The sequence below is a fragment of the Lonchura striata genome, chromosome 17 (assembly GCF_046129695.1).
Source record: "Lonchura striata isolate bLonStr1 chromosome 17, bLonStr1.mat, whole genome shotgun sequence".
NCBI classification, from domain to species: Eukaryota; Metazoa; Chordata; class Aves; order Passeriformes; family Estrildidae; genus Lonchura; species Lonchura striata.
This window is the reverse complement of record NC_134619.1, coordinates 2,921,334-2,991,270: the sequence shown is the minus strand read 5'-3', so window position 1 is coordinate 2,991,270 and position 69,937 is coordinate 2,921,334. Positions and strand designations below refer to the sequence as shown.

General features: G+C 46.4%; 3 protein-coding genes and 2 long non-coding RNA genes across 8 annotated transcripts; 1 reads left to right on the top strand and 4 right to left on the bottom strand.

Moving 5' to 3' along the window:
* Positions 1–13,992: 13,992 nt before the first annotated feature.
* Positions 13,993–15,474, top strand: LOC116184369 (uncharacterized). Its single transcript, XR_004149140.1, has 3 exons — positions 13,993–14,057; positions 14,412–14,502; positions 15,324–15,474. It is a non-coding gene; the product is annotated as an uncharacterized LOC116184369 (long non-coding RNA).
* A 4,456-nt stretch (positions 15,475–19,930) lies between these two features.
* On the bottom strand, positions 19,931–34,876 carry RBM38 (RNA binding motif protein 38). The gene is made up of 4 exons (XM_021553553.3): positions 34,593–34,876; positions 33,757–33,880; positions 33,085–33,139; positions 19,931–21,985 (listed from the first exon to the last, which is right to left on the bottom strand). Exons 1-4 carry the CDS (start codon positions 34,758–34,760, stop codon positions 21,685–21,687), a joined length of 648 nt encoding a protein of 215 aa, XP_021409228.1. The 5' UTR covers positions 34,761–34,876; the 3' UTR covers positions 19,931–21,684.
* A 3,012-nt stretch (positions 34,877–37,888) lies between these two features.
* On the bottom strand, positions 37,889–38,565 carry LOC116184373 (uncharacterized). Its single transcript, XR_004149144.1, has 2 exons — positions 38,447–38,565; positions 37,889–38,066 (listed from the first exon to the last, which is right to left on the bottom strand). It is a non-coding gene; the product is annotated as an uncharacterized LOC116184373 (long non-coding RNA).
* Positions 38,566–48,469: 9,904 nt separating this feature from the next.
* Positions 48,470–56,079, bottom strand: RAE1 (ribonucleic acid export 1). 4 transcript variants are annotated; one of them, XM_021553563.1, is made up of 12 exons: positions 56,061–56,079; positions 55,379–55,475; positions 55,151–55,255; positions 54,508–54,600; positions 54,019–54,105; positions 53,495–53,581; positions 53,187–53,258; positions 52,577–52,684; positions 52,160–52,266; positions 51,982–52,057; positions 51,257–51,451; positions 48,470–49,790 (listed from the first exon to the last, which is right to left on the bottom strand). In XM_021553563.1, the coding sequence occupies exons 2-12, from the start codon at positions 55,466–55,468 to the stop codon at positions 49,704–49,706; spliced, it is 1,107 nt and encodes a 368-aa protein (XP_021409238.1). In that variant the 5' UTR covers positions 55,469–55,475; positions 56,061–56,079; the 3' UTR covers positions 48,470–49,703. The 4 variants fall into 4 exon arrangements, with proteins under 4 accessions (XP_021409238.1, XP_021409236.1, XP_021409237.1 ...); XM_021553561.2 differs by lacking the exon at positions 56,061–56,079 and adding an exon at positions 55,959–56,055; XM_021553562.1 differs by lacking the exon at positions 56,061–56,079 and adding an exon at positions 55,925–55,943.
* Positions 56,080–57,317: 1,238 nt separating this feature from the next.
* Positions 57,318–68,225, bottom strand: SPO11 (SPO11 initiator of meiotic double strand breaks). Its single transcript, XM_031506538.2, has 13 exons — positions 68,128–68,225; positions 65,983–66,096; positions 63,524–63,612; positions 62,869–62,935; positions 62,554–62,662; positions 61,880–61,966; positions 60,561–60,597; positions 60,228–60,337; positions 59,281–59,380; positions 58,740–58,777; positions 57,996–58,072; positions 57,688–57,799; positions 57,318–57,437 (listed from the first exon to the last, which is right to left on the bottom strand). The coding sequence occupies exons 1-13, from the start codon at positions 68,223–68,225 to the stop codon at positions 57,318–57,320; spliced, it is 1,158 nt and encodes a 385-aa protein (XP_031362398.1).
* Positions 68,226–69,937: the final 1,712 nt, after the last annotated feature.

The following is a 69,937-nucleotide window of genomic DNA, read 5'->3' as shown; positions in this document are numbered from 1 at the left end:
TACAGCTCTGTCCAGATAATTTCTTTCCTCTCTCCCTGTCCCCAGAATTCTCCTGGCAGCAGCAACAACACCAGGAGCACCAGGCTAGTCAAGGCTTGAGTGATGTCTCAGTTAAGATGTCAGCTCAAGCCACACTGAGCAGAATGAAGTGACAGCAGTTAAAAGGTGCCTGTCTGCATCCTGTGTGCAGTGAGGTCCCCATCACCACTACCAGCAGGACAGATATATTTGAGATAGCTGTAATGGATTTTATGTATGTACATGGAAACAATAATCTAGTGCAAATTCTGTCTTGTTTCTCTGAGTATTTCATTCCATGTTTCAGGCCACGTACACTGTACTTGACAATGCTCTGCCTCTCGATTTCAGGATTCAGATTTTCTCCTAAGGAGATTCTTGGGGCAGATGTAATGAATATTTTGCAGCGTTCGTGGGGCAGAGGAGGAGGGCAGACAGGCCTTTATCTGAAGCTTTTCCAGCAGAGTTAGTGCACGGACAGCATCTGTTTTGGCACTGCGAGGCTGTCATCCTCTCCAGCAGACTTGGCAGCGAGCGGAAGGACCGCAAGTCAAAAAAATCTGGGGGGGCCCGAGCGCTGTGGACAAAAGCATGGCAGAGAATTCAAACATGAGCAAGCAGAGCGATGCTGGAGGGCTGCCGGGGGGCGATCAGCGCTGCAGAAGGCTCAGCATCCCCACTGACCCTGCAGCATCAGGGGCAGCCCCGGCCGGGGCCGGGAACGCGCGGAGCTCCCGCGGAGATCCCGCAGAGATCCCGCACCGCCCCGCACCGCCCGGGACCTTCCTTGGCTCCGCAGGTGCCCGCAGCAGTCTCAGCCTTTTGTTCGCTCGCTTGTCCCGGCCAGATGTAACGTCAACAGGAGCGGAGCCAGAAAAAGTTCCTGCATTCATTCTGCTGAGGATTGAGGTCTCACTGAGAAAATGTGGACGCTGTACCTCAAAAGCAATGAGAGGGTCAAAGCGCTCCTGGGGACTGAGAAAATAAATGAGCACATCCTTCGTGGCAGGGAAGAATCATACATCTGCATTCACAGTCTGGATGACAGACAGTGATTTTGCTTATCTGCATCCTAAATTTATCAGGTCTGCTACTTTGAATTCCAGTTATTTCCGAAGTGGGGCGGTGGGCATGAGCCCTCTTGAGGCTGCACGGGCCGCCTGCCAGCGCTGCTGAGCCACCGGGGGCAGCGGGAGGGACACTGACCAAAACACATCCAGGCAAGCTTCATCGCCACTGGCTTATGCTCCTCAGTATCGGCTAAAGAAGAAAATGTACTAATGTACTAAAAGCCAGCTGTGGCCGTGATCCAGCTGTTGCCAGCTGTGCGCTGGGGTGGGGTTTGTGTGTTTTTCTCACGTTTGTCGTTGTGGGGTTTGGGTGGTTTTATTCCGCTGGTTTTGGTTTCTTTGGGAATGGACCCAGTGGGACTAAGCATGTGTCTGTGGTCGCATTCACTTGTTTTGTTTTGTTTTCTTTAAAGTTTCCTTCCCCCGCCGCTTCAGATTTCTAGGTAAATAAATCCAAGTGCGGAATGAATTAAAAATAAAGCTGGATGGAAGGCCTGGCTGATGGGAACACATGCTTTTTTAGTTGAGGTGGGAGAAGAGCACACTCATTCAAGCCCTCATCCTAGGGCAGGGAATTCCCTGGCTTTTGTCTAAATATGGCATGCGAGAGCAGAGCACAGGCAGTGCAATGCTTCACTGAGTATTGTTTAAAAGGGAGCTTGGCACCGGCCAGCAAGTAGGATTCTTGTGAAAACATGGCACAAGGAGTTGTTTGACAGATTCTGACATAGCAAAGTCTTTACAAGAGGCAAAAAAAAAAAAAAAAAAAAAAAAAAAAAAAAAAAGAAAAGAAAAAGAAGAACGAAAAGGAAAAGAGAGAAACTGCAGAATGCATGAAGCCAAAAGCATATTGTCTGCCTAGGAAGATTGCAGAATAAAAGGTGCTTAGCACTAAGTCATACCCTGCATGCTCTGTGGGCCTGATCCTATCAGTGATCCACAGCACTGAGTAAAAAATCCACTCCCAAATGATTGCCTCTCTCATCCAGGACAGGATATGAAGGACAGTGAGAGCTGGGGAAGAGGCTGCCATGGCTTGAACCCACTGGCCAGAGTCTCTATCCAGACTTGCCAGGCTGGATGGATCCACCCGGTGTTCCACCCTGCAGGCAGTGGCCTTTCACCAGCAGATCTTTGGATGCAGCACTCAGGCCCAAGCAATCCTGTGGCCTGTGTAGGTGTCTGTCTCCTTTTTGCAAAGCTTATGCTGACTTGTGGCTTTGAATCCCTGTTGCAGCTGTGGTCCCTGCCTGGAGGAAATCCTTCTCCCCCTGCCTCTGCTGCATCTGGAGACATTGTGAGGAGCACAAAGGTCTTTGGACATCTCAGCAATGGAGAATTTTGTCTCCAAAATTCCTGATCTATTTTTGAAATATGGCCATGATGTGAGTGTGATTTGAGGGAGGGAGAACTTATCCAGAACTCAGCACTTCTGGAGGTCTCAGATGAGGACATGTCCTCGATGATTTTACTACAGACAACAGCTCTGGATGGTCTGTGCAGCTCATACAGAGGAGGACTTGGCTCAGCCTTCCCTAAATTTGCCTTGAATGCAACATCCATGCTTGATCATAGCTGGAGCTTCCTCTCATCAAAGGTAAGTCGCTCTGGCTGGTTGTTTGGATGGTGTCTTGCAATGTAAACTGGAATGATAGGAGTAGTCTGTAATTAGCACATACCCTCAGGCAGCTTTGTTGTTCCTGAAATGCAAGGCCTAAATTGTTCTGCTGCCATGGGATTGGTTTGGTGTGTGCTTCAACTGCTCTGCATTTGTACTTGTGTTAGTGAAAGCTGTTCCCTAAGAGTGGTCTGGTGTGGATCAGAAACCAGGAGTCCAGATCCACTCCTGTGGGCACCTTCCTGTGAAACCAAAGGTTAATCCATCACATGTGTTGCCTGTGGGATGCACTCCACAGCAGAGCAACAAAGCCCAGGAGTTTCTGTGTCATCTTAGCAAAGCTCAGGGCAAAGCAAAAGCATGGGAGCACTCCCCCACCCCTTTTTGAGCATTTCAGCTGATGTTATTAATTGTAGTGGAGCTGCTGCAAAATATTTCAGAAAGCAAATATTTGGTGTCCCCATCCAGCAGAAAATAAGCAGAAGAACCAACCTCCTGCCACTCACTTGGTCACCTCAACAAAGCCAGGCTGGGGCTGAGAATCAATAGCAACAACCCCGAGCCTTTGTGGTGCTCTCTCTCTGAACAAGAGCTGTGCTGGGAGAGCAAACAGCACCTGGAGGAGCTGGGCATGGGCTGCAAGGGGGCAGGGGTGGTGGCAGAGGCTGTTGGTGCTCTGGGTGGGGCTCTGGCACGGGCAGGACGGGGAAGATGCCCCTGGTGAGTGGGTGCCCAGGATGGGCAGCAGCTCCTCTGTGCCTGCCAGGAGCAAAGCCCTGGAGTGGAACTGCCCCAGCCCCTCCTGCTCTGGGCTGGGGTCACACCACAGCACAAATGGCACTGGGAAATTCTGTCTGGCAGAGGCAGCACATCCACCACCACTCACACCTCTGCCCAAGCTGGATTCCCAAAGGAAACCAGGGAATTCCTTAAGGAAACCAGGGAATTTTGCCCTCACTGGGAAGCAGGATGATGACACGTTAACCACTCTGGCTGGGTCCAAATACCCAGTGCCCAAGTGATCTGTCTTTGGGCCCTGTTTTTTTTTTTTTCTTTAACTTATTTTTTGTTGTTGTTTTTTTTAGCCTTCTAAAAACAAACTTCAGATTTGTCAGCTGGAAGTGATCTCATCGCATTGCAGATTTGCTTTCCTGGGAAACTAAACTCTTCTGTTGTAATGATGGGAAAGTCGCACCTTCCCTTCCTTAATATTCCTTTAACCAAGGTTCTATTGAAATTAGCTTGGCAGGGCAACAGCTCAGAAACACAGACACAAAAGAAAACCCTTTGTTACTATTAGGTTTCTTATTCTATTTATTTTCTTACCCATCTCATGATTTTGGGGAGATGGGAAGTGATTTTTGAATCTGCATTGGCACATACCCAAATCTATAGAGAAGGATACATTTTACTAATACAGGAGTCTGTTTGTCCCACTGCCAGCAAAAAAAATAGAGGCAAACCCCAATAATTAATCATTGTCTTTAGTAGCTTTCTTTGAGCTGCAACACTGTCTGCTCACTTCTACTCTTTTTTCTGCCTCTTACAAATTCTTTGCACAAGTGGAAGCCCAGCTCAGCAAACCCAGTGCAGTATCACTGTACTCAAGAGAGGATGGGCTTGGCTCCTCTTCAAAGGGATCTTTTATCGAGTGCTCAGTGTGATGTGACAAAGCAGGGAAGTGTGCCATGGATGTGGTGCTTCCAAATCCCCTCCTTCTACCTTGATTAAACTCGAGGGCAATTACCCTTGCCAGGGTTATGAGGGCTGCCAATGTGCATCTTGTTTACAGCTGTGCTCATTTTTTTACCTTGTTTTCCCATTTTCCACTAGGACAAAACTCTTCTGCTTTATGCTTTGGATAAAATCCATTTTAAATAACAAGTTTCTCATGTTTTGCCACAGGAGCTGTGGGATTCAGAACTTTGTGTTTCAGGCTGGCACAGTTGCTGTCACGTGCAAAGTGATGCCCAAGCCCCTGAAGACCTGCAAGGTCTCACTGTCAGTGCAGGGAAGCTTTGGATGGGGCCAGTAGAAAATAAAAAGATTTATTATGGGACTATTTTATTGTTCTAGGAACAAGAATTTACTGTCTGGTGTGAGTGGGCTTTAGACTCTGCTGTAAATTCCAGATGAAAATTTCACAGCATTTGCCATTCCATTTTGCCCTGTTTTATTTTTTTGTGTTTTGTTTTCATTTCTAGATTCTGCTTCATTCTGAATTCTGAGAAATTTAGAGAGTCTTATTTTCAAAAACAAACAACCACACCTCATTTTGGCAAAAAAATACTTGGGTAAACATTTTTATTTTACCAATTTCCCAATTACCTATAGCAGTCACTTTAAAAAAATGTCTGCAGCTAACTAATTTTACTTGAAAATACTCTGTTTCTTTTTTTTCTCTCTGTTTTTTTTTTTTTTTTCTTCACAAGAAGCAGACCAGATTTCAGAGCAACTTTAACAGGAAAAATGCACATCAGCACCCTGAGATATTTCCATGTTTGGCTTTGAATCTGTCAGTTTTACATGGAGAAAAAAAAAATATATTGTGAATTTTCTAGTTCAGAGACTTCGTAGCTTGGTGGTTTGGGCGGAATGCACTGAGGACAGGAGCTTTTCTCCCTGGTCATTCCTGCCTCCACCCTGTTTCACCCCTCACTCTGTGCCCTGGCAGCCTGCTGGCTTCCTCCTCCTCTCTCTGAATAATCTTCTTCCCTCTTTTTTTGTGACTGAAATGACATTAAAGCCTGGTTCAGCTGGTTGTGAAGTTCTGGACTTCCTTTGCCAGGACTCCCTGGCTGCCTCTGAAGCCATCAGGCAGTGGTGGGACAGCAGACCCAGCTCTGCTGCACTTGGCTGTTCTTCCTCCTTCTTCTTCCTCGCCTCCATGTTCTTGGTGATGTTGGCACTCACAGATTGGTTTAGAGTAGAAAAGCACTTTGTAACATAGGTAGTAGGTATTGGGGGAAACTATAAACATGTAATACGTAATATATCATATAAAAGATAGCAGCAGCAGACAGAGAGGATGTCAGGGTGTGTGTGTGCCTCTGCCCAGGCCGCTGACCAAGCAGCCACAGCCCAAGAAGACAATCTTTTAGATAACTCACAATAAACTGCCTTGAGGCTGAACAGCAAGAGCTTGCACAGTTTTTCTTTGGAATCACGGGTTGGAAGAAAAATTTCACCACCACATGGGACCCCAGAGCAAGGCTGGGGTTCCCACAAATGGCGTCCCTGGGTGGGCATCAACAAAAAGAACAAAAAAGAAACATCAAACAACCTCCGACCTCTGTGCTGCGACCCCGGGAGCAGCGTGGGATCCCCCTTGGCACCTTCCTGGCAGGGCTGGCCCTGCAGGCAGAGCCAGGCCGAGGTCCCACAGGCTGCTCCCATTCCTGCAGCAGCCCACTGCTCTCTGCTGTGCTGGAATATCAACCGGAGCCTTGGCTCACTCGGCTCAGGCTGTGAGGGGTGGCTGGTAATCCCTCTATTCAGAGTGTTTCCAGGAGCAGGAGGAGAAGCACACGGCATCTGCTCACCTCGGCTCCCAGGAGGGGTGGGGGAGTGTCCCAGCAGCTGCTGGGGTGATCCTTGTCCTTCTGTCCTTCCACAGCCACGTCCGAAGGTGTGCTCACCCCTGGGCATCACCCCACGAGCAGGTGGTGTCCCTTCCTCCTCTCTGCAGCCAACAGCATGGACAAGGGCAGGGCAGAGGGATGGGAGGAGGGACTGCATCCTCTGCTGGTTCTCCTTCAACTGGATCAGCTCCACAGCAAGGCTGGGAGCACCTCAAAGGCTCAGTCTCTCCCTTCATGGTCACAGTGGGGCTTTTGGGGCCTTGGGTGTTTGGGAGTTTGTTGGATTAAGGACTCACGTTTGAGCAAAGCAGGTGAGATCTGGATGCAGCTTTGGGCTCAAAGCACACGGGATATCTGCAGCAGTAGAGCAGGGAGAGCAGGCTGAGCGCTGAGCTCCTGGATCCTGCACCTCCCCCTGTCTGCCCTTGTCACCAAATCTCCAGCACATCCATCCTCGATGTCCTGCCATCGCTCGTTGCCTGGCCCTCACGCTGACCCGGCTGCAGCCCACAGGAACCCTGGCATAACTGGCACCTCGTCTTCTCCCTTCCCCTGTTCCCTCCCGTGTCCCCTCCTGCCCACCCTGCTCTCGCTGCCTCGCCTGCTCTGGGCACCATCTGCTGAGTTTGGGGCTGTCTCGTCTCACCAACTGTCGCTTGTCCTGGCTCTGGGGGAAATGTGCTCACGGTTTGCATCAAAGGACCCCCCAACCCCTCTCTTTGTGGACCAGCCGGGCTGTCGGAGAGGAGCCAAGCAGTTGGCACTCAGTAAGCAGCGAGCATTAATAAAAGCATTACAGTGAGGTTAGAGCCTCATTAAAGTACTGCTAACGAACCGTCTGCCTTCCAGAAGTATGAAATTTTATCTAACACTTCCTCCTTCTAATTTTATGTATATTTAAATCTTTCTGGGCAGGCAATATTCATTTCTCCAGGCTCCTACAGCACAAACAAAGCCCATTTCAGAGGAGCTGCTCCGGAGGTGCCTTTGGGTGCTGTCTCCATCCCTGCAGCCTCGGCAGACACGGTGCAGAACCTCGGCGTGGGCGCAGCAGCATCCCGGAGCTCACAGGACATGAACCCCATCACCCCCGGGTGCCCAGCAGCACTGCGGGCTGTGGGATGAAGCTCCGGACACACTCCCAGCCCCGCCGCTGCTGCTGGCAGCCTTTGCCAGGTGTGTTTTTTGGGATGGAGATCCCACAGCCCCGAGGTGCCGGAGCAGCACCCGAGCTCTGCTGGGACCAGCAGGGTTTGTAGAGGTGGGGTTCGCTCTGGGCTCCCCAGCAGCCTCGGGGCTGGCTGCAGGTGGTGCGGCAGACAGCCGGCAGCCCATTGTAAAGCAAATGAATTCTCCCCGTGCTCTCGGGGAGGCTTGGCAGCGGCAGGGAGGGAAGCAGCTGCTCCGGGACTCACAACCCCTTTTGATTCCATTTGTCTGATTTTAGCAGCATGGCAGGGACGCTGAGGCTGCCGTGGCTGAGCTCACAGCTTCTCCTCCTGGACATCCTCCTCTCACCTCAGACGGGTTTTTATCCTCCTGCTCCCTTTGGAGCAAACCCAGTGGTTTCACTTCAAAGGACAGTGCTCGATGGGTGAATCCACCTTTTTTACCTAACAGGTTAAACACGGTGTTTTTGACAAGAAATTCCATTTTCTTGGATGGAAACAACCAGTCCAAATAGCTTCTGCTGGGTTTAGCAGCCTGTTTGGAGGGTCTGCCCTGGGGAGAGGGGTGTCGTGAGAGTAAACTCGGTGTTCAGCTGGTGGTTTGTGGTGCAGAGACTCAGAGCTCGATGCAGCTGCAGCTCTGTGCTGAGGATGCTCCCCCACTGCTTCCCGAATTTTGTGGGGCTGCACTGGCAGCCTGGGGTGTCCTGCCTGGGGCTGGCAGTGTCTCAGTGGGGACAGCACACTGGGGGAGTTCATGACTCACTGCAAAATCTCCTCTCTGTTTCGGGCACTACAACACTGATTTTCCTCTTGCAAAGGCCCCAGCTCTGCAGACAGGCACGACCCTCACTGCAGGGAAATCAGCAGGATGTCTTGGGGCAAAGGTAAAACTAAAGTACATCAGTAAATGTTAGCAGGATCAGGACCTTATTCAGGCATAAAGCAGGTAGCTCCAGCCAACAATAGAATTACCTAAGTATAAAATCCCATGTAAGCCAGTAAGATCAGCTCCAAACCTGCTATGAATTTGCTTTTTGTTTCCATGCCAAGAATATATCACTTCTAACTGCTGCAATCAGGGCTGGCCCTTTCAGGTTTTTTTAAGTGCTTCTGAGCACGTTTATTTCCCATCCCCAGCAGATCCACACGGAGCCTGGCCCTCCTTCCCTGGGGCATGTCCCAGCCTGCTTCACCCACAATAAATTCTCCCTATCAGGAAATATTTTTTTTATTTCCTGGCTGTTTTGTTACTGCATTCGGTAAACAAAGGGACAGCAGTGACGATCCAAACCCATTCTTTTTTATTTGCCTGGGAACAGAGTCAACTATTTGTTGGTGTTTTGTTGGTGGTTTTGCTCTCTTTTTAGCCAGTGGCTGTTGAAGCAGCCGCTGGTACCTGTGGGGAGCACGGGCTGGAGCTGCAGGAGTTGTCACCTGCTCGGGGAGGGGACAGTGAGGAGGACAAGGAGCTGCTGGGGGAAGGTCAAACCAAAGGTCCAGAGCACAGCAGTCCTTTCTGCCTCTCCCAAACCCTATGAGAACAGCCTGCAGCAGTTTCCTGGTGGCTGTACGTGCCTCGGTTTCCCCAGTTCTCAGTGCACTGTTCCAAGGTGGTGCCCCAAGATGAGAGGTCTGGTGGTGCCTACACCTGGATGAGAGCAGCTCTTGGGGATGATCTTCACAAAACACGTGGGAGAAGGAAGGCAGGGAGGGATGGGGGTGGGAGAAGGAAGCTGGAGGCTCTTTTAGCCTGAGGGCAAACTTCTCCTGGCCTCTCCATCTCTGGGGCCTGTGCAGCAGCTCAGGCAGCTCCAGGCTGATCTCTTCTTAGCAGACACCAAGAGAAGCATCCTGGCTCCCACTGCCACCCCACCTGTCCCTCCAGCCCACAACAAGGCTCTCCAAAAACCCATTCCACTGGGACACAGCAGCCCCTGGGACAGCACAGCCAGGACCAGGGATGTATTTTCCATGCTTTGGGCACTGGTGTGGGCTGGGGACACCCTGGTGCCACCAGAGCCGTTTGTCACCCCAGGCCACTCTGGAACAGGGTGCGGGGAGCTGCTCTGCTGCCTCTGCCAGGCATCACTCCTGTGCTGCACACCAAACCCTGCAGAGGAGCATCCCCGGGAGCCATATGGTGTCTCTGAGGCTTTGGTGGAGTGGAACAAAACCCAGAGCAGCCCAGCAGGTTGGCCTGTGAGCCATGGGGAGCCCAAGGGACCTGTCCTGCCCTGCTCGGGGCTGCCAGGAGTGTGCTGGTGTCTCCTGCCTGGTGGAGCTGCTGAGACTGGGGGGTTTGCAAGTAAAGGAGGATGGTTTTGTGGTCAAGTGATGCACGTGGAGGGAGCAGCATCCCAGAGCAGCATCCCAAACAGCAATCAGACAGCAGGCGGGCCCGGGGAGCTTGGGGACATGTGGTGGTTGAGCCTGTGCCAGGAAAGCCACAACTCAAACCTGTTCCCAGGGCTGAGGGCAGCACAGCCACACCACCATGGATTGCTGGAGATGCCTGCCCTGAGCTCTGCTCCTTCTGGGGGGATCAGCAGTGCTGCAGCACACAGGAGGAGGGCTACACGTGGCTCTAGCCTGATAGAGTCCACCCAAACAAGTCCCAAACCCACACAGGCCAGGAAAATTACTCAGGGGAATTTCTCTGGGATTTTACCATGCACTTCACTTTGTGATGCCCTGAGTTTGCTGTGGAAAGACACAGCCCAGGTTGGTTGAATCTCCAAACTTATATTAAGCATTTGCTGCCTGGTTTCCAGGAGCTGTGAGCAGCATTTCCCATGCTGGGAAACAGGCTGGAGAAGGGATGTGTGCCCTCCACCTGGAGCTGTGGGGGCTGCAGTGACTCACTGATATCAGGGGGATGCCCAGAAAGGACCTGTGGATGTTTATGTTGCAAAGGCTTCTGGAAGTTTGCTCTATAATTGCAGTTATGTAAAAAAAAAAAAAAAAAAAAGAAAAAATAAAAAAAAAGAGGCAGATTTCAGAGTTTACTCTAAATTAAAACAGGAGGAATGATTGTTTCTGACTGGTCATGGATTCATTTTTTAATTATGTACCCACAATGTGTTGTCATGCAAGAAAAATCTAACCCTTACAAAAACTCATTTCAAAATGAGTAAGTGCAACATTTTTTTAATCATTGTCTAAGAAGGCTGTTGCAGGACTGCTGGGACTTCCCTCTAACCCAGAATGATATTTTGGTATAATTAATGGGGCATTTGGACTCTGATAGCATTTTCTTCCATCCAGTTTCTCAGATCTCCATGAAGGTATGTAAGCTTTCCTCCCCCACTTTCTGCCTCCCAGAAGGAGAATGGGAACTGGAAAATTCACCCAGTTTCTTGGCAGAGAGGCTGAGGTGATGTGGCTCTGCACAAAGCAGGTCTGGCCGTGGACTCTGGCAGCAGTTTTATCTTCTTGCTGGGCTGGAAATCATGACCTCAGCCAATGCAGCAGGTGTTCTCTGGAACATTCTGCAGGGAAATTGGTTTAAATAGCAACAGCATAATTTATCCATCTGAACTAGCAAAGTGTTAATCTGTCTCAGGGGTGAAACAAAAATTCTGTGAAACTTTCAGGGCTTTGCTTGGTTTTTCTGCACCCAAACAAGCTCTCAGAGCTGTGCTTTGTGCTTGTCCATCACTGCCTGGAGAATGCCCAGCACAGAGAGGCCATTTCTGCTGATAACAGGAAAGTCAGAGTTTGGTCCTGCTATCAACAGGTTTTAGCTTGGAGAGAAACCTCCACTAACCAGCTGCTTTGTGGCATTTTTACAGCAAGATAAAAGACACCTGGAATTATTAGTCAGTCACCAAGCAAATGTTTTTATTGGTGAAATGTTCCAGAGGCTGTTTAGGGTCTGGATTGACAAAACTGCCAAAAAATTTACAGCCCTCCCCAGATTCAGGGCTGAGATGGGAGATGGAGATGATGGAGGTGATGGAGATGATGAAGCCACCTCATGCAAGAGCTGCAGGGGTAACCCAGGGCTGAAGTGTGGGGAGAAGCTCATTTGTAATGCAAATTCTGCTTGAGCCTGGCATAGACAGTGAAAAGCTCAAATTATTTTAAGCAGAGGACCAAAGTTCTCTCCATCCCTCTATCATCTTGGATCCTTGAAAAAACAAAACAAACCAGAAACCTCAGTGTGAACCATCTGACAATGATCAGCACTTGGCTTTTCTGGCAAGTGGTGCGCACAGGCGCCTGGAAATAGAACAATTAAGGGGAAAAAAGGGTATTGGAAGCAGCCAGGCTTTATGTTGTCTTGATGACAGCACGAAGTGATCATCCTCCAGCCTTATCTCTGTGAGCCTGCCAGGGAGAGCAGAGCTGCAGGGCTGGGGGGGCACACACAGGAGCTGCCTTGCTGCCTGCTTGCTGAGGGCTGCGGCTCAGCCTGGGCTCCCTGGGCAAGGAGAGCAGCAAGGGGGGCTGCTCTGGATGCAGGAAGCCCTTTCAGGCCCAAAGTTTGAGCTGGGAGGCTGGCCCATGCAGGCAGGCACTCGTGCATGGCAGCGACCTTCCTGCAGCTCCCCGGCCGCCCGCCCGCAGCTTTGCATGAGCAGATGTGCATTTCGTGCTGCTAAGAAAATCCTGTCAGTATTTGGGGCAACAAGGGGACAGAGCTCAGCCTTTCCCACGTGGGCAGTGATGCCATGCTGCCATTTCCATGGGGAGAGCCAAGGCTGTGCCATGTGCTGTGTCAGGCAGTGGTGCTGCCTGTACTCTGCCCACAGGCAGCTGTGGTAAAACCCTGTTTTCCAGACAGGCTGCATCTCTCCAGAGTGGTTTTCCCCTGAGCTGAGCTCTCCCCTGGCCTCAGCATCCTGATGCCTCTGAGAAGGCCCAGAGTTCTGCTGCACTCTGGTACAGAGGGCTGGTTAAAGCTTTTTAAAAGGGGCTTCAGGCAAGCTCTTGATCTGCACCAGAAAGATTCCCACTGGTTCTGCAGCCCTGTGGCAGACTTGGGGGGGGCAGCCTTTGTGCCTCACTGGTTGGGCTTTGCAGGGGGAACGTGTCACACAGGGTCACTTCCAATGATTCCTGCTGGATTCCTCACAGCCCTGTCCCAAACACGTCAGGCTATGAGCTGTGCTGCATCGCTGCTCCCCGAGGCACGTGGGTCCCTGGGGCTTTGCTGGCGTCTCTGAGGGAGGGCAGCGAGGCCGTGGAGGCTGGGGAAAACCCTTAACAAACCCAAACAAGCCCCCCAAAAGCCCATCCAGCCTGCAGAGTGGAGTTCAAGCCGTGGTGGGCTCTGTGGCTCCTCAGCATGCCAGGATCCTGTTGGCACAGGTGACATCCCTGTGAGCTCAGGATCACCTGGTGTGCCACAGCAGCCTGTGCTGTGCCTGGCTGGGACTGGGGGTGGCACTGAGCTGGGGAGCTTCGTGAGCCCCTCCCAGGCACAGGGCAGAGGAAATGGAATGATTTTCCTTGGCATGGGCAGGAGATGCTGGCATGGCTTTCCCAGTAACCCCAACATGTCTCTGCAGGGCCACCTGCCCCCAGCCAGGTGTGAGCCAGGTGCAGTGGAAGGAGCTGTGGCTTGTGGTGCAGTAACACCTGGGCTATGTTTTCCCCTCTGTATTAAATGCTTTGTTTCCTTAGAGCCATGTCTGCACTGAAGTCATTCTTCAACACTTAAAAGCAGTTGCTCTCATGGGCATTTTTGAAAGTGTTTGAAAAATCTGTGTGGGCATTACAGTGCTTGTTTTCTCTGATGACTATTTTTAATCTTGTTTTTCATTAAAAAAAAAAAGAATCAAGATAGATATGAATTGAAACTACGCCTTTAAATATGACGTGATATTGGCTGCTCAAAGCTAACACAAAATGAGGGAGAGCTGGAGCATGTGCCTAAAGGCTGAGAAAGGCTAAAGCTTTGAATGCCACTCTCTTGGCAGCACTGTGAGAGCAGAGCCCAGGAAGCATGGCCAGGGCACGGTGCTGGCCAGCTGGCACCTGAGGGGTTAAAGAAGTGGGTTCACCCTGCAAGGAAAGAGCTGGAAGTGGCCTTTCCAGGAGGAGATGCTGGCACCCCACTCTTCCCCTTGGCAGCCAGGCTTAGGAGCCAGCAGAGCACCCCTGAAGGACACAGGGCAGCACCAGGGGTGACGAAGGCAGCGAGGGGATGCTTCACTTCCATGCCCCGCTGGTTTCCAGTGCTGGAGAGGAGCTGTGCAGGGAGCTGCTCCCTCCCCCAGCTCCCTGGCCCCTCCTGGGGCTCTCTGCTTTTGTTCCCATGCTGGGGACTTGGCCAAGTGGTGTTTGGCCAGAGCCAAAGGCTGCGAGAGGCCAAGAGGGCGCGGCGCTCCCTGCAGCGAGCCAAGGATGGGATGGGGGCCCTGCAGCAGGGCACCCCAAAAAGGCAGAGCCTTGCCCCACAGTGCCACGTCACACTCAGTGCCATGCCATGCTCAGTGCCATGCTGCCTGGAGAGCAGCAGGAGCAGCTCTGCACGTCCTGCTTTGCATTTCAGGAACTCAGCCTTCCTGCAGGGATGGTCCCGGCTGAAGCCGGGCAGGGAGGACGGCAGCATGTGGGAAATGCAGTGGCACAGACCCTGATGGATGTCATGGTGAGCTATTTTAAGGCTTTATCTCACTAGCCTCTGACAAAAATGTGCTTTGGAGCAGAGCTTATCATGTGCAATTTGGCACATGGGGCCGGTGAGGGGACAGTGGAGCTGATCCCTGGAGCGGGGGCAGGTGACATGGAGCCAGCAGAGCAGCAGTGCTGTGTGCCACAGGCCATGGGCATGGACAGGGTCTGACCCAGCCAGCAGAAACCAGGGATCTGAGCCTAAATCCCAGCCCAGGTCTGAATCAGGGGAGTGCCAGCTTTGCTGCGCTCCTGGTTCCCAGGTGTCACCCAGAGCATGAGGATGGAGCATGAAGCTGGGTCCTTCCCAACTTTGGATCTTCCTAAACAGGTTTGATTGGTCAGGTGAATGATGCTGCCTCCTGTAGCCCCATTTCCCCACGGCTGTGCCCCAGGAGCTCAAGGCATGAAGAGCAGAGGAGGTGAGAGGTCCAGGCTGAGAGCCCTGGGGGCTGCCACCACCACCAGCTCCTGCTGCCTACCCTGAGGGGTGCTGGGCTGGGCTGGGCCACTGCAGACAAACCCTGCGAGGAGAGGAGGTGCAGCCCTGCAAACACCCAAACCCACAGCAGCACCCTGCACCGCTGGGACCCAGGGGCTCTGGGAGTTATCACCCTCAGCCTTTCGCTGCTGTGGCTGGAGATTAGGGAGCTGCTCCTTATCAGCCCCCGGTCCTGCCCCTGTGGAGCTCCCCTTTCAGTCTTACTCACTGGAGCAATGAGTAAGCCTGTTGTAAGCACCGTGCTGGGAGCTGTGGGGCAGCGGGCTGTGCTCGATGGGTTGGGGTGGGGGTTTTTAAAGCATCTCTGCAGTGACCTGCAGCCTGCAGGACATGCTGCAGACAGCCACCAGAGCTGGGGCTGTGCTGGAGCTCAGCTGCACATCCAGAGATCACTGTGTCTGATGAGGATGGGAAGAATTAATTCTGTGTGTGTGCAAAGGGGGGAGGGGAAATCCATGGTTCTCACATGCCCACAATCTCCAGTGTCTCACTTGCACCCAAAACCATTGCCTGTGCACAAAGCTCTTGGCCCAGCCTCTGAACTTGGGCCCAAATCTTGTGTTTGTCCATCCATCCATCCATCCATCATCCATCCATCATCCATCCATCCATCATCCATCCATCATCCATCCATCCATCCATCCATCCATCCATCCATCCATCCATCCATCCATCCATCCACCCATCCATCCATCCATCTATCCATCCATCCATCCATCCATCCATCATCCATCCAAGCAGGTCTCAGCCTCTTCCTCCTCCAGGATCCCTACACAGCGAGCATTTCCAGCAGTTTATTCAACAGCTACAAGAAAATATTCCTGCACTCTCCAGCTCCACGAGGCACATGACCCGGACAGTGCCAATGGAATAAACATTTGCATTTAATTTATGATCTTTCCTGCAGGCTCTGTCTTGGCTGGTGGCTGCAGAGGGGCTGGGGCTGCTCCCTGCCTGCAGGACAGGGCCCGGGGCAGTCTGGCAGCCTTTACCCAACTCCATGGGATATTTTTATTTTTTTTTCCATTCAAGCCTGTGCAGAATTCCTGGCAGGACTGGAGCTTCGTCCAGATTGCAGATGCCCAAAATATCTATCTTCTGGGCTGAGCAGACTGAGGCTGAAGTGCTCGTGGTTGGCTGATTGAGGAGGACATAGGGGAATGGAGAAAAACAGACAGAGTAAAACTGCCTGAACAGGTATGGCAGCAGTGGGCAAAAGGATGGGGATGCCCCTGGGGTCTGCCCCATCTCCAGGCATGGCTCTCACACCAACATGGGACATTTTTGCTGGTTTTCCCAGTCTGCTGAAGCCTGAGCTCAGTCCAGGACTGGGTTTTGCCCCAGATTAGCTTGTGCTACCAGCCATTAAATGTGCATTGCTGTTATGTTATGCTTCTCATTTTAAATTATCTTCTAAACTGCAGTTCACCTGGCATCTTCAGGAGCCAGGATTTGTGAAATAAAAGTTAAAATGACAGTTTAAATAAGGCATTTATGTGTATTCTTTGATATACACACACAAATGCACACAGCTACAGATAAAAACCACGTGTTTGTTCATACATACATGTTTCTAATCAGATTTATAATGTATGTAATAGAAATGTTTTTCTACATATAAAATTCATTGGAAACAGGAAACCAAATTAGTTTACCTTACTAAAGTGGCATGAAATAAAGAGCAGCGTGCACTGTTGAAAAGAAGGTAGGATGTGGTTTTTGGAGAACTTTTCTTCCCCTCAGGGCTCGTTCTACCATGTTTATGTCTAAAACCTGCTAATTTTAAAGCCAGCTCACAGGAGACTAATGGCATGACTCATTTATTTAATTTCACTTTCATTTTGCAGCGTTCAGGCTTGTTTAAGGTGCTCACATGTCAGCAGCTCATGCAAGCACACCAGTGGATGCTACAGGAGACCACAAATATCTGTGGGTGTCTGCACACACTGACCAGGACACAAACTGAACAGGAGCCACTTCAATGAGCTGATTTTAACAGATCTTTTGAGTGTTAAGCATGTAATAAGATGCTCAGTGCTATTTTCAAACCAAGGCATGTTCCTGGCTGATTTATAAAAGGCCACAGTCTCCACTTTTATTGGGCAAATGCTTTTAAAAATTGACTCCTGGGATTTTGGGTGCTCATTGATTCATTCTCTCAGAAGCCTCCATCTCTGACCTTTCCAGTACCAACTTTTCCATCTCCAACTGCTTCATCACCCTCCTGAGCATGGGCACACAGCTAATAAATCTGAGTCTTTAATTGCCCTCCCACATTGTGTGGCTTTATCTGAGCCATCATTCCTGGCGCTGTGCTTTGTTCCATCTCTCTGCTTTCAGGTTTGTGCTGCTGGAGTCAGCAAGAGGATAAAACTGTTATTTAGGTTTGGTTTTAGGTACAAATCCCCACAGTAACACACTCCATGGGTGTGGGGACACGATGTGTCTGACATGGCTGAGTTGGCTCTGCCTGGGGGAGGTACAAACCCTCTGCTTTTACTTCATGCAAGGTCCCATTTTTGGATTCTTTATACAGCTGAAACTATGTGAAAAAACTGTGTAGGGAAAAAAAAAAAAAAAAAAACAAACATAAAGCCACCAAAAAGTCCCTTGCTAAATACATCAGTAAGGGCAGAGGGTCCTTCTGGCCCAGTGCTGCCAGGACCATTAGGGTGGAAAAGCCTCAAGAACACCCAACACCTTTGGTACCCAAGGGAGATTTATTTATTGTCCCCCACAGTTTATCCCCGTGTCAGGAAGATTCCCACAGCCCTGCAGGAGTGGGGGCAGCAGTATCAGCAGGCACAGGTCTATCAGGCTGGGCAGAAGCTTTTCCAGGAACTATCTCGTGCCACACGTGACCGTGCCCTGCCAAGGGCGATACGTGACAGGCATTCACCGGCTCCCCGGCCAGTCAGTTGACTTTGTTATTCAGACTATTTTAGTGATGGTTTTTAATCCCAGGCTTAAGTTTTTCTTTTTCAATTATTTTTTTTTTTTTGCTCCCTCTTCTTTTTTTTTTACTCTCTGAACAAGGGAATCTCTATGCTGGCAGGATTCAGAGAGGCACAAAGGAGGGAAAAACAAGTTCCAGCCAGAAGAGAGGAAAAAAAAAAAAAAAGGATGCTGTTAGCATTCCCTGTATTTGAGGGGGTAAAACATTTTGCTGTCAGCTCTGTTTTAAAGGGTAAGTGCCAGCAGCAGCCCAGTTACTATGCAAATAAATAGTGTGCTCAGCCTTTCCCTCTCAGTGCAAAGTTTTGGGCTTGTCAGCCAGGGGAGCTGGGCTGTGGGGGCTGGCAGTGTCCCCATGTCCCCAGTGCTCCCATCTCATCCTGGGGATAGCCACTGAGACCTTGAGAGGAGCCCGTGGGGGTGTCCAGTGTCCCCCAGACAAGGTGGGACAGCGTGGGGAGCACTGCAGAGGTGTGGGCTGGGTACCCCCTGCTCCTTGTCAAAAGCAGATTCAGGCAGCAAAGCCCTTGGCTGTGCTTCTGTGCCAGGGGACACCCCAGCGAGAGGGAGTGCCTGGGAAGGGCAGAAATCTCACCCAAGGCATCCCTTTCATGGCAGGCAAGTGGGGAAGGTCTGGCAGCAGCCACACTGGGCTACAGGGCTGTCTCTCACTCACTGCTGCCAGGTAGAAAAGGAGGTGATGCCAGGACATGATGCCAGACTGTGGCTGGGTTCATCCCGATGATGACCAGCACCCCAGCACTGGTATTTATGGTGACACTTCCCCGTGACAGCAGAGGGGTTGCACACGCCCCAGCCCACACAAGCCAAACCTCCTCCTGACAGCCCCAGTGTGATGGTTTCCTATAAAAAAGATTTGAATTTGTCATGCAAATGACTGGGCATGTGGGCACAGCTGCTGAGAGGTGGCCTGGGCTGGGTCAGCTGCCAGCACGGCCACAGGGATGTGCCCAGGACAAGGTCTGGCCCCCAGAGCTGGTCCCACCCCTGGCACCTGCCAAGCAGATGGTGCTGCCAGGGCTGTGCTGCCAAAACCACCCAGCCCTTGCCACTCCTCCTGGTCCTCACCCCCTGCTCATCCCCTCCCTTGGCTTCTGTCTGGCTGCAGCAGAGCTGAGCTGCCCAGAATTAGCTTTTTTTTGTGCTGGGACAACATAAGGAGGTGGAAGAGGATGCTCCATCAAGCAATGCATTAAAGAAAAAAACAAAAAGGTACTTTTAAGCAATTTCAAAATCATTTAAGCCCTTGCCCTGTGCCACCCTGATCAGTCAGGAGCCAGGCAGCCTCTGCCTCTCACCCACAGCCCACTGCTCGTACTCTGCAGTTCTTGTCCTTCTACCACAGCAACCCTTTGAGCTCTTCCCACTTTCCCAGCACGGGACAGGGAAGTGCTCGGGCTCCTTTCCAGGGCAGCACCTGGCAGCACAGCCCTGCTCCCATTGCAAGGGCAATGGCAGAGCTCAGGATTCCGCAGTTTCACAAGGGGGTTTTTGCAAACAGGAAGGAGGCAGAGCCTGGGCTGCTGTTCTGATGTGGCTGCTTCTCGAAATGAGCCCGGAGCGAAGCCGAGCGGGATCCAGGAATGGCATGGGCAGCGCCGGGCCTGCGCCCTCGCTTCCTGGCAGGTCGGCCACCTTTCAGGAAATCAGACAGCTAGATGGAAAATCATCACTCTTTTCACTTCAGAGCACTCTGCACATGTGTTTTTCCAACAACAAACCCGTGTTCAGCAGCCTTGCTGTCCCCACTGCGCGGGGGAGATGCGTGTGCCTGGCTGAGGACAAGAGCCAGCTCAGCAGTGCCAGGCACCCCAGGGCTGCTGGGGCCAAGGGCTCCCCAGCCTCCCCCAGCACCCCCACCCAAAAATCCTCCCCTCCCTTCCCCTCCTGACAGGGAGAAAGAAGAATTGCTGAATAATCTCCAGCCCCGATAGCACTTCAAAGGCAGGGCCCGGGCCAGGCTGGATGCGGCGCTCGGCTCTCACTCCTCTGGCAGCCCCACAGCCTCTCCAGAAAGTAATGACTTAAAAAGGAAATAAATGTCACCCACAAGGCTGTAAGCAAAACCCCGGGCAGGATGAGCAGAGCCCCACCAGGATCTGCATTCTCACGCAGCACAAGCAAGGCAGGAGAGTTGTTTCCATTCATCAGGATGGGCTCTTCACTCCGAGGACTCCTGATGACATTAGACATGCCCACCGTGGGCATTTAAGGGCAGCCACAGTGCTGAACTGCCTCTGCTTTCATCCTCCTCCCCCAGGATGGCTTCAGGCATCACCACCTGAACCAGCAGCAGATGCTGGTGCCAAAAACACGGCCCTTCCTGGCACCCGGCCTGCTGTGGCCTTCACGGAGATGAACCAGATAACTGGCATGATCAAACAGAGTAATTTTATTTACTTGTACAGATTAATTCTTGAAGGTTGTAATTGTCAAAATCTGAACACCAAACTTCTAAAGCAAGTGGGTTGGGGGAAGTCAAATGCAGCACCGGAGCAGCGAATGAGGCTCAGGGGTGGAAGTCTGCTGCTGGCACCTGCCTGGTACCACCAAATCCCCTTAACCAGGACAGACCACTGGCAGACCACTCACTTTCAGAAAAATTCTATTTCAGAAAAATAACCCCCAACGTATTTTAAGCAAACAACAGAAGTGATGGCCCGAAAACTCTGGGATGAGATCCCATCTGCCCCTACTGCCTCTGGAGCTGCACCAGCATGGCAGCACCTCCCACCCTCTGCTCCAAGCAGTGTGAGGAAGCACTTGGCACCAGCCCACGAGGTTCTGTGAGCTCAGAAACCCTGAGGTAACCCTGAGGTGCCCCTGAGGACAGGGTGGGACACGCTGCAGGATGGCAGGAGGGGCTCCTGCCACAGGACATCCCCCAGCCCACGCTGGCACACTCGAGGGTGAAACCCAGCATGGCCAGACCAGGTGGGCTCGGAAATACTCCCTAAGGCACTGCAGCCGAGCAAACATGGTACCAATACAGCACTGAATAATCTTAAAAGTTAAAATAGTTTATTGCTGTCTTTGTAGAAATGCACTTACATCGCCTGTTCTCTTCCTTTATTTGGCTGTTGGATTACAGGCATAAAAAGGTTACATTTACCCATTTGTTCAGTGACATAACTCCTTTTTCTCTATTGCTCCACTCGTGATATTCTCCTAAACCTTGCTGGCCAACAGCCCCAAATCTCTTTTACATAAATACTGTAAATGTCTCCATAGGTTGCAGCATTATAACAAAAGATCTACCAAAGTAGACAAAATGTTCAGTATCCTTGGTTGTTTTTTTGCATTTAAAAATATACCTAAATTTGAGATAATCTTAACAGAGTAACAATTACAATAAGAAAATAGTACAGTGCGTTGACTAAAGGAATATTCTGCTCTCCTTCAAGCCAATATTCCCTTTTGCATGTTGAAGTGATTCAGCAATTACTTAAGAACTTTTACCTACATACAATAATTTAGTAAAATGAGAATTAAACAAGGCAGATACTTACTACTATTCTTCTGTCTGCAATTCACAGCTCATGCGAATAAAATCGCAATAAATATTAAAAAATAGTTTTTCTTTTGCTTTTTTTTTTTTTTTTTTTTTCTGTAAGGCATCTCTGAGTATTACAAAGTTTTTGTACAACCAAAAAATAAGATTGCTTTTTTTCCGTGTTCTCCGAGTACCTCTGTACCTCACCAGTAAATAAGAGGATTGTAGGCTGGATGAGGAAGGAAGGGGGCAGAAAAACCACAGGTGATGGAAGCAGACCGCGATATGTGCAAGAACCTGTCGCTTTCCTGTGAAACATTTCAGCCGCTTTTAGAACATCTTCAAGACAGTATCTGTCCAGATTGAAAAAACAAAAACAAAAACAAAAAAAAGGGATAAAAAACTTACCAGAAGTCCACTTTCATAAGCACAATCAGCCCTCAACACTATAAACAGCTTAGGCATCGATATGCACCTACATACGGGAGACAAAGGCATGGAGGCGGGTAGAGGAGGGGGGGACGATGATTTTTTTTTTTTGGTTGGTTTTCTTTTATTTTAATTTTTTTTCTTTTTTTTTGCCGTTTCGCTGTCCCAGTCGCATCCCTGCAGGGTGAGAGATTGTCCGGGCCCTCACTGCATGCGGTCGGGCTGCAGCTGCTGGGGCTGGTACTGCACGAAGGCGGCGGCGGGCGCCGCGGGCGTGCCGGCGGCCAGCGGCGGCTGCACCGCGCCCGTGTAGCCGTAGCCCACGAAGCCGGCGGCGGGCGAGGCGGCGTAGGGGTACTGGTCGTAGGCAGCTGTGGTGTACTGGGAATAGGCTTGGCTGGCGGCCGTGTAGTCGATGTAGGGAGACGTGATGGACTGCACCGGGGTGGGGATCACCACGCTGGGCTGGATGATGGCTTGGGGGTAAACGTAGTGAGGCGTGAGTCTGCCGAGGGAAAGGGAGAGGGTTAGTGAGGGGATGGGAGCCTCCCTGGCTTGCACAGCCCCATCTTCACTCCCAAATTCGTGCGCGTCAGCCACGGAAACGGTGCTGCCCCCGAGCTGGGGGATGAAAAGCAAACGCTCCTAGACCTCAGTCTAGCAGCAGTCCATGCAAGGTGAAGCATGGGCTGCTAACAAATACACATCCCCTGGTCCCCATGGCTTCTATCTCCAACTATCCAGGCTGCTGAAATCCAAAATAAGCTCCCTGGAAGGCCGTGACACAGCCTCTGGCTCACCTCATTTCCTCACACCCTGCCAGCCTTTCTGCCTCCTGTATTCTCCATCCAAACTTGCATGGAGGAGGGTCCTGAGGACCCACAGCCCCTGTGGGACATCCCCTGGCAGCAGGGACAACGTGCCACCCTCCACGTGTCCCACCAGGAATGACCACTGACCCCGGGTGCAGCCCCACACCCTCCATCCTGCCAGGTGTTATCAGTTACTACACACTTACACCATGTTTCCACAACACTGCATGTTTAGGGAATGCTACAGGGTGCTTGTTGTAAAACATGAGATATTCATGCTGCTTTCTTCCCCTAGTAGCACTCCCCAGTAGCTGGCAGGGCAGTGACACTCCTGTCACATCTGCCCCTGGCACCTCCGCTGCCCTTTCCACGAGGACCCAAAAGTGCAGCTTCTCCCAGGCTTGTCCCTGCCCTGAGGAGCTGTGCTGCTGAGAGGAACTTAACAATGTCACACCCAATTAAAGTCCACAGATGGAAAGATCCTGGAGGTGATTAATGCAGGAGTGCCTACTAATTTGTTAGAAACTGCTAATGAGGAGGAAAGGGGAGGGGGGAAAAAAGCATCAAAATGAAAGGGCTGTATTTTCCAAAGTGCCCACATCAAGGTCTCAAGAAGTTGGGCAAAAACTGTGCAAACCTGAAGGTTTAAGTACATCCACACAAACTGCCAAGGCCCAGGCTAAAATGGGGAATTTATGTGGCCTGAAGAGTGCTGCAGGGTGACACATCTGGGGTTTGTTTAAGGAATAGGGGGTGCAGGCTATCACCAGCAAATGGCACAGTACCAGTGGAACATCAGAGCCACATGCACCCTGGGGAGAAGAAGGTCCCTTTGGCCACTGCTTGCTGAACCACATAAGGCCACAGAATGAAGCAAAGCCATCCCCTAAAAGATTGTGCCAGCCACCCTGTCTCCAAACCCAACTCATTTTGGCCAATAAAAATTTCCCAAGGTAAAATTCTGCAGAGAGATTATGCAGATTCAAATATTTTGGGGATTTTTGTGTGGATGTGTGTGACAGCACATTTTCAAACACAACCACTTTTAAAAGCCTCCCACAGGCTCTTCACAAGGCACAGGGCTGTACGTGGTTACCCTCATTCTACCTGAGCATCCTAAATCTCAGCCACCACCTGCAGCATGCTGGGGTCCACCTGGGGCTGGTCCCTCCTACCCAGGGCTTCTCCCACTGGCTTTCCAACCAGCACTGGATGGTTCAGGCTGCTCTTCAGACAGGAGAAAGGCTTCTCACAAACCAGGGCTCATCTGAACTGAGTTTCCTCTCCTTTTCCCACTCCCATATGCAGTTTGTTTTTGCTTGAGACAACTGGCATGACAAGAGGATGACTGTTCTCTCCCCACACAGCAACACTGCCTCTGAGATCAGGGTCCTTCCATATGGCCAGGGAGGAGGGGTGGTGGTGAGCAGCACCTCCACCTTTAATTCAGGGTAAGACCTTCTTCTGAGGCCACCAGACACCCCTGGACAGCAAGGGGGACCTCACAGTCCTCCAGCCCATAAGCACACCATACCCAGCATCACCCTGTGGGTAACAGGAATGAGATGAGGCAGCAGAAATGCACAGAATCCCTTTTTGTTCAGCTCTGCTCTAAACTGAGGCCAGCACAGCTGAATCAGAGCTGGAGCTCAGGCACCAGCTCAGCCCAAGGGCACTTCATGTCACACACTCACACAGTGGCAGCCCCCTCTTGGAGGAGCAGGGCTGAGTCCCACCCAGGGTTCCTCATGCCTCTCACGGTGGGATTTTCTCTTTATTTTGTTTTAAATAACTCAGAGGTGCAATGCCAGGGCAGGCTTTGCCCATGTTTACTGCTTTACCCTGGGTAGATCAGCCAACAGCCTGCATCCCAGACTGGGGATGGATGCTCTGGCTGCTCCTCATTTCTCCCTGCCTGTCACCAGGTTTCCTGGTACTCCAGGGCCCAACAAAGTTAAAATCACTCCACAAATGCAACAAAAAATGTACAATCCACTAAAAACCACCCAGTGGCAGGAGGGGCCTGTACTTTTCCTGCCCACAGGAATTCCACTTGTGCTCACCAAATGCCCAGGACAGCCTGAGCATCACCCTGCATGAGCAGGTCCTCCATGTCCCTTGCTGCCACCCAGCTTCTCTCCTGAGCTGGCACAGCCCATCTGGGGGACGTGGTGCCATCAGGGTGAGTGGATATTCCCAGCTCATCCCAAGAAACTCTGCATTACTGGCTTTGCTTTCACATACAGAGTTCCTCAGTGGGCTTGGAGACAGCAAATCTGCAACATCCTGCACTACCCTTTTCCTTCAGCGAGGAAAAACTCCAGCTTTTCAGTGCTACTTGGAATGAAAAGCACCATTAGCTTGGAAGGCAGAATGTACTCCTGGGCCCTGCTCTCAGAAATCCACCCCACCAGCCCAGTACATACATACACAAGCACACATCACTCACAACAGCTGGTACTGCACTAAAAAATCACACTCAGCAACTCCAAGATCTGCTTCTAAAGGGAATGCCAATGTAAAAGGGAAGGTTCTTTTGGTCTGTAGGATTTCAATAATTCAGTTAGACATTTCAATCAAGATATTATGCAGTTTGGTCTTCTGAATTAGGTGGACAGATGGCAATTCATCAATCAAACCAAACACACAACCCAAAGTAAGGTCACTTTGATGACTTGCAGCTACAAACAAAACAAACCAGTGCAGTAGGATGAAGTTCTCTGCTGGCTACATTTAGCATCCACAGAAAATCTCGAAATATTTCCCCTTCTTCCATTACTCCTGAACATGATCTTTCAGGAGATAACAAAAAGCAAGCTGTTCTGGAGTTCTCTTTCTAGAAAACAGCAAACTCTAATCTGAATTTCTACAGGATGAGTCACAGCTGTGTTTTAAGATGCCTTTCCTTTCCTCCTTCCCTGCAGTTCTCCTCCATCCCCCACGATGGGCCCTGCCAGCCAGAGGAGAACTTCACCAGAAACACACACGGTGTGATTATAAAACACCAACCAAGTGATCAGCCGTGGCCACCACACACCAAAGTCACCCCGTGAGCAGCAGAGGGATGAGATGCTGCTGGCACAACAAGGAGCCACGGGCAAAGCCACCCAGCACAAGGAGCATGGTCAAAGCTAAGCCCAGAGTCACAGGAGGGACAGCAGGAGGGACAGCAGGGACCTGGCAGGGCCCTGGTGGTGCCAGCCCACGCTCCTGACCACACTGCCCTGGCAGACAGAACTGAACCAGAACAGAGATGGTGACAGCCACTGGCAGAGGGACACGGGCTCTGTCCTGCTTTGGTGGGGGACAGAACAAAAGGGGCCCCGTTTTGGTGCAGGTCTGGGTGGAGATGTTCAAACACGTCAGGGGAGGCACCCGTGGCTCCAGGAAGATGAAAAAGTCCCTTTCAAAACCTGCAACCAACCAGGTCCCCCCACCACAGCAGCAGGGCAGGGCTGGATGGAGGACAGCAAGAAAAAAAGGGACAAGTCAGAAGGAAATGTGTCCCACTTCTCTCCCCAAACACTGGGAAGAGGAACGAGCTCTCATCAGCAGAGCTCATCTCAGAGACACTTGATGTATTTGACTATTTTGTATCAGATTTACACCTAAAATGTGCTTTAGCTGCACCTTCTCAGCTCCCTGCCATCCTGCAGGACTTCCTACACATGAGCCATGAGCTGTTCCTGCAAGCTGCTCCTGCATGCTGCACGAGTTTGGGACAGCAACAAGGTGGGAGTTCCTGACCCCCTCGGTCTCTGCCAGCCCTGCTGGGAGCTGGTTTTGTCAGTTCTGAAGAGGTGGAGACAGCTGCAGCCCTCTGTCAGGAGGGACACGGCATCACACAAACATTTGGGAAACAAGGAGAGGCACAGGGCTCTTGGCAGCCTCACAGAGATCAGCACACAAATGCCACCACCACGACCAGCCTTTTATTCCTTGAAGAATAAAAGAAACAGAGCCCTTTGTGTCTGCCAGTGAAGGCACAAATTCTGGCATTTGACCCCAGGAATTTGGCCTCCATTTCCACTAGAGCTGACCCACTGGCTGCCACAGGGACGCCCACGCTGCCACAGCACGTGGTGGCAGGGGGTGCTGGGTGCTGCAGGACCAGCTGAGCACAGCCCCTGGGGATGTGACACCTCTGCACGGCAGAGCCAAAGGTGTATTTTGAAGTGGGCTCCTGAGTTGCAAGCTGCTCTGGGAAGCACACCCCACACTTGCACTGGCAGTGCCACGGCACCACGGCAGAGCTGGAGATGCAGGCACTCATCCTGGCGTCATTCCCACTCCCAGGAATCGTTCCTGAGGGACACTCCCAAGCCAGCAAGCACTCACCTCGAGGAGACCCCCAGGGCACGTGTGTGGGGTGCAGGCAGGGCTGGCCGCCGGTGTCATACGGGCCCCAGCCACGATGACAGGCTGTGGAAATGTGAGAAATTCAGGTGCTGTTCTCAGCCCACACACGAGGAGGAGGCTGCAGGATGTCCCTGCCTGCCCAGCAGCACTCTCACTCCAGGAGGGCATCACAGTTTATCCACTAACACTTGGGAGCAGATCGGGACATGGGTTGTGCCCTGATCACTCCACCATCCCTCACCATTCCCTGACAGGGCTGGGTTCGAACCACAACACGACAAACCTCCAACTCCTGAAGTGTCCCTACTAAAGCTGATTTAAAAATGCACTGAAATGTCAACAGCTCATCAGCCAGCTATCCCAGCCAGCTCAAAGTCACACAAGGATGAACTCTGCAGCTCCATGGGACTTATCATCACCTGCTGCAACACGACACAAACACAAAATAGCAAAGCAGTTGAGACAATTTCTGCTCCTCTTGTAACTGATTTGCTTGTCTGCCTTCTCCTCATCCCTCTCTGTCCCTCTGAGAAGATTTACACAGCACCCTGTGCAAACAGGTGCAGGACTGAGTTTCCTGCTTCCCTGCTGGGAGCAGATGTCACCACACCAGTGGCAATCACCAAGGCATGATGTGCCACAACACTGTCCCAGACTGCAGCCAGTGGGAAAAAAAAAAAAAAAAAAAAACCCAAAACAGAAAGAAGTAAAAAACATGCTGCAGACCAAAGATGGGAGTACATCTCACAGAGATCTAATACTTTTTCTCAGCTCAACCAAGAGTCTGAGATCAACATGCTGAACTCCACCATGAGTTTTAGCCAGGCTCAATGACTTTATCCTCTGCATCTTGTTTCCCCCACACCCAAAGGAAGAAGGAAAAAAAACCCAAAAAAACATGATCCCAAACAAAGGCATGCTGGGCCAGACCAAAAATAGTTTTGGAGAGAAGCAGGCTGAAAAACACTCAGGTAGCAGGAGATAACATCTGCCTGAAACAAGAGCCATCTGGCACCAAGGAAAAAGCCACATGGAAGTTTATCCACAACTAGTCAGCTCTCCAGAGAAGGAAAAACCCCTCCCCTTTCCAGTTATCAGCACAGCCAAACCAGAAATTAACTGACAGAAGAAACAGGGACTGTTTCACACAAGTGCACAACAGGAACCTGAGTCCTTCACCATCCTTGTGAGGAACCTGGTAGGATGGTTGGGAAAACCAGGGTCTCCAACAGATTAACCCAGGAAGCCCCAGAATTCTCCCTTTGACTGAACTCTCCAATTTTCTTCTGCAATTTAGAGAAATCAATGGCAGAAACATCTCTAGTCTTCTGAAGTACCTGACAAGTTCTGGAATAATACACATCAGTAACTACTTTCAACTGGTTCCATTTTTAACGAATTTCTTTCTTTACACATGATCCCTTCCACTGACCTTTCATTAAAACCATCCACTCATTTGATTTACCTAAACCCCTTTCTTGGAGAGATGAGGTGTTTTGAAGCAGAATGCTTCAGCTATGGAAAAAGCAATGAAATACCTCTTTTTGATAAAAGAAGGCCTACACTTGATAAAACAAGTAATTAAGTAATTTCTCAGTCAAAAAAGAAATTCCATTTTAAGAGTTTGTGATCTCTGCTGCCAGTTGTGCCTCTGTGGTAGTAGAATGTTTAAGACATCTCAATGTAATCCCTCCACAGCTTCCTGCAAGCTGGAATCATGGGGGATGCCTGGATCCAGCGTGGTTTTTCCAGCCTCTGCTGCTTTGGCCAGGGCAGCTCAGGTCTGACAGAGGAGAGGTAAAATGCTCAAAGCTGGTGACAGGGAAATTGCAGGGGACAGCACAACCCTGTTTACAGCACTTGGAGACTGAGAAACAGGAGACTGAGTTTTAACTCCGAGGTCCAGGACTTTTCATCTTTTGTGATCATGGAGTATATTTAGCTCTGGTATGTAGCTTGCCCCCATCCGTGGGGAACAAGTTCTTCATAAAAGTTGTATTTAGAAGTGACCCGGTGTCCTTGCTACCAAATTATCAGCACAACAACTGTCTGGTTCCCTGGCTGGTGCCCTCAGCGCCAGGGCAGGATGCCCAGGGCTGCATTCATCATCCGAATTACTGGGCATGTGCTTAATACTATGAGTTGGGGCCCATATGCCAGCAGCTGCTCAAAGGAAACATGAGATCAAGCACAAGCTGAGCTGCTCTAGAAATTCAGATGTGTGCATCAATCTGCCACTTTGGGCCTCTGTGGCACCAGCCAGAGCAACACAGGTGAATTTTGGATGTGCCACTGCCCAGCTCCAGCACCAACAAGAGAGGAATCAGGGCTCTGCTGCTGAGGAGGATGAAGAGGAAATCCACCAGAGGCAATGGAATCACAGAGAGCAGAGGCACAACTCAAGCCACGTGCTGTAAAGACAAAGCTAGAGCCAGCTCAGGCTGTCTCCATCACACACAAGCCCAGGAATGGCTCAGATCCTTCACCCAGAGCCTGTCCCTTGCAACAGGTCTGAGCTCACACATCATTCACACAGCCAAGTGTGAGGTCACTGTATCAGACCACGCTTTTGTATTGTTTTACAGGCAGAAAATGAGCAAATTCTGTCCCAACCCCAAAAAATAGGCACACCAAATCCTTGGGTCTGACACCAGCATTTGCCATCTTGAAGTAGATGTTCAAGAAAATTCTCAAAGCTGTCAGAGCTGCTTATAAATACATGTTTACACTTAAAAAACACAAAATAAAATAATAAAAGAATAAGAAAAGGATTTCTTTCCGACTGGCAAGCATTTGGTCTGAACAGTGGTCACCATGCATGAGAACCACAGTTGAAGCTGTTTGGAAAATGGATTTGGACATTTCTTAGGAAATGCCTCCTTTCTCCCCCAAGCTTTCATGCTCCTGGCACAGGATAACACCAGGTGCTGGGTGCTCCATCCACGTGAGCCTGGCAGAGTGGGATGGGAGCCTCCAGCTCCAGCGGGCAGTGGGAAGCTGGAGCAGGGGGATGCCAGCTGACAGAGGCTGGGCACAGCACGTGCCCTTTTATAAGTATAACCACAGAAAAGATGAAAGTTTGTTGCCTTTCATTTTTAACCCAATAGAGAAATGTTAAGGATAAACAGCTGCAAGGGAGACTGGGCTGATACAAAGAGAGACTTTCTTCACTTCTAACTGCAGCAGCATCAACGCATGAAATTTTAAACTCAAAGAGTTTTAACTCTTTCTGACGTTGCCAGAGACCAAATGTGGGTCAGAGGCAGGGGGCCACCAAAACAAGTAACTACACATGGATGGGGTCTCTGGAGCAATGATATCCAATGTGCAGCTATGGAAAGAGCTGGATCCTGCCACAAGAGACAGTTTTATGTTTGCAAGAGCTCAGTCACTTACTCAGTCACTGGTAGATCTCCCACACAGATAGCTCCTTCGCTGAGGCACAGCCACAGGAATGCATCTGCCATATGCTGTGTCCAGAGCAGCAAGCACAGAGGAGAACCAGGGAATCCCCAGACTCAAACCTGCCTCCAACCTCCAGAGTCCCAGAGGAGGGAACCACAAGGTGGGACCAAGCAGCTCTGCCACGTCACCTATCACATGAAGCACACCAGCTGCAGGGACACTCTGGCACTGCCAAGTGCCTCCAAGCAAAGCAGTCTGCAAGCCCCAGGCTGAGCCCCAGGCTCAATGCTGCTTCCCTAAACTCAGCAGCCAGATCTCCAAGTCACTCTGACACAGACACATCCTTTGCCTTGCATTACTGTTAAGATCTCTGGTTACAACAAGCTAGAAACTTCTTTTCCAAACAGGATTTACTACTGACTCCATGCTGTCTGCTGTGCAAGTGCCTCCCCTGCCAGGACAGCAGGAGGAAGGAGAGAGGCTCCTCGTGGTTTCTCTTTCTGTTCCGCATAGCCCTGGCAATATTTACAGCTGCATTTAGGTGTCTGGGGCTGACGGGGGGAAGCCTTCAGTTTATAAATAATCCTCTCTGGTGTTTGGGTGATTTTCATAGTTTCCATTCATTTTAGGTTTCACCAAAAACCTGCGTTTTGTGGCTTGATAGCTGGGACATGACTGGCTGCTTGCTCTTCGTTAACGGCTGTTCATTCATTCCTGCCCTGTCAAGCCCAGCTCGACCACCAAGCACCCTGTGCCCCATGACAATCATCTTTTGGAAACCACAATGCCAACCCCTGGGCACAAATCCTTTGCAGAGACAGAAACTGAAGGAGGGAGAGCCAGGCAACATCTCACACCAGGGGCAAAGCAGCGGAGCCACTGAGCTTCCTTTGGGAAAGGTCAGGATCCACCCGGCGTGTGCAAACAGACAGCAGCAATTCAGTGACAGACCCTGATAAACTCCTCATCTACCCTCACATCCCACTGGGGTCAAGGAAGTTGTGGGTTCAAGGGAATGAAGGAGTGGAGCTTGGCAGGCTCTTAGTTTTGTTGGTCTACTGAGGAGACAAAGAGGGAACTGGCAGCCAAGCTCTGCTGCTTGACTGAGCACCCGAGGCTTTGCTCAGAAGCCACAGAGCAGCCCCAGTTGTGGTGCTCAGGTAAAGGTGGTGCTCAGGTAAACACATTCTGCAAAACCCACATTTCCAGTGATTCTGCTGCAGCAATGACTGAATTCAATTAAATTCTTGTTTACTGATGCTTGCAAATAATGATATATAATCCCCTGCCTCCAGCCTTCCATTCTCCTGGTTCCTGTCTCTTGGCAACTGATAAATAATTTATAATGCTCTCCGCTGTATGTGCTAACTGCAGCTCTGCTGGTTTAATGATGAAACCAATGCCTAAGAACTGCAACAGGAACTGTCTAGATCACAAGGAGCATGTAATCAGTCGATCCCACACTCCTCTGGATGTGAAACCAAAAGCAAACTGTTGGAAAAAAAAAAATGTTTTCAAGAGCTGTGGCTGTGAGGTAGGAAGGGCACCCAGAAAACTGCAGATAATCTGCAAAGTGCTCCTGCCAACAAGAGGAGTTTTAACGGGCTTCACCACTTTGCTCTTCTCTGCTCCCACGTGTGGCAGGGCTTGCCAGAGGCTGCTTTTATTGGCAACTTCTCCCCTGCACTCCCATGCAAAAGTCTGTGGGTTCACATCTCCAGGTCCTGCTGCTCTGGGGGCTGTGAAAGCTCCTGCAGCCCCCATGCAAGGAAAGCTATGAAAAAGCAGCATTTGGTCTATGCAGACTACTGTGGCTCTTGCCCCAAAAAAGGGGAGACTCTTCCTTTCATGGCAGATGTTTTTCAGGGCTTTCCAGCAGAGCTGTAACTGCTTGTGAGAAGTGGCGTGTTTGAACCACACAGAGCACACGTACACTGGGTGTGCACCATTGTGCCAACACAGCCTCTCACATCCCTAAACTCATGGAATGAGATTATCCAGGCAGTTGGCAACTGCGGCCATAAGGGCAGAGGAATCAAAGTTTTATTGTTAGCAGATTTTTTTCCTTTAAAAAAAAAAAAAAAAGAAACAAAACACCCCCCCAAAAAAAATTGAGTGGAGAGCAGGGAAGGGATGAAGTATTGCTGTTGACAAAGGCCAAAATCCCATCTATTTATATTAGAGTCACACAAAAACCACATCAGGGCAGTGCTCAAAAGCTTTAAAAAATGCACCTACTTTCTTAATGCTCTTAGAAAATAATAATAAAAAACCTTATCAATATTCACTTTCTGAAATGGTGTAAAAAAAGAGCTGCATCAATCATTAAACAGTTAAATGAGGGCAGTATGACAGTCACTATTGTTCTCATGAAGCACACTTGTCTTTTGCCGAGCAGCTGCCAGATCCTATTAGATGTATAAAAAGAGGACTTTTCTAACCGAGTAGGGATGGTATAAGCTATTGAAAACAGCAGACAAAAGCCCACTTTTGCAGACTATTCAAGCCTTGTATAACATCTGTCCAAAATCAATTTTTGACCTAATGTTACTTTCATTAAGTAACAGACTTTGTTTCCAATGCAATTTATTTTCTAGGATAAAACTGTATCCTAGGCGTTATTACGTGGGAAATGGCACAGAGGAAGCAGAGGATCTTATTTGAGAAACATGAGAACAGAATTTGCTTAATTGTTTTGACACCTTAAGTACTATAATAGAGAAACTATTTTCCATTTATTTGAATTCCTGTGAATTCTTGAAGCTGGCAAAGCAGCGAGCAATGCACTGGGTTTATTTTGACTAAGATTTACTGAGGATAAAGAAGGATCTTTGGGAATTACATTGAAGCTGACAAATGCACAAAACTTCTGAAATCTCCACCAGAAATAAAGTACTCTGAACATTAACAACAGCTGTTGAAACTGTCCACTCTTGACGACGAAGGCTTTTTCACACATTTTAAATAATGAGGAAGTTGATTTGTGAATCTGATTTCAAACAGACCGTTAGGAATCATTTCCACTTACCCAAAGGGTCTCTGAATGAAGGCTGGATGTAGCTGCTGCACACCTATGGTAAAACCTGAAAAAAAAAAAGGTTCAGAAAAAAAAAGAAATATTAATGAATGGCATCCATTGTACCACTCAACTCCTAACACACAGGCAGAATTACACCACACGTCTTTGCATTTGATCTGCTATGAATGTGAGCAAATTCAGAGCCCCATTTAGAAACAAGTTAAATTTAACATGCGTATGTGATATGCACGAGGAGCAGATGGGAATTCATGATGAAAGCCCAGTGTGAACGTGCTGCTATGGAACAGACAATGGGGAATAAAGCCTTATTTTACACACTGGGGACTGCAGTCATCAAACCAAAGGGAGAAATGACGAAGTGGTTCTTACTGTTCATTCTCATGTAACAAAGAGGTTAACGGGCAAACAGATCTGCCGTGGAAGGAAACAGCTTTAACACAGTTATAGGAACTTTGGTGAGTAATCTTAGTGCAGCAGGGCTGAGGAAGAAGATACACCAAAGAGGTAACTGGACTACGCAGTGCCCTCAGCCAATAATCAGAACTATGGGGGACAGATAAATGTGCATCGTCAGATCAGATGATTCCAGCCCGAGGATCTTGTTTCCTTGTCTTACAAGTTATTCTAATAGAGAGAGATGGGATCTCCTGGATGGCTCACCAGTTTGAATACTCCTTGGTTTTGCTCCCAAATACGCCAGGTTCACATTTGCTTTCCTGCCGTCAATGATGGGGTTTGGGTCTTTGCAGGCTCTTTCAGCAGCAGCTCTGTCTGCCATGGTCACCTGGAATCGAGCACAGCCTTGTTTGTAGCAACAGAGCTTTGTAAACACTCCAGCAACAGGCACTAAGTGGAGTTTATTTATTGTTCTATTTTGAATCGGGAGCTGAACTCCCTTCGTGCAGCCTCGCTTGCACGGCGAGATGGGAAGGGCTCCCGGGACTCGATGGAAAAGCGGGCGCTCCCGGCTGGGCCGGTGCCAGCTGTTTCCCCTGCCCTTCCACCTCCTCCCCGCGCCTGTTTCAAGAAGCCGCTGGAGCCCTTCCCAAAACCCCGGCGCAGCGGAGCTCCGGGCAGCGCGGGCGGGACGCGGGGACATCGGGAGGGGCAAGCAGGTGCTGAAGAGAACGGCACCGGCCGGGCCAGCACGGGGGGCTCCTCCCGGGACCCCCGCCTCGCTTTTGTCCGGACCGAGCCCCTCGTTCCCGCAGCGGGCACAAACTCCGCGGCAGCGCCGGGGGGTCCGCCCGGCCGCACCGGGAGTTTGTCCGGCTACAAGGGGGCTTTGTCCGGGCGCACCGGGGCTTTGTCCGGGCGCACCGGGGCTTTGTCCGGGCGCACCGGGGCTTTGTCCGGGCGCACCGGGGCTTTGTCCGAGCGCACCGGCGGGCTCGGCAGCCCCGGGCTCCGCTGCCGGCGCCTTCCCCGGCGCACGGCGGGCAGCGGGGGCAGCGCCCGTCCCGCCGCGGAGCGGAGCAGAGCGGAGCGGCACTTACAAAGCCGTATCCTCGGGATTTGCCGGTCTGCCGGTCCGTGATCACCACCGCCTCCTCGATGTCCCCGAAGACCTCGAAGTACTTCCTGAGGGAGGAGTCGGTGGTGTGGTAGGGCAGCCCCCCGACGAAGATCTTGGTGAAGGTGGTGTCCTTCTGCACGGTGTGCATGGTGCCGGGAGCGGCCGGCCGCGGCCGGCATCCACCCCGAGCGAGAGCCGCGCCCCGCCGAGCCCCCGCGGCGGCCGAAGGCAGCGGAGCGGCGGCGGCTCCCGGGGCCCTACAGCCGCCTCATGGCCGCGCCTGGAGCCGGAGCGCGGCCCCGCGCCCGCCCGCCGGTGCCGGTGAGTAGCGGCGGCCGCGCCGCCCCGCCGCCTTTGTAGGGCCGCGCGGCCCCGCCCCGCCGCCGCGCAGGGGCGCTCGGGGCGCGTAGTCCGGCCCCGCCCGGCCGGGGGTCCCGCGGCGCGCCCGAGCCCCGGCCCGCGCACGGACCCGGCCCGCACTCGGATCCTGGCCCGCACTCGGACCCGGCCCGCGCACGGACCCGGCCCGCGCACGGACCCGGCCCGCACTCGGACCCGACCCGCACAGGGATCCTGACCCGCACTCGGATCCTGAACCGCACTCGGACCCCGGCCCGCACACGGACCCCGGCCCGCACTCGGACCCGGCCCGCACAGGGATCCTGACCCGCACTCGGACCCGACCCGCACTCGGACCCGGCCCGCACTCGGACCCGGCCCGCACTCGGACCCGACCCGCACAGGGATCCTGACCCGCACACGGATCCTGACCCGCACTCGGATCCTGACCCGCACTCGGACCCGGCCCGCACTCGGATCCTGGCCCGCACTCGGACCCGGCCCGCACACGGATCCTGACCCGAACACGGATCCTGACCCGCACTCGGACCCGGCCCGCACACGGATCCTGACCCGCACACGGATCCTGACCCGCACTCGGACCCGGCCCGCACACGGATCCTGACCCGCACACGGATCCGATCCGCACACGGATCCTGACCCGAACACGGATCCTGACCCGCACACAGACCCGGCCCGCACTCGGATCCTGACCCGCACTCGGACCCGGCCCGCACAGGGATCCTGACCCGCACACGGACCCGGCCCGCACTCGGATCCTGACCCGCACTCGGACCCGGCCCGCACACGGATCCGACCCGCACACGGATCCTGACCCGCACACGGATCCTGACCCGCACACAGACCCGGCCCGCACTCGGACCCGGCCCGCACACGGACCCGGCCCGCACTCGGATCCTGACCCGCACTCGGACCCGGCCCGCACTCGGACCCCGGCCCGCACACAGATCCGACCCGCACACGGACCCGGCCCGCACTCGGACCCGGCCCGCCGCACGCTCCGCGGTCCCCGCCGCCTGGGCTCGGAGCGGGCCCCGGGCACGCCGCAAGCCCCGGCGGCTCCCGGGCAGCAGCCCGCCAAAGATCCCGCCTGTGCGGCGGCTGTCCCGCGCCCGGCCCGCCGCTATTGCACAACCATGGCAACGGCGAGGGCTTGGTCCCTGGCAGCCTCGGGCACGGCGACAAAGCCGCCCGGCAGCTGGCAGCCTTTGTGGCACGCAGGGTGGCGAAGGCGCGGTGGAAGACAGGGGTGGTGTTGAACCGGATCGCTAAGGAGACCCAGCCAGGGAGGGGGTCAAGGGGTGAACAAAGGTTCAGCACTATCTTTCTCAAGCAAGTTCTGAAGCCTTCTGCTTCTCCACTGGGCAGCTGGATATGTACCTGTGCAGCCTCTCTCTGTGCACCGCTGCCATTTCCACTGGTAGTCAGCAGTGGGGTTCTCCACTGTCCTTTTGCATTTTGCTTCATGAAAGGAAAGGCAGCTCCTAAAATGTCACTGCCTTCGACCTGACCTGCAGGTTTCTGCCCAGAGCTGCGATTCAAACCTGGGAGAATTGTTACTATAGCACAACCCTATATTTGCTGCGTGTATCCCTTGGTCCATAACTGCAGGAAAACAAAAGCTGAAAAGCTACTTGGTACTGGGGATCTCCAATGGTGGGGTGCTTGCAATGCTTTCATTCCTCCTCTCAAGCATCAGTTGGAGTTTGGGGTGTGGGAGAGGATCCCAAAAATCATTATTTGTTCATACTTCCCATCATCCAGAATCTCAAGAACTGCCCCTGTTAGGTTTAACAGGCAGGTTTACCCTGCCTTAGGTTTATCATTTCTCAGAGAAAGAGATTTTTTGCAACATGATAAATGCAGATATAACATTTTAGGAAAAAAACAAAATCGTCATCTACTTTGGCTTCTATGCAGCAGGTTCAGACTCTGCAGACACTTTTTTTTTTTGTTACAGACCCCACAGAGAAAAGCCAGTTATTTCAAGAGAAAGGAATGCATTAATGTCTGCACTCCATAGTTATTCATTAATATTTTTCTTGCACCACTTCCATAGTTCTAAACACCCTATGCTTCATAAAAGAGAGAGGGAAGAAAAAAAAAAAAAAAGCCAAGGAAAGCCATTAAGCTTTTCAGTCCTGAACCACCAGACTTCAAGACTAGGGTGCATTTCCCTTTGATTACTGTGGAAGAAAGATGGAGCTGGGCCAGCAGCACCCAAGATCACTGAAAAATTGACAGCAAATGGATGGTCCATGGAGCCTGGTCCATCCAAACAGCAAGCCTGGAACACACCTTCGGAGTCAGACTGCAGCCAGGGGCTGGGGCCTCTCCATCCCCGAGTCACCCCTTCTGTCTGCATGACTTCCCCACAAACTGCACATCAGCTGCTTCCTGGGCTGCCCGAGCTAATGACAGCCCAGTTGGCATTCAGTCACTGTCCTTTTACAGAGCTTCATTCTGCTCCAAATGATGGCAAGGATTCAAATCATCCAAGCAGACTCCGGCTCCTCTGCAGGGCAGGCAGGGCTGGCAAAGTTCTCCAGAGACACCAGCAACATCTCTGCTCTCCATGCTTATGCTTGTCTGGGGGAAAAAACAGCACAGGCTTTTTTCTTCTTCAAACATGAGCCCCCTAGGGAGAAATCCCAGCTCCTCTTCTTCCCCCGAGGCAGGAACAGGAGTTTTTTACAGGCAGACCAGAAAAAGAAAGGAGTTAAGGCTAAACCTGTGCTCAGGGAGCAGCACAAACCCCCTGGTAGCACCAGGGGAGGCAGCCTCGGTTCTGCCACATCCTGGAAAGCAGGAGGGGAAATGAAATCTCCTGTCTCATGGTGCAGCTATTGCAAACACAGGCTCTAATGAGCTGTTACCACAAACACAGCAGGAAAGGGAAGAGAAAGTGAGTAAGGATAACTTTATGGAAGTTAATTGGTTTACTTTTATTTTTTCTGCCTCGTTCTTGTGGAAAGCACTCATCCTCCTCAAAACACCTACAGATAAAATCCAGCCATCAGATCAAAGCTGAAGGAGCTTGGCAGAGCTAGTTTGCTGACACCTCCCCATGCTTTTATTGCAACAATAGGAGTACCTGAGAAGAGAAGAATATATTTCAACTTTGAGTTATCTCAAAGATAGCTCCTGTAAAGGCAAGCACATATCAAAGTATGAAGCTGCCTTGGTGAAGACAGGACATTGCTTAGCACAAATCCAAGGGCAGACTGCAAGCAAGAAGGAGAACCTGATATAAGCCATTGTAGGGGTGCATTTAGTCCTTTGTTGTTAAGAAATAAAACTACACAGAGGAGGCTGGGAGAAAAGTCATCGTTTCCAGTGGGTGTACAACCATCCCTATCTTTAATGTACAGAATTTGTATTGCAAATCCAAAGCATCCTATTCTCATTCAGATTGGGAAGATTAATTTTATGATAATTCAACACCATTAAGAAACTCACTGGGTTTTTACTTACATGTTAATACAGTCCTCGAGGTTTATGCAGAATTGATACACAAAGGCTCCTTCTGGTGGACTTCAGCAGTGTTATCCAAGAGGTGGAATGGAACAGCTACAGATCACCAAACCAATGTGCTGGATTCCACTGACAATCCTAGAGAAGGTGGCACTGTAAGACTATGCAGGTACAGAACCATATAGAAATGGTCCCTGCCTAAATGATAGCAGGAAATTATACCTTTGGGAGCAAGAACAGGACAGAGCAGCAGGGAAAATGTTCCTTGTTCCTTGGCCTCTGCAAAGCCCCAAAGTCCCTTCTGTTCTTGTCCCTCCCTTGGTAGTGGTGCTCTCCTTGTACACTTGTCTGAGCATTTTCCTTTCTTCCCTGGTGTCTTTGAGAAAATTGATTTGAGACACCCCAGGTCTGATCTGCAAGCCACTGAAGGACCTGCCTCATTTCTTAGCAAACTGATGGGCTTTATTTTTAAAATGGAGCAGGGCTACTGTGGAGCTCTGACCTTTTCCAGTTTCTGCTGCTTCTTAGCCAAGACTTCATTGCTGTAGGGCAGCACCCTTGGGTTTTGCCATGGATACCCGCTTATTGCAACAACAGCAGATGAAACATCCCCCTTAGAAGCTCCACAGTTAAACAAGTTAACTGGAGAGCAAGGGACTTACTGTGGGAACTGTTTGGTTTGTTGGTTTTACTAATGCTCAGTCTGGATGCTGGCCACCAGCGAGGCTGTGAGCAGGGAGATCTTGAGGGAGCTGCATTCAGTGGCATTTGGCTTAGGTTATTGCAGGGAATTCTGCATCTGGGCCTTCTCTCTCAGATTTTTTTGGTTTGATGCCCTGAGCACACCATAACAATTGCTTAACCCAGAGCTGCTGCTGCAACAAGAATTGAAAAATGAAAGTCATTCTTCTTTGGGCCACTTGTAACAAAATAGTTGAGCAGAGGAGGTTCCCAGTCAGGACTGCTTTTTGGCTTTGGTTTCTGTAGGAATCCTCCAGTAGGACTATTTCCTCTTCTGAGTAATCCAGAGCTGGGCATGCTGAGTGAACTCTGTTTCCTTTTGCTGGCTACACTTGTTACACACAAGCAGACCGCTAGCTCTGCTGGGCATCTAGAGTGATCAGGCTTAATGTTCCAGTAACCTGCATTAAAGAAAACCCATAGATACAGATGTTGGTAGCTCTGGGACTGAGACAACAACAAATGGGACCCCTCGCTCAATTCTACTGGACCACAAGCATATAAAGCATTAGCCACACTCTAATGGCTAAAGGAAATGTCATTAAAAATCTAATTCTACTTAATTCTACTTCCCCGAACTTTCCTGCCCTCCCATTTGATATCCCTTCACAAAATGAAAATTGCACATCTGTGCCATGACAAAAGACAAATAGAATCATGGTAATTGCAAGTAAGATTCCTGAAAAAGAAGAGGCTTGGAGGAGACATTGCAGACCTCTTAACTGCTTGGAGGCTCCTGCCACAGGAAGTGCACTACAAGCCTTGGATATAAGTCTAGATGAAAATAAAGGCATAAAGAATGGCCAAGGAAACTAAGAGGCTGTGCCATCACATTGCTCATACTTCTGCAACTGCCAGCCCAGAGAATGTCTCATATTCAGGAATCTTGTGCTGTGCTCTTTGTGCCACCATCTCCGTTTCCCAGGAGTTTCTCAGAGCACAGCTGGGCACTTGTCCTTCCACATGCCCTTGTGTCAGCCATGTGTGTCAGGGAAAGGATGTTTGGGACCCTGTTTGGGACCAGGAAGGACTAGGTCAGCAAGGAAAGGTGCTTCAGTGGACCCTGTGGTGGTGTCCCTTCAGTGGTGAAGATGTGCTGCAGCCACCCTGAGTGGTCACACCTATATTTCTTGGTGCTTTTTACTCTGCCCTTGGGGAATTTTTCCTCCACCATCACCAGTTCACTGTTTATCCAGGTACAGCTCCTGGGAGCTGTGTGTAGAGGCTCTCCTCAGTCCTGGCAAAACACTCTGGGGAGCTGGAATGACACTGGCCTGGGGCTGCAGCCTGGGCCTGCCAGCTGGGGATTGTCACAGTGTGACAGCAGGGAGCTGGGCTGGCTTTCTGGGCAATCAAAATACTGTCCTTGGTAGGATGGTGGCTTGTTTGCTGGCATTGCTGGCATCTCTGCCAAATAGTTTTGTCATCATCACTATTGTAATGTCTTGGCCTAGAGCAATGGTAACCCTTGCCTTTCCTGTGACCTTGGGGATGGTCTCTCTTTGACCTCTTGGAGAATGACTAATGGAAAGTGCAGATGTTCATATTGCAGCTAAATGATGCAACCAATCCAGGAAATCCTTCACTAGCTGATTTTAGTTTCTTCTTTACTTCATAGAGGGCATGAAAAGGATGATAAAGGGTTAGAAGCAGAAAAGGAAGAGGGCAAAGCAAACAACTGATGGTGGTTTCTGGGACAGATTTTCTACCACAAGTCCTCCATTGGCAGTAAGCACTGGGGAGCAGGAGCTGTGAGATAGATCCAGAAAACATTTTCCTGCTATGACAGCATCTACATCCCAGCAGAACAATAAATATGTAGGCCAAAATACTGCCTATTTCTCCACCTTTGCCTTTGGTGATGTCATGGGGGAAAAGTCTCTCAGGAACTGGCTCAAGTATCCCCAGATCTGCGAGGCAGGGCACTGGGAGAAGGGAGAGGATAAGGAGAAGAAACCACTTGTTATCACCTGCTAAACACCACCTCCAATAAAGATACTGTTCCTTCCCTGAGTTCCTGCACAGAAATTCTGTCTCTCTTTAATGGAAATATTGTCCCATCTCTCTTAGGCTGGGATTTAATCAGCAGAAGGGTTTCCCTCCCTCAAAAAGTTTTTTAGAAAAAAACATTCCATTTGAGTCAAACATCCAAACTCCATCTCAAAATAGTTAAACAAATATTTTTGCTATTTCAATTTTATGCTGTACTTTGGGAAAATATTAATTGTAACATCATACTTTTGAAGTTTGAAAACCATAAAACTACATTTTAAAATGAAGATGAAATCACTTAATATTCTTTAAAGGAAGGAAGCAGAAAAAGTAAGGCCTTTTGAAACAGCATTAATAATTATCTTTTTTTCAAATATTTGTGGAGTTATGTTAAAACTAAGTGGTATTTTCTGATTTAAAAAAAGAAAATGCCAGAAGGCTTCTAACAATCTCTGCCAAATCTGCCAGGGCCACATCTCATGACCTTTTCATGGGAGTGCATGTGACACTGGTAGCACAAACTGAGCAGGAGCTGTCCACCCACTCCAACCAGGGAACAGTCAGGACACAGAAGAACATTAAACAAGATTTCTCAGCTCTGGGATGTAGAGCACAGCTGTATGGACACAACAGATATTTTTAAAAGCAAAAAACAAGTGGCTCCAGAGCTGGAACTCATCCATAGCATTGGGGCAGACCCAATTTCTATCCCACTCCCCACAGGTGAGCACAGCCAGGTCTCACCCATGGATCCCCTCCTTAACCTCATGCTCCTTTTCCCCAGGTTGCTGTATTTTAGTCCTTACTAATCCAGACTCTTCTGTCACATCACATCCAATGAGATAAATGATCCATCTATTCTGGTATCACTTTTTCAGTTGTGATACTTCTACAAAGTATTTAATGGCCACGATGAACCTGGCCAGGCGCAGAAGAACATACACAAAAATAAAAAATATTAGCATGGCAATTAACCTTCCTTAAAGGTTTTGTTTGAAACTCTTAGAGCCTTCTAGTTACCATGTCTACTCTATTTAAACACAAGGCAGCAAAGGTTGGTTGCAGTGGCTCTGAACAGGATATAAACACAATTGGAATGTCAAGACAACAAACCAACATATCAGCACTGGATACAGAAGCTTTTTCCATGGAGCCTGGAAAGATATTTAAAAAGAAAAATGGTTACCTGCACTGAAATCTGGGCAGGATGATTCCAGCTTCTGCATGATCTCAAAAAGTCCAAAATGGGCCTTTTACAAAAAGAATCACTTATGATGGTGCCACAACAGGGCAGCATAATCACTGACTGGAGAGTCAAAATTCACTTGGGCAATGCCACTGGCTCCTGGCAGTCCAACATCCACATCCAGTCTGCTGGAGCAGTGATTCCTGATGGGGAAAATCATCAACAGCTCAACAGGCAGCAACACGATGTCCCCAGCACTGCAACGGGACAATGACATCAGCTGAACATGACAAGAGAAACAAAGGCAGGCCACTGCTAAATCACACGGCCCAATTAGTGCCCATCATGCCTTTAGTTAGTGGGGAAGCACATAGGGAAAGGTCCAAGGTAATAAAGAGGGCAGGTTTTGCATTCTCAGGAAGACAAAAAGGCTGGCAGATGGGCTGATTGTATTCTGAAGTCAAGCTCCTGAATGAAGTGTGTGGCTCAGTACTAAATGAGGGAATCCATTCTGCTGCTTGGAATATGGTTTTCCTTTTGCCAGCCCTGCGGTGCCAGGGCCAGTCTTACCTCAAAGGACATTTTCATCAGCCTACAGGAAGAAAAACCACTCCTCTGTTTCCTTACCAGAAATGTGGCTGTGACAGCACCATCCCTGTTAAGTAGCAAGTAGGTCACTAGTGGGAAATGTTACCCTGGGCCAAGCCACGTTCAGAACAGTTTGGGGAATTAAATCATCCTCTCTCTCGTCTCCCTGCTGCTGTTTGCAGGACCACCAAAGAAAGTTGCCCAGATGATGAACTGGATGAGCTCAGCCATTGTGACAGACACAGGTCAGTGCTGCAGAATGGCTCCCACTGCATCACGCAGCCAAGGGCTGAACAAAAGCTACAAGGGTTCAATGACAAGGTTTTGCTAAGCTGTTCTTTTGAAATGGACTTTCTGTGTTTTTTTTGCAAAGCGATTCCAGCCCAGTTAAAGTGTTTCTGAAACGCTACATACTTGTATTTGAGGCCTGACAATGTTCCACAAATATAGACATTCTTCTTTACAATTATATAGATACTGCTCTGCAAATTAAACATTAATGCCTAAACAACCAAATGCTGTCTGCAACCCTGCTGCTACAGACCAAGAATGAACATTACTTAGGAAAGGGAGACCTCCAAGGAAAAGAGTCAGGTATCTGCAGAAAGCAATTACCTGTCAGTAAGTGATACCCGACTCCATATAAATCCCACTGTTACAGCAGGAGCATGGCAGACAGCTGTCCTTCCAAAGGAAAAAAAGGTTGTAAAGATTGTATTTGAACTCCAGTTTAGTCATTTGAGAATAGTTTGAGCTAGTGCATTATCTCTGCCCTTTACTGACTGCAATACTCATGGCATATTCTAAACACAATGGATCTCCCTTTGCTGTCAGATCAGTAGTGAGCTGCATTTTATAGGCAAGGGAAGGGAGGTGATTGAAGCAGTTGGCAGTGGGTCAGAAAAGGACATTTGAGCTTACACCTTTCTGGGAGATGGCACAACTGTGAGGAAGTACCTTGGGAAGGGCTGAAGAAAATCTGTTACTTGAGTTTTATTTCCCAGCGTTTCCAGGAACTGAACATTACCCCTCTCCTTGTCTGCTCCAGCAAATCAAAAATCTGCATTTAATAAACATGAGTGACAGAGAGCATTCCCTGTCAAACTACAAAGCATTTGTTAATACACCCCTGAGGACAGGCTTAGCTGACCTGGGTATTTAACATGCAGTTTGCAGCATTTTCCCATTCCTGCAACAAACTCGTTGGATGCCAGCACATCCACAGCTCACACTATAAAGCACTTCCTGCCTGCAAGACACCCTGGGCAGCAAAGGGTAAACTTTCCCTATACCCAGGGAAGAGCATTACCTTCATCTCTTATCTAGGCCTGCTTTTCAGTGGCACTTGATACAGGAGCTATACCAAACACTTCCTTGAAAACATAAAGCCAGGGATTGGGTTACACACGATTTGAGATCTGTGCCACCAGTAAGACAAAAGCTCCTGTATTACCTGGCACATGCCTGCTGAATTATTGAAGTGTCCCTTCAAACTGAATATATTCACTGCATAATTAGTCAACAGAAGAAAACAGTCTCTCTTTACACAGCTAATGCTGGCAGGTATTGTATCTTTTATGCACTGTAACAAAAAGCATTTGCAGAACTGATGCAACACAAACATTTGGAATTACTCTGTCCATGCAGGAGTGTTCCCAAGGCACATGCTCCCCTTTGTGGTGCTGCCTCAGTCTCATGTTACCTTGCAACCAAGACCTAAAAATGTGAATTACTTGTACCAGGTGTAGCACCATCCCCATTTCAGAAGCAGGTAAATGGTGCAAACACCTGGAAGTTTGCTTTGCCCCCGAGGAAGGAGTGAGATCAGTTTGGCCATTCAGGTCCCATTCTGCATCAAGTGGGACGTCCCTGGGGCTGTGCATCAGTGCCACTCTCAGCTCACACTGCTTGCAGCTGATGCCACTCCAGAGGCTCTGCTGACATGGGCTTGTCCCCTGCTGCTGATTCTTGGGAGCACACAGAACACAGTGGCAGTCCCAGCACGTCTGCCGGGAGCAGCACAGCCAGCCAGCTGCTGTTGCTCCATTTATTCTGCCCTGGCAAGGGAAGAACAGCAGCAGATTCCTCTCATGGAATGGCTGTGCTGTTGCTGAGAAAAGGATGGGCTCTGCAGTGCTGTATATAAAGCTAAGCTTACCTGGAAATGCAAAGAGATGGCTTCCAGCTGTCTAAACACCAGTTGCAGGATGAAATGCAGTTTTACCAACTCCAACCCACAGCCCAAGGTATGCAAAGACAACATTCTGTCAGTGGAAATATTCCTGGGTTTTTCCACTTGGAATTACACCTGTTACACCTGATACTAAGGGGACGGATGGGTTATTTTAGGGATCTCTGGCAAAATAAAGACAGCACTAAGTTGTAGTTACAATCCAGGATATTCAGCAGGATATTCAAATTAGCATAGCACAGAATTTATGATTAGTATGGCACAGGATTTCTACAAGTAGCATCAATATGGTACAATCTGTAAATAGCACAATACAGAATTTATAATTTTTTAATAGCCTGAATCCTCTGCAAGTCTGAGAATCCTAACACATGGTTTAGTAAATCAATCACACAGACTTGGAAATCATGTCACAGAATGAGCCACTCAGTCCTGAGGAAGCAGAGGACAGTGGAGGCACCTGTGGCTATGAGGGGTCACAGGTCATTGCCCAGCAACAGTTTGGGTTCCAGCTCTCCCCTGAGGATTTCTAACTCCATAATTTTACAGCAGCAGCACTGGGCTGGCTGGGAGCCTGGGACCTTCAAGGCCAGCAAGGAAGGGAAGAATGGGCCTGGAGCCCAGGAATTGTGAGGCCAGCAGCCAGGGGAAGAAGAAACTTGTTTGGTTGACTTGGTTCAGAGGACCTTCAGGGCCTGATAGTGAGAGAAGGGGAACAAATCCATTACCTGCTTGGTCAGATGTCTCACTGAGCAGCTGAAAGAGCATTGCATAGCTCTAGAGACTTGGTTTATGTGTATGGATACCAGATACACTCCTGAAAAGCTCAAAAATGGAAATTATTTCCATCTTCTTCTGAGTATTTTGGGATGACTTGCTTTTACAAATAACAGTACCTTGCATTCCAGCAGCACTCCAGCCCCACGCAGAGCCCCAGGCGCGCTCAGCCCCGGCTGCAGAGAAAGCTCTGCTCAGGAGCCATCAGCACTGCCATCGCCTGGCACCACAGCAGAGTTGCAGCAACGGCTTCAAACTCCTGCATTCTGTGCATCCTGCAGCTGCCAGGGTGGAGAAAGTTGCTGGGGAATCGTTCCTGTCCTGAATTTGTTCCAGGCATTATTGTGTGCTGCAGCTCCAGATGATGATCATCACCTGGCTGGTAAAGCTCAGTAACCCAGGGCAAATCCTTTACACAGGGAATCTGCACCAGAGTTCTGTGAAATAAATCAGTCTTACCCAAAGGACTGCAAATGGCACTTAAAAAGCCAGTCTGGAGACTTAAAAATTAACAGTCATTTCATTTTGCTCAGGTTCATCTCTGCAAAAAGGAAACAAATTGGAAATCAGAGGTTTCTATCATTTCAAAGGCTGGAGAGTGTAAAACCTCATGACAGTGATCTGACACAGTTCCTTATTGTGGGCAGCTGCCCAGACACCTCATCTGCAAACAGCCCTTCACCATTAAACTGAGCCAGGCCAAAGCAATAGTGTTACTGAAATATCCCACGTACACCTAATCCCACCTGGATCTCCAACCCACACCTCTTTGCAGAACAGCTCAGTGACCAGTTTTTCTGGCCTAGGAGCGAAACTGGAGTACTCACCAATTCAGGGTTGCATTTCCTGTGGCAGATGGTAAATCAATACTCTGCCTGCCTGCCATTGTGCAAACATGTCTTGTTTCAGCTGTGAAAGGCTTTAGCAGACAAACTTTGCCAATTATTTAGTTTTCTGAAATACATTTCATTAAACCAATGTGCAAAACCACTGACACGTGAGAGCAGCAGCAGGAAACTCATCTGAAAATGTAAAATGTTCCCATTTTGTGGGGTTTAACTGGGCCTTATGCCAAAGATTATTTGCCTGCAATAAAACACATTGACAGCAAACTTTCAGGAAACTAGTGTTATTTTATAAATCAAGCATTCCTACCATTAGCTTTGTGTACGTTAGAATCTTGCATTCTTCACTCAGTTTTTTTGGACAGGTAACTGCCATAGAATAGCAAGAATACATTTCCAGAAATGCACTAACACTTTAAAGGTCGTGAATAAACTCTCATTTTTGATACTTGAAGGGATACAGCTGTGTGTACTTTACAACAGAACCTCACAATAGCACCAGGGGAAGAGCAAATTGCCAATGTGTTCTGTTAACTTGGGTAATGGAAAACAACTCAGTTCAAAGCCTGACTCTTCTCCCAGCTGAACACATCTAATGTGCACAGCAACATAATGGAAACTATGTCCTTCTAAAATTAGTCTGAACAAGTAGCAAGTGATGATTAAATAATTCTGAAGCCTCACTGACAAAGAAATTCAGTCCAGCAGAGTAAGTACTCAACATATTAACACATAATGAGTTCTGAAACCAGACTCACCAGTGCTGGCCTCAGTGGCTGCTGAAGCAGGTGCAGCTCCACTGGATCCCAGAGAAATGTACCTGCTGAACTCATCTGTTCTCTCTCACTCATTCACATTGTTAGGTATTTAAGCAAAACGAGATTTTTTTAAAGCAGGAAACAATGACACATTCCATTCTTCCCTCTTTACTCCAGTGGGAGATCTGCACACTTCAGTGATCACTTACAGCTGATCTTGAGCCTGCAGTTGCTTGGTGGCATTCAGTTGACTGAGAAGTCTGGAAAAATGTGCTAACCACCAAAGATTGCTGCATAACAATCACAACCTTAGGCAAAAAATCAACAGAAACCAAAGAAATGTTTGAGCAAATAATCAGCTACTGATTTAAGTGCTGGGAACTCTTTCCTACCTTAAACACAACAAATTGTACATGAATGTGAAATCTAGAACTATGTAAAACATAGAGATAGCAGGAAAAAAATCCAAATTATCTTGAGAAATAAAACAGAAAAAGATAATCCCTTAACAAAGCAGAGCTCGGTGTATTTAAAGGATTTTCCTCTAACCAAACAAGAAACACCATCCAGCAAAAACTGATGAACACAGGGAAGAGTCTGGAGAGAAAAGACAGTGGGCTGGAGGGAATCTGAAGAGTCTGTGAGTCATTTGTACTCACCATGTCAGGTGTTGGCTGCTGAAATAGCAATGATCTGGATTCCTCTGAAAACAAAAGGCCCTTCACACCAGTTCTCCCAATTCTTTTGAGGCAAACCCACAGAAATCATTGGGAGTGGAACAGAAGTTGGAAAATGCGCTGGATTCTCAGCTTAAGCAGCTGGAGGAAAAGGAGCTGATTTACAGCAAATGTCCCTGAATTACAGTGAAAGACCAAAAAGCTGCTTTGAAACATGAAGCACATTGCCTTGCCCACATTATTATAACAGAACTTCTGAATATAAAAAAGCATTTAATAAAAATTTTATTTGAAACTCAGCATGAATCCGTAACCACCAGCATTAAACCATAACAGTTTTACAGAGAATTTGTACAATATGCCATGTAATTCTATACATGCTCCCCCCAGCCCCTTTTTATTCAGTCATTATCAAACAAACAATAGTTAGACAGGAATAATAAGCATTCACTTTCAAAAAGAAAACTTTGGCATGTATACAAATAGCTAGTTAAAAGTAAACAGTGGTAGATTCAAGTCAAGAAGAGACCCACTCACTTTGTTTCACAGCATTTTTGATCAGGATGAAGCTTCCCAGCACTACTTTCTACTTAATACAAAAATGAGTATTTTTTCAGTCCTAAACACCCTCTTACAGGACAAAACCATGTTAAAATGTTCAACTTACACCTCTAAAAGGTGTCAGCTTCAAGGAAGCTTAGGTCAAAGGGATTTTGCACACATTGGTTTGGTCATGAATAAAACCTTTAAAGGTTTGCTCATGTTCCTGAACTCTGAGCTATTTCACCACTTGGCACCACTGCAACTTCTTTGAACTAGAAAAAGCAGTTTGCTCCGAAGTCACGTCCACTGCAAGAGTGTCAGAAAAATCTAAAGTTTGCACTGGGCCCATTTTCTGTCTTGAGTTTCTGTCACTGCTCTTGGCCTCCTACATACCTCCCTAGTCATCTAAAAAGGAGGGAAAATAATTTTCAAAGCATTTCTTCCTGGCATACAGCAGACAATGCTTCCATTTCAAAAACCAGAAAGCAATGAAAGAACCCCTGAATTATTAATAAGAAAAAAAACAAGCCTCCTTTGAGAAGAATTACTGGTGATTCTCCAAGTACTTACAAGAAATACAGTATTTATACAGCTTCTCCAGAACTATGATAATTAATATATTTTAATATAATACTAACAAAATAAATCCAGAGATACAAATGGCTGCACTTCAAAGTAGGAATATCCATCCCAGATGTTGATTTTGCTGCAATTTCATTATTGCTGTGGAACAGTGAATGGTTAAGTCATATCAAGACGAGCCTCTCTTTCTTATACATGTCAGAGTATCTAATTTGGAAAATGTTCTCCAGCGAGTCAGAATTCATTTACTGTAATTTTTACAGATCCTGCTAAATGTTTGTGATCCAAAGTTGACTGAACCATGGTGCAACAGGGCACAAATGGCAGAAGAACAGAGGCAGGAAGGGCAGAACAAGTAGGAGTTCAAGCCAGACTCACTACTTCTTATTCCTGGGCTTCAGCTCTTCTGCTGCATTTCGCAGAAAAATGTAGTTTTTCTTCTGTGGATTATAGAATTCATGACCCTAAAGACAAAAATAATTTACATTCACTCACTTCAAAGAAAAACTATAAGCATTACCTAAAATGTAAGAATATGAATATTCCATTAGTTTAGTTTATTTAATCTTAAAACCTTTAAGATCAGATATTGGACCACAGTGGTGGATTAGGAACAGCTTACTTGAACAAGCAATTACAAGAACTGTACATATAAAGTGAAATTTAAGAGACTTGTATTAATTTTTAAAGTATAAAATATTTTTAATTAAAAAAATAACCACATACCTCTAAGTTCTACTTTACAGATGCAGCCTAACTCAATATTATTTCTTTCCAATGTCATTCAAGGCAGAGAAAAAACTAAACCTTGAATAGCCACCCAGCTTCACTTTATATTTTCTATCTTTTAAATGACATAAGTTCACATTTTTTCAAAGTGAAGCCCAAGTTCAGGCAACTGCAGAGTTTTCTGTTCCCCAGCTGCAGATGCAAACACCCTGTTTTGCATATCATTTTCATACACATTACCAAATTAATACCCAAGTATCCAAATCAGGGAGAGTAAACACTAATAAAGCTACTGAAGTCCAACATGCAAGTTGGAAATTACCAACGCTATGAACAAGAAATGGCTCTGGGGAGGAAGATCAATACTTGGCACCAACTGATTTTACTACTTAATACAGGTTTGCAGATCTGAAAGGTACCATGGCAGCAGAACTGAAGAAATCATCTGCCTTGACACCATCAAATATTTTAATGTGGGCAGAGGACTAAATACAACACAGTGAATTAAAATTTAGCTCTCTGTGGCATGCAATTGAGTTAATCTGTGTGATTTCTGCATTCATTTCACTCATAAGCAGAAGGAACATTATCCTCCAAGCACCAATTAGTTACATTCCAAGCTTGCTGCTCTCCCTCCTTAAACTATTAGGAAGTATTGATTTTCCACAGATCATGGTTTGCTGTGGTTCTGCTGCATCTGTATTGTTAAGTGAGGAAGAGAAATACATAAATGAGCACCAGCAAAATCCTTACTAAGTGGCAGTGAAAATTTAATAGAGAGCATTCAAACAGTGAGGTAAATTTTTATAATCACAGTCACAGCTTTTCTGCCTGCACAAGCAGCAGAGATGTGCATTTCACAAGCTCTGTGGGAAGCTGTCAGGGCGCCACACTGCCCTGTGACACTGCCCACGGCACAATGTGTGTGAGCAACCATAGCAACCTCTGAATCAGGGAATTTACAGTTTGCTCATCCACATTTGTAAACCAGCATCATTTAGCAAGCTTGTTCAGCTGGAGTTGAACCACCACAAATTCAAAGCTAACTGTTAAACTTCATCAGGTGGCTAAAATAGCCATTTGAAGTTCTCTTAGATATCAGAAAGATTCATCTACTACTTGTAAAAAAACAGCAGAAACATCTCAAGAAGAGTCTTAGTTGTCAACTGGAAGTATGAACATGAGTCTAAATCCTTCTTACCTTTGACCAATCATAGCTGGAAGCATAAGCAAATATATTGCCATTGTGGTTGAAACAACAAGCAGATATTGGCTGGTCCAGCTGCTCTGAGGTTTTTAGCTTTGTCCGTGCATCTTTATCCCAAAAGCTGAACCTCCCATCAGACCCTACTGTGGCCAGAGTACCATGGACAGGGTGGAATGCAATCCCATTAACCTGCAGAGCCAACAGAACACCATGTACAGCACCACACTTAGCAACAGGTAATGGCAACACTCAACATAGGATGTGCTGAAATCTGTGACAGTAAATACATTAAATTTCAACTAGATACAGCTCTTTATTCTTTAAACTTTTTTTGGAGAAAACCCAAAAACACCCAAAGAAAAACCACCAATGCAACAAGAAAAAGACCATTTTTTTGGCTTAGTACCTAATAATTCAATGCATAATGCCACTACACAACTATTGTTTCAATATCTGCAAAATCAACAAGTGTCAACTCCACTTGTTGACAAGCAGATTCAATGGAAGTCTGATCTAATGCTGGTTTTATGGGAGTATAATTTTTTTTTAATATATAAATAACAATTTTTAAAGTATTTTTCTTCTTAAAGAATGACTATGACAAGTGTTTAAATGTGTCTAAGACAGCTTTAGACAGATAAAAGGTGAAGGAGAACAATTCAGAGCCAATTTTACATGAGGAGTGTGCAGCGTATACATGATATATGTTGGATACTCACAGCATAGATGTCCTGAGGTGCTGATGTGTTTGTTCCATTGGAGCGATGGCATTTAAAAGTGAAATTATCTTTTGCACTGGAAAGGAAATTAAAATTTTTAAATTTTTTTTAAAAAAGCTTTTTATTTCCATCATTGTGAACTGAGCAATAGAGAGAGGATGTTTTATTGAATACTTACGGGTTTGGGGGGTTGATATAATGAATAGCTACTCTGCCTTCAATGCTCCCAAGGGCAAAGCCAGTTGGTTTGTTCACTTTGTCTTTGAAAATAGCAACACAGCGATGCTGAATTTGAGAAAGATACAAAGGAGTTTTACACAGAGACATCTTTTCCACAGGGACACAAAACTTCAAAGTCATCAATGCAAGGTAAAGCAAAACCACTAGCAAGGTCAAGTGATAGCTCAAATTCTGTTGAGAATTTGGGCAACAGTATTTAAATTTCTAAATCCTTGTGAAGATCAGCAACAGATCACTGGCAAACGAGGTCACTGCTATGCTAAAGTAACTTGGTTTTGAAACACTGCATGTTTTTACAATACATGTCAAGCCCACAGTGTGAATGATCTGTATAAATACAAATATTATTATTTACCTGGTGCTTCAGGGGAGATTCTATTCTTCTAAATTCAGAAGGTTGGTTCTCTAACTGATAAACTATCAAACCCCTTTCTGCAGTGGCCACAGCTGCCATAGGATGAACCTGGATAAGGTTGTAAAACAGGTTGTAAGAGAGACACTTGTGTTAATTGCATGGCAGAACACCCTGAAGAACTTACAGGAATGAGAGGGAGGGAAATAGAAAGCAGATAAAGAAAAAAGTTCATTTATTCACGTATTTTCAAACACAACCAGTTTTTCCCTGCCACTGAGAAATTAAACACACCAAAAATCTTCTAATTATGAGCTGATTCTTCCAGTGTGACATGCAATGGTGATTTACAACCTTGTCCAGAACTAAGGGTAGGTCAATTCTCAGGCTGAATTTTGTGATGTTAAAAGGACACCAAGTGTGTTCTGTATGAAAAAATCCCTATTTTCATCCCTATTCTCCATGGCCTGATCAAGAAGATCAGATTATGTTCTAGTACTACACAGACATCAAACACTAACAGCATTCAAATCCTGTCCTACAGGAGCCCCCAAAACTTCTTCCTACTCCCAGTTATCCAGCTGGCACCAGTTTGCCACAAATCCTGACTTACCACATCTGCACAGTAACATCTTTCAGGGAGCTGCAGTGTCATCATAGGTGTTGGTGAACGGGTATCCCAGAACTGATGGGGACAGAGAACAAACTTACACCTGGAGCTCAGGATACACCTCAAATTACTACAGGACACAGAATGGAACTGTTTCATTCTTGTTACAGTCAGAATAGTGCTACTCTCTGTGAAGTGAGGCTATTCCATTAATTATTAGAATTCAATAAAATATTTTCACTTCACATAAGTATTTTTGTACACAAAATACTAGCACACTTTGTCTCCAATTTTTCAGGTAAAAATCATACCTTCAAAGTTTTATCCCAGCTTCCTGTCATCACACAGCTGTAATTTGGTGCTTTAATCCAATGGATGGTCTTCACAGGAGCATCATGCTGAAGAAAGGACAAACGCACACATGCAAGAAGCAATCATTAAAGAGAACAACTCTTCTTAAATTACAACTGGTAACTAATTTTAGTCACCATAATTACATAGTCTACAAATAGACATTAACTTCTTATTTGAGAATGTAAATTGTAATTCTGTTATTGTTGCAGTAAAAAGCTGGTATTTGTGAAGTGAATTGAATGACTTCTTAAAAATATTTTTCCCCTCTAATGCAACAGGGTGACTTAGTGAGATCACTGCAGCAGTGGAAAGAGCTCCCTCAAGTAAAACACAGGAAACAAATGCACAGGGGTTTTAAATCACTTTGATCACCTGTTCAGGTGCACTTCGCGATCACAAAACTATAAAAATTAGAAAGGTAGTTTTTAATAAAAACAGAAAAAGAAAAAAAAAAACATTTAGCACTTTGGGCTTTACTTACTTGAGCAATCTGAATTGCTTGATTACTGTTGAGATCCCACATTTTGGCAGTTTTATCACAAGAAGCAGTAAATACTTTACTCCCATCCTAAAAAATAAAAATAAAATAAGAGTAGTGGGCTCTAAGGGAAAAGTGGCAAGTGTTTCTCTTCTAGAAACAGTGTAACATCAATGTAACATGTACAGGGATTGCAAGACAAAGAAGAAACATAAATTCTAATTTATTTATTACTATGTCACAAAAGAACAAATGGGGCTAGCTTTACCTAGCTTTTGACACACTCCTAACTTTTAAACTCACTTTTAGCCTTCTTATATCCATGCCAGCCCATCTCACTAGGACACACTCAGCACACATCTACAGCAATTTCAGTGCAAAAATAACCATGGGTGGCAGCTTCATCTGGCACTCATCTGCCTGCAAACCACACACCACTTTATTTGGACTTCTGGTAAAAAAGCGTGCATTTGTTTTTAAATAACAACATACATCACTCCAGCAGGCATCTAGTACAGGCCCTGTGTGCATCTGCTGAGCCTTTGGAATTGTCTGTCCATTATCCTGAACTTCCCAGCAGCGAACCTGTAACAGGAGAAACAAATGCAGATAAACCATATTAACAGGAGCTTGAAAAGACTTGTCTTGAAGACTCCAGCCCTAGTTTATACAACAAAAAGTATGGTTATAAAAGCCAAAGTCTGGGATTTTTCAGAATTAGTGAAACCTTTTTTTTTTTTTTTTTCCTTCTGTTCCATTCACCTGTAGAGCCAACACTCAACCCCACAACCTCAACTCCACCTCAAGAGTACCACATTGACCTGGAGAACCCTGAACCCTCAGCTGGGCAGAACACAACAGTTAGAAAACATGCCCACATTTGTCTTCCCTCCCTGCCTGAGCCAGCTAAGATCTCATCCTTCAAACAAACAAAAAAAACCCGGTTATGATAACTTAATATTTTTGGGTTTGTGATGATTTATCAATCATATTAAACTTAATGCCTTGGTACCAGACGTAAATTTTGCAGTTCTTCAACAAGTTAGGTTTTCAGGTGCCCTACATAAGCTTTTAGGATCCCATTTTGCAGTTAAGGAACTTTATTTAATCTGCATGTCTAAGTGAGAATACTTACATCATTTGCCCATGATCCTGCAATGAGGAAATTACCCGGCAGCGTTGGTGGACTAAATGCTAAACAAGATATGCTGTCATCAGGTGGAGATGTCACTTCAATATCCTAGGAAGGACGGGAGACAGAGCAACTTTTGAAAACTGTAAACAGAGCTCTTACTATTTCTACAGAACGAGCTGGTGGGTCCAAATTAACACGCACAGCAGCACAGGGGGCTGACACACGTACCTTCATCGGGTTGTGGTTGTCCGCTGTCGTGCTGCCGAACATGCTGGTACCGCCGGTACCGAATCCGGACGTTGATCCGAACAGACTCATCCTTGCCCTGCCAACGAGTGGGGAGGCTGAGCCCCGCGAGGCGCTCCAGCGTGCTCGGGGCGTCTGAGCGCAGCCCTGGGAGGCACCCAGGGATATACAAACATACCAAACCCATATACCAAACGTAATACACCAAACCCAATACAGCAAAATTAAATAAATAAATAAACAAACAAATAAATAAATAAATAACACTTCTCGTTGCTGTTGGACCCCCACAGCTCCCGGCTCGCTGGCACCTCAGGGAGCCCAAACCGAGCCCGGCCGGGGGTGCTGCTCCTCTGGGGCACACCCCGGCCGGGGCTCTCCGCCACCCCCGAGGCCTTCGCTCACGGGGCTCGCTCTGCCCGGCCGGCGGCCCCCGGGACGGCCCCAGAGCGCTGCCGCGGGCCGGGGCCGCCCCCACGCACCAGCGCACAGCCGCCTCACGGCCCGCTGCCGAGCCCCCTCACGCACCGCCGCCGAGCCGCCGCCGGGCCCCCTCACGCACCGCTGCCGAGCCGCCGCCGGGCCCCCTCACGCCCCGCCGCCGAGCCGCCGCCGGGCCCCCTCACTCCCCGCTGCTGAGCCGCCGCCGGGCCCCCTCACGCACCGCTGCCGGGACCCCTCACGCCCCGCCGCCGGGCCCCCTCACGCCCCGCCGCGGGCCCGCTCCGGCCCCGGAGCTGCTGCGCGGCCGGCGGCGAGCGCGGGACGGGCCGCGCCTCCTGCGCAGGCGCCGCGGGGCGGGGCCGCGGCTGCGCTGCGCGCGGGAGGGGCGGGGCCACGGGCGATTTCGCGCGTTCGGCATTTTGGGGATTTTGGGCGTTTTGGGAATTTTGGGGATGTCCCCGAACCGCAGGTGACCTGACCCTCCTGAAGTACAGCGGCTGCTGCACGAGCCCTGGATTCCCTGGGATTGCAGTGCCTGTTGTGACTCTGCCCTTCTACTGTAAATAAAAGGATGTTTCGTTCAAGTTTGGTACTGTTGGAACAGCTGTAAAAAAACCCAACTAAATAAATCTGTTGTAAATAAAAATGTAAGATCTACTGAAAATAAAAATGTAAGATCCATGCTGATGGCTGTGGAGATCAATTTTGGAGGCATTTGCTATGCAGTCAGTCTGACTCCCTCACATAAGAATTGATGTATCCATGTACATTAAAGTACTTTAATCACCACAGTTTTCTGCTTGTCTTTACTGTTTTATGGCCAACAAAATAAATAAAACGAACAAGGCTTTCTGTTATGATGCGCATTATTAACAGGATTATTTATTAAATTCTTAATCAGTAACATCCACTTTCTTATTTGTTCGTTGAAGACAAATAATAGTTTGATTGCTGGAAGATTTATAGCTGCTTGAGATACGCAGTAATCAGGAATTATTTCTGGCTTTTAGGTCCAAATTTACAGTGAACACAAAACACCACAATGCTGTGCCTAAAATAATTTCCAAAAAGTGGCACATATAATAAATTCTTAAGCAAGTCTTTCACTCCCTTCAAATACAAAAATCTTGGTACAGCATCATGCAGTGCTTTAACACAGAAGGCAAAACAATTCTTGGATACGTTTTTGAACTTCACATTTTTCTGGCCAGAAAGAACATATATCATTATCTTTTCTATGTATACTATTGCATATAGCACTGTTTCACAGCAGAAACCACAGAATGCAGTAGCAGTAATCTGCAAAAATCATAATTACTCTTACAGTTTGAACAAAGAAAAAGAGAAGATTATACTCTAGGTACAGAGATAAAGAAATTGAACAAGAAACTGACTCCTTTGTCTCTGCACTTCTTTTTCTTAAGTGCAGTCAAATTAAATCAATATATAGAAAAATATTTCATTTGCAGAGCAGCATTCATAACCATCCACCAAACTGCAGTTTGTTTGGTAAATAGACTCTGGACAGGTAATCTGGTGAGACAGAAGTTAAAACTTGAATTTCAGCCTTCAGTTTAGATGCTGCCATAATTTCCAGCTAAAAGAGGAAAAGAAAAAGAAAAGAGAAAAAATTAATGTGTGTAGGAAGTTAAGTAAGAAAATTCCATTCACTAATTGTATGTGCATGTAGAGCTGTAAAGTGGTTCAGAGAGACATTCCAAGCTTTCTCAATCTTGCCTTCTTTTAGGGCTACAAAACCTGGCTGTTTCTGCTATCCTAAGAGCTTGTCAGATACAGGATCTGTCCTGTGGGGAGTAAGAAATAGAAAACAGTAGGTTTATACAGACCTCTTTTTTCCACAGTGGCTGGCAAGCAATGTAAGGTCTCTTTTGAATACTTGCTAATTTATTTTCATCTTGCTTTGTAAATGGAATCAAGGCATCTTTGCATATGTTTAATCTGTAAAGAAAATAAAATTCTTACATTTTCTCACACACTTAAAAATATATTTGTCCATCTTATTTCCTTATATTAAGCCAAAATAATGCAAGAAAAGAGTAATGGATTTAAATAGACTTTTGTGCAGTAAGTCAGACTGCATTTCCTGTCTGTGAAGCAGAAGGATACTTCTGTTTCTTCTGAGGAAATAACTCACCTCTCGAGATCAGATGGAAGGAGACCAAGCCACTTGACAGAGGGAACAGTGAGATGATGGGCCTCAAAGGACATTGACTAAAATAAGAAATGTCAGCTATAACATTCAGTGATCTGTAGTTTAACTTGGGGTGTTCTTTTTCCATTTCTCTACTGAACAGTTCACCCATCTGCTCCTGCCCTCTGCCTTCACCTCTATCTGCCCACCTTCCATGATGTGTTCCCATACCTTGTCTGTAGCCATGTAAAACATGATAATACTTCCTTGTTCCTCTTGTTCCTCTTTACTTCTTCCATAATGTTGCACACTAACACAAGTATCCCTAAAAAAATTCTCAGCCCAGAATAAAATCTTTACAAACTTAACATTATTTTGTGGAGAATCATCCATCTCACATTTTGGTTCTCCTCCCAAGGTCCCTCCAGCCTTTTTCCTCTTCTAAGGCAGAAACAAATCCAAATGTTGAACCCTTTTCTATTTGGACTGTCTGAAAACTGCCTGTGCAGCAGAGAAAAACTCTGAAATATGGTTAAATTAAACACCTGGCATTACTATCCAGTTTCTTTTTGTTGCAGGAAGAAGCTGTTTCTGCAGACACAAAAGGCCTAAAAATCACCTCTTTGTGTTGAAACAAAAATGGTAAAAGGCAGCACACATTCTGACAAAGGCTGCAGCATTTCATGCATTCCATCTTCCAGGCTGGGCTACAAAACTTTGTATTTGAAGGGGAAAACATATACTCACCACAGATCCATATTTGTAGACGCACATTATTTCTACACCTGGGTTGCAGAATAGCAAAAGTCAAGTGTCTGTTTGTCTGCACAATGGGCATGCTTAAGGAGAATTTAAAAAACCAGTTTCATGGCACAGCAGTTATGGCTTTATGATTAATGAGGTTCTGATGACTTACACATATTTCTATATTATATCAAAACAATCAGAATCTCAGCATGTCACCTTCATGTAGTTAAATGTTTTACACTATCTGTGTGCAGTAAATTCAAAGCCAAGGATAATCAGCTCTTTTACACATTGTCCAACATCTCTTATTGAAAGTGTCTTTCTTTATCCTGTGTTATTCATATCCCTTAATACTATTTCTTTGAGCAGCTGCTTCTCACTTCGCAGTAATCTCCCCAATTTCAGATGGGATCAATGTAGATGGATCACCTTCTGATTGTGTTGGATTTCTGAGCTCTCAGAACCTTCCCATAAGAGTGAGAAAAGACATCCTAAACAAATTTTGCTTTTCTTTTATGCCTTTGAGCCTCTACAGATTTACCATGTGGATCTGCATCCATAAGGGTGAAAATAGGAATCTGAAAAGAATCCCACAGCTTCCTGACCAAAAGTCGTGTATTAAGATCTGGTACGCCTCTTCCCTAAAGAAATAAAAGAAAAGCAGACAGTTTTATATTAACTGAAACAACATCTGGCTACATATGTGTTTACATTTGCTATTTAAAAGCAAGCAAACAAACAAAATGCTGGCAGAAGCATTTCTCCAGCAGCTGTTTTGCAGGGAAAGTCCTACGCTCCTATTTTGGCTTTGTGCAGAGGGAGGGGCTGGGAGCAGCTGGGCAGGTGTTCTGGATTATGGGCACTGCAGGAGCATCAGACATTCCTCTGTTCAAGGAGTTAATTTGTAAGGTCTGGGAGTTGATACATAGATGTAGCCTTGTGTAAGAAGGACACTTTTTTATCTTAAACTAATATTTATGGCACTAATGGAACAATATAAAACAAGTTCTTGCTATGACTGACTGAAGCTGGACTATTTGTGGCATAGCATAATAGAAGTGCTTATCTCTCTTAGGAATGGCAAAATATTTTTTCCTCATTGTACACATATTTCATTTACACATTCCTGTTAATTCCCCCGGCTCCACAGCTCTTTCAGTACTGTCCAAAATCAACCAATTCTGTTTAATTTGGGTTTGCAAAACCTCAGGTCCTGAAGGACAAAAGGTCACTGAACAGCTGAGCCTTTCTGAGACTGTGCAGCAACTTTGCAGCAGCACAGGAAGCTGATAAGCTACCAAGCTCTAAGGAGATGTTTGGAGGAAATAAGTACAGTTCTATGAGGATAATTAAATTTTTAAAATTATTGTTAAATATGTTTCCTATTAATTTTATTATGGCCTTTTGCCCAAGTTTGAGCAGCTCTGCAATGCTAAAGTATTCCTTAAATTAGATGTAGCTGGAGGATATGAAATACAAGGTGCATACCGTGATCATGATACATGGGGACACTTTATTGAAGAAGTTGTCATCTAGGAGTCTCTGGAAAGTTGCATCTTTTTCTACAATTAATATAAATTTGGCATGCGAGTTTAAATCTTTTGTGTTAAGGCCAGCTGTGTGTAAAATGATCCATCACACCAATCAATTAAAACTAACTGCTCTCAAATACCTGTTTTGGAGCCAAGAGCAGTGATCATGACTCAATTTCAGAGCCAACAAGGAAAGCAAAAATTACCAGAACATTGTTTAACTTGGAATATTTCTTGTTTTTACTTTCTTTTTTTCCATCTATGATTAGAGTTCTTGCTCAAAGGATACTTTTAATTCCTTGAACATTAGATGGCACAGTGACTGCCTAAAACAACAAAAATGAGATTAATAATTTTAAATAGAGAAAATGATATATTTTAAAAAAACAACATTAGGTAATGAAGGACACAATTTCATCCTGAAACCACCATCCTCCTCTATATGCAAGATCAGTTCTGACATTTTCACCTCTTTACAAGTGCATTCATATGCACTATCGTGTAGTGGTCTAGGAGTCTCCCTGTCATAACAAGATGCTTTTCAAAAGTATTCATGCCACTATTGCAGAAAATTTTTCATCCTATAGGCATGATGGAGATTATACCCTGCTTAATGTTTTATCTGTCTTAGCCAGAAAAAGGTCTGCTTGGTGTGATGATTGCAAATTTAATACAGACTTAAAACCTCTAAACATTCTTTTTGTAAGACCATTAAATTCATTATTTTACTGGCCTCTAACCTGATTTTATGAGTATTTTGGAGCAACAACTTGAAGACATGGTGATGTTTACTTTACATCTTTAGTTAGAATTGGCTGAATCTGGCAAGCATATGGATGAGAAAACAGGAACTGGGGAAAGAACTTGGTCAAAGAGAATGTATATATGGAAGTGTGTGGTCTGTTTTAACTCCTGACTGTAAATCACCCCAGTGCCAGTGTGGAACAACTCAGCAAATAAAAATATGGAGAGCAGTAACAGGGGATTTAATGCTTACAAACAAAGCGTAATGGGTAGCTAAGGTTACCCTTCCATTTTGAAATGACCAACTGAGGTTTACAATGAACACATTTTTCAGAAAATTGTGACAGTAGTCAGCAAGTCTGAGTTTTATTTCTGCTTTCATTCCCTGCACTGCTGTAGAAAATATTTCAGGACTAGGCCAGTTGAATTGCCTCCCCTTAAACCAATTTTTTCTTGTTTTCTCTCTCTGCCAGAATTCAATCTGATGTGACAGAAATGCTCTATGTTCAGAGTGTCCAGGATCTTTTGCTTCAGGAGCACTCATTTGAAAGAACACTGTAATATAAAGCCTAAGATATGTAATATATACACCTTCCTCTGCAAGGATTCCATGGCAGAACGTAGTGCTAAAAATCATATCCAAAGATTTATTCCTGATGGCTCTAGCACAGAATTTTAATACAGTCTAAGCTCCAGAATTACCGTTCAGTTAAGCAATATTTTCATCTGTTTTATTCACTCAGGTTGTAATGCCTCAATTTGTCACAAGCAGAGGTTTTTGTAATAAATGTACACTGTAACCTGACCTACAAGGAATGCAGGTTATCTATGCTATGGATTGTCTTTGTGGTATATAGTACATACTGTTGCACTGCAGGTACAATTCACTTTTGTACCATCTTCCTCAGTGTAACTTAAATTACCAGCAACAAAACCTTTAGTTGTAGACAGCTGGAAAAAATAAAAGTTGTACAGAGTAAATTGGAAGTTTTTGCACAAACAAAGCAAGAAATCTCTGAGAATTCCCACTGGTACTAAGCAGTGGTTCACTGCCATCAGCCTTTTAAACACTAAGCAATGTTTTGTCCTCATGGACATAAAGACTTACAAGAAATAATTTTATGTATGAAGGAACCCTTGCAATATATGAGTCAATTTGACAGGTGTTACATTTCTGATGTATTTTAAGTTTTCATTTAACCCCCAAATTCTCAATTCATTTGAGTAGAAACTTATAAACAGGTGTCTTGCACTCTGAAGTTTAAGCACTGCCTTCTCTAGATGATGACAAAAGCTCTTGTGATTTTAGCTGGCAGTTTGTTCCAAACCCTTTGGAAAAAGCAAACTCAATGAATTTTCTGTGAAGAAACTTCTGAATGCTACAATAAACCAGAGCTATGTTTCATTAGCACCAATGAGACTTTTATTTTAACTATTTAATTCTAGCTGACAACTTTTTGTGATATTTCCCCTTGCAGTTTAATCAGTTTAATAATATTTGGAAATAATGACAAAAATATTGATAAGAAGCCACTTACCACATGAAGACTTCTCCGGGGTATCTTAAGCATGCAAGAAATGTCATTGATTATTTGGTCCACAACACTTTGGCTACCAAACAGTAGAGTATCTGAATAATATATATCTCTATCAAGACAAAATATTGTATTTGTAATTATAATACTGAAACAGCTGCAGGCTCATGAGAATTTGATAAAGAACATGGTTAACCAGATAAACCTAAAGCATTTTATGTACAGGAATCCTGCAGGTTTGTATCCTACAGATTGATTTTCACAAAAACATACTTAAAACACAGCTTTATTTGAAACTGCAGAAATTGACTCCATTACCTTTTAGTTGCATAAGTGTTGCTCTGCACCATCTTATAGATCATTGATAATATTTTGAGCATCAGAGCTGAAAAAAATACATTTTACAAAATATTCTATCCATTTCCAGAAATGTGTATACAATAATTTGTCTTTATATAAGACCATATTGTGTCCCATAAATAAAAGTTTGAAATATACTGTGAAAATACAGAGCTTGTACTATTCAACAAACTCATTAATTTCTAGCATAATGAGAATGTTAACTGAGGGAATGTATGCACTTATGTCCAGGCCAAGAAATGAAATGACTGAGTTAGAAAAAGAAATTAGATTATTGTCTGTATTCCAAGATTCCTTTCCTGGCCAGCTTTTTGAAAAAGGGTGATGTTTTTACATTAAGACTTATTGAATATGCCTTTAGTTGATATCCGTTAAGGGAAGGGAGAAACTCTAAGAATATTGTATTAATTTCACAGTCACTCACTATAATTTAATAGAGGAAAAAAGAGAAAAGCTGAAAGGCTGATCATGGTATCAGCTTATATCAGCCACACACTTCCAAACTGTAGTGCATAATATTTTTTTTTTTTTTTTTATGTTTTTTAAGAACTTGGGAACTAAGAGGACAAAAGAAAAACCCAAGAACTCCACTTTGGGCTTTTTTTTAACTTACCAAATCTTCTTGCTGATTGAGGGCAGTCACTTCTTATTTGTTTTGTAGTAGAAGCTGGTATCATCTGTAGACCTACAGAATCTTTAAATCTGACAAAATGCAAACAAACACAATAAACTGCAAACTCCCTGAGTACAGGTGAATTGTTCTCTGCAAGTGTACTCAGACTCAGAAAATCCTTTCCTATGGTCAAATACAGCTGTGCTATTTTCAGACTCAGCACAGGAACCATCAGATTGGGTGGGCTTGGGGTAGTCAAAGGGAAAAGGAAGCAAAGAGTTTCTCAGGAAGATGGTTCAAGACTGAATTAAAGTATAAAGTACATAAGTTTCGAGACAGAAATGGAAGTATTTCCTACATGTTTAGAACTGTTAATATATCAGCATCCGTAATTACTTAATATGAAAACAAAGGAAGAAATCAGAAGAAAAAATCTGAGTAATTATTAAAATAAAAATTGCCTGACACAAGTGACTTCCTGATGCAGACTGTATGAAAATTTGTTACTATTTCGAATACAATAATACTATCTAAATTATGTCCTTCAATTATTATCAGGATAACTTAATTGTATTCTGTTATTAAGTGTTGGAAACAAAAAGAGGGTGTATCCTGCTCTCTAAACAGTTTTTTAACCTAAATTAGCTCCAGTATTTCATGCTTCACCATGAAGGTGCACATTTCACCAAAAGAATCAGTTATTTTCTTGAGGACACTTCATTATTTTACTTTAATTTAATTCAGTGCCTTATGATCCTACCTTTAAAGCATTCTTTTTCATTTCAGAGTTTCGTAGGTACATTTTAAAAGTGCTGGTGGTTTGATGGCTATAATTTTATCCCAAACCACATCGTGTTTCTAAATTTGTTTGTTCGAGGTTTTGCTCCATGCGTCCTTTGGGTGGCAGAGCGCACACGCTGCACAAACCTACAGGGACAGCCCGATGCAGCATCTGCCTGCCAGCTTTAAAGCAACTTTTTGCCTTTGTGTTGCAACATTTTAAAGTTATTTGTGCTTTTCGCTTGCCTGCTCCCAACGTTGTAACCGAAAAGGAGGAAAACTGTAATCAAGACTGCCCTGGATTACTCTCAGATTAAGCCTGGATCACTCCCATTCTACCCAGGACAGTGGGGTAGCTTCCCATAAGAGATATCTGAGATTACACTTCTCCACCAGAAATAATGATTCTGCTCTTTTTGATAAGATTGATGACTCTTATTTTTAACATACTGTGATCTTAACTCGTTTTAATTTGAATATTTCCCCCCACATGTGTTCAGATGATAACTAACAGCTCACATTTGTTTTTCTAGCATGGAATGCCATTTCCCCAAAGACTGCCAAAAATGGCAAAACTTTGTAAGAGTATTTTAATTTTACAGACATCTGAGTGAAACATTCTTGTTAAACTATCAAGACACAAACCATTAAATTCCATGGAACCTACAAGCTTTTCAGTTAACTGATTACCTTCAGGCCCCTCAGGTTTTTTGATTGGCAGAAGTTTATTTTTTCTCATTAAATGAGTATTCCACCATCATGTTATGCCTGGAAAGTTTGCTGTGCTTCCTCAACCTTAAATGTTTGTAATGTGTCCATGTGCAAGCATCTCTGTAATCTTATCAATCTGAATCTTTAACCTGCTGATGTCCAAAGCTCTTACAAGGCCAGAGACAGATTTGTGCCTTCCTTTATTCTTTTGCTATTGCATTGTAGGAATCAGCTAATCTCTCAGGTTTAATGATTTTCAGTTTAAATTAACTCCTTGGAAAAATACTGTTGCACAATCAACAACTTCTACAAATCACAGAATGTGCTATAAAGGAAGACAGGTTTCTTTTCCTCTGATCCTGTTTAGGTCAGCTGGCAGAAGATCTGAAATTCAGATAACATACTGGAAACTTGGTTTGTTTTATTTTGCTGGTAGTGAACTTAGCACACAGGTAAGACACCCAGCAGGGAGAGATGAGATGCATCTTCTCTGAAGAATAAAAGGATAAGTTTATCACTACCATTTTAAGAAATATGATACAATGAGGAAAAGCAGAAGAAAAGAAAGTAGGAAGCACTCAAAGGGTTTGAAGAGCAGAATTGCCAGTAATTTCTTCCAGCCTAAACCAGGTTTTTTCAATCTAGCACAACATATCATTTCTGGTTTCTTCTGCTTCCAGAAAAGGATTGTTTGTAGGACCTCCCTTTCCTTTCCAACCCCTATTACAGTAGTTTTACATTTCCCTTTGTGCTGTGGTCTGCTATTACTTAATACATGATGATGCGTGCTCAGTGTGGTTACTAAGCATTACTTTTTATTTGTCCATTACTTTTAAAAATTATTTCTTGATTCTAATGCTGATAGAAAGCTTATGTATGATTAATTTTTCTGGAAGTTACATAATCAAATTCATATTCATGGCATTTGTATTAGTAGAAGGCAGGACTTCTAAATATTTACTACTTACTCTATGTTCCTCCAGTCTGTTCTGTTAGCCACTGTGAGAACAGGTGCTTTTTTTTGGGCCAGGCTTTGAAATACACCTTGGATAACATTTTCTATTGCTTCAAGAACCTCAGAACTGAAACAAAGAGAATTGATGACACAGATCATATAATAAAATCTAGTTCTACTTTAAGTTTTATCAACTATCCCCTCTCTTACAACTTACAGCGTACTTTAGGTTCAGAAATGTGGAGGAACACTTTCATTTTTTAAATTTTGTTTTGCTCAGTTTCCCTAATACCTTTGCCTTTCCATTGCAAATGCATGACTAGAGACACAATTTAAGGTATATTTCTGTTCAATCCTGTATACATCAAATTTTTCACCAGCTGAACTTCTAGACCAACTGGCTGGTTTGTGACTAATGATTAATGTTTTACTATAAATGAGGTAATATTGGCTTTGGCCATGATTTTGGAAAAGTTGTTTTTAAATGCTATAAATTTAAAAAGTGTTCAAGACTACAAATACTTCCTGTTGTACCATTGCACATTAACCTTTTGATCTGCTGCCCTGAACTAACTGCTAAGGATTTTAATTACATGAAGGCTCAGTCTCAACAGACACACCATGGAAAGAATCAAATCTGTATCTTTCACCAAAAAAGACAAAGTAGCTTTGCAGCAGATCCCTTACAATAAAACTCCAGGCTGGTTTGGTGTTATGACAGATGCTTTTTATTTTCATAAGCAATCTGACTCCAGTGTTTCAGCTGCCATTAAAATTACAAGTGTACTCTGCACTATCCTAAGTCTAGGTAGGAATTAAAGAATTCATGGAACTGATTTTAGCTCAAAGTTTTGTTACCGAAGTCCAATTCTGTCATTAAGTAATATACAGGGAAAAGATGAGTCAATACCAGTGCACGCCACACAAAATTAATTATCTCAAATCAGCAAGAATGATTTTTAAAGTTAAGCAGAGTCTCCTTAAACAATAATGAGCTGTCATAAAAGCTCCCTTCTATCAGCTGAATATGTTTCTTCCATTTTATAGGTCAGGCTCCAAACTCTCTCCACTGTGCTAAAACTAGATTATAATTTTGTAGAGCAATTTTAAGTTCCAGAAGAACAAAAATTAGTGTTGAAGACAATAAAAATCTGTATGGGCAGATGGATGAAAGAACAGATGGGTAGGGATTCTAAATCATAGCATTACTTTGATACTCATAAATATTTTACTTATTAATTTTATTCTGTCCACTCTAACTATATTAATATTCCAGATGTATTTCAGAGTTTGCTGCAGAATTTTCAAATCCGGGTTGTGTTCCAATCCCAAGTTCCCCTTTTGCTGGCCAAGAGAAATTAGGAATGTAATATGTAAAATGCAAAATAGGAGGAAGAGGACAGGAAGCCTCCATGTACCCCCTGCTGATATTCTGTCTCTTTTTGCAGAGATTATCTGAATTTTAATAAGCAAACATATGACACTGGCCAAGTATGCCTACTTAAAATTCACTGTGGTTTAGTTAACAAGGACATCTGAGCAGAGAAAGGGAAGGTGCTGCACAGCTCGCAGGGTTTGCCTGGTCATTTCTAATAGATTGAAGCAGAGTGGATACTTGTTTCTATATAGAAGGAGAACAGATCTTCAACATAAATGACACAAAATATTTATATTATAGCACCTTCAGCAAGCTAAGAAGATACACAAAAGAAACAGCTACAAACTAAAATTTGCACTGTAAGAAACTAACATACTCAGACCTGTGCATCACTGAAGTCATGAGACAGAGACCAAGAAATCTCTAAATAATAATGTTGATAATATCCTTTTATTTTAAAAATACCTTCATGATACTCCCAGACTGTTCTAGCTGCTGAGGCTGATGTACCTTGTGCAGAAAGTGTCTTTAAAAATTGTTAAGGGTTTTTTGTTGGTGTAATTCAGTAAGCTCATTTTGTCACAGTGTTCTATATTTCTGCAGCCACAGACTTTTTGGAGAGGTCTGAGGGAATGAAGATGCTGTTTGCAATCCAAGACTGCATTTTGTATTGGATTATGTTTTTGCTTCAGCATGAGCCTGTTTGGTGCAATAGTGTCCTACCTACTTAAGCATCACCACAGAAAGATAGTGGCGGTGCTATTTTTTACATTTTTTTACCTGGAGATGTGGCTCTCCTGACCAGACAGACTTGTTTCCCTGAAGCTGGTCTTGTTCCCAGCTGGAGTTTCAGTGGAACACAGACCATGCTTCTCCATTCAGGCTGGTGCAGGTCAGTCCAGCTTCTCTGGGTAGGGAAGAAGCCCTGTTAAAAAGAGGCAAAAAGAGGTTATCACAGAAATTGGAAATGGCTCTTCTGCTTCCTGGATGTAAAACACATGACCTGAGCTCAAACCACAGGATCACAGAGAAAAGGCAGAAATTTGCTGTGGAAACCAAAGTCAAGGTTTTCCCAGACTGACCGAGGGCTTCTCCCTCCCTTTATAATGAGGAGCTGGCACATCCTATCCTGCCCATCTGAGGGCTTTTTCCACCCTGTCTGACTGAGGGCTTTTCCTGACCAACTTAGAGCTTCTCCCACCCTTCCAAACCAACCAACGGCTTTTCCTTCTCTTCCCAACCAACAAAGGGCTTTTCCTTCTCTTCCCAACCAACAAAGGGATTCTCCCACTCTTTTTAATTGACCAAGGACTTTTCTTGCTATTCCAGAATGACCAAGGGCCGTTTTTGGCTGTTCTGACCACCTGAGGCTTTTCCCGCCCTTTCTGACCACCTGAGGGCTTTTCCTACCCTGACTGACCAAGAGGTTTTCCCACTCTTCTTAACCTACAAATGGGTTTTCCCACTCTTCTTAACCTACCAATGGCTTTTCCCGCCCCTCCTGACCTCCCAAAGCCTTTTCCCCCCTCTCCAGAGTGGCCAAGGGCTACTCCAGCCGCTGTGGGTGCCTGAGGGTTTTCCCGCCCTTTTCTGATTGACAGGCGGTGGCCCCGCCCACCCCGCCGGCCATGGCCGGCGCTGGGCGCTGGCCCTCAGGCCCGGCCATGGGGCTGGTGTCTGACCACAAACCCCACAGCACCCCCGGCTTCTGGAATAAACCAACCGGGCAGCTGGCCAGTGCCTTTCTCATCCAGCCATTTCCCTCTTCCCGGAATCTCAAATGTCTGTTCCTGGCTGGCGGGAAGCTGAGGGGGATGGAACTCCAGTGTGGCTCCAGCTGTTGAAAAATCCACGTCCTTCCCCAAAGTGGAATTCAACTTCTACTGAAATTGAATTCAACTTCAGTAGTTGAATTCAACTTGAATTCAGCTCCAGCTGTTGAAAGATCCACGTCCTTCCCCAAAGTGGAATTCAAATTCTACTGAAATTGAATTCAGCTCCAGCTGTTGAAAACTCCATGTCCTTCCCCAAAGTGGACTTCAACTTCTACTGAAATTGAATTCCACTTTGAATTCAGTAGTTGAATTCAACTTCAAATTGAATTCCACATTGAATTCAGTAGTTGAATTCAACTTGAATTCAGCTCCAGCTGTTGAAAGATCCACGTCCTTCCCCAAAGTGGACTTCAACTTCTACTGAAATTGAATTCCACTTTGAATTCAGTAGTTGAATTCAACTTGAATTCAGCTCCAGCTGTTGAAAGATCCACGTCCTTCCCCAAAGTGGACTTCAACTTCTACTGAAATTGAAATGGTAAAGAGCAGCACTAAATCTTTAATTCAGCTTCAGTAGAAGTCGAATTCCACTTTGGGGAAGGACATGGATTTTTTTTCAGTAGAAGCTGAATTAAAGATTTAGTGCTACTTTTTATCGTTTGCCTTCAGCATTCTGAAGGTTTATGAAAGTCTCGTGATATGTTGTCAAATCTTTCTCAATACGCTGTTAAAGTCTTGTATTCTGAACAAACAATAAACCCCAATTCTAAGAATCATGAATTACTGGCTTCCAGAGAAGCTGAAATTTAAGAAAA

What these genes read in the sequence shown, in the direction of transcription:
- RBM38 (XM_021553553.3), bottom strand. Translation starts at nt 34,760, where the DNA reads ATGCACACCGTGCAGAAGGACACCACCTTCACCAAGATCTTCGTCGGG. An exon ending in ACCAAGGAGTATTCAAACTG is followed by an intron (nt 33,140 to 33,756) that starts GTGAGCCATCCA and finishes TTTTTTTTTCAG; the next exon opens with GTTTTACCATAGGTGTGCAG. An exon ending in TTCATTCAGAGACCCTTTGG is followed by an intron (nt 21,986 to 33,084) that starts GTAAGTGGAAAT and finishes TTCCCTCGGCAG; the next exon opens with ACTCACGCCTCACTACGTTT.
- RAE1 (XM_021553563.1), bottom strand. Translation starts at nt 55,468, where the DNA reads ATGAGTCTGTTCGGATCAACGTCCGGATTCGGTACCGGCGGTACCAGC. An exon ending in CAGGATCATGGGCAAATGAT is followed by an intron (nt 54,601 to 55,150) that starts GTAAGTATTCTC and finishes CTCCTGTTACAG; the next exon opens with GTTCGCTGCTGGGAAGTTCA. An exon ending in TAGATGCCTGCTGGAGTGAT is followed by an intron (nt 54,106 to 54,507) that starts GTATGTTGTTAT and finishes TTTATTTTTTAG; the next exon opens with GATGGGAGTAAAGTATTTAC.
- SPO11 (XM_031506538.2), bottom strand. Translation starts at nt 68,225, where the DNA reads ATGGAGAAGCATGGTCTGTGTTCCACTGAAACTCCAGCTGGGAACAAG. An exon ending in TCAATCAGCAAGAAGATTTG is followed by an intron (nt 62,936 to 63,523) that starts GTAAGTTAAAAA and finishes TATTTTTTTCAG; the next exon opens with CTCTGATGCTCAAAATATTA. An exon ending in CTTCCATCTGATCTCGAGAG is followed by an intron (nt 57,800 to 57,995) that starts GTGAGTTATTTC and finishes TTTTCTTTACAG; the next exon opens with ATTAAACATATGCAAAGATG.